Below are 67101 nucleotides of genomic sequence, written 5' to 3' on the forward strand. Positions count from 1 at the left end.
TAGCAAGCATTTTGTGGTCTCTGTCGTAGATCCTGAACTCTGCTGTTGTAGCACAAAGGCAGTCAGACATAGATGAGTGCTGAGTTCCAATAAAATTTATTTATAGACACTGAAATTTTGAATGCCATATAATGCCATGTATCACAAAATATTTTCCTTCCTTTGCTATTTTTCTTTTTTTTTTTTTTTTTTTTTTTGAGATGGAGTCTTGCTTTGTCACCCAGGTTGGAGTGCAGTGGCGCAATCTTGGCTCACTGCAACCTCCATCTCCTGGGTTCATGCAATTCTCCTGCCTCAGCCTCCCGAGTAGCCGGGATTACAGGCATGTGCCACCACGCCTGGCTAATTTTTGTATTTTTAGTAGAGACAGGGTTTCACCATATTGGTCAGGCTGGTCTTGAACTCCTGACCTCAAGTGATCCACCCACCTCAGCCTCCCAAAGTGCTGGGATTACAGGCATGAGCCACCACGCCCAGCTTGCTATTTTTCAAACATTGAAAAAATGTAAAAAATATTCTTTATTCACAAGCCATACAAAACCTTGCAGCAGGCCAGATGCAGCACAAGGACTGTAGCTGGCTGGCCCCTGTTCTGATGTTTCTCTAGACTGGGAGTATATAAGAATCACCAGCCCCAAGGGGACCTTTGTGATTTGCTCTGTGAATTCAAAGTAAAAACCTGAGATTTGGCCTTTGTAAATGTTCTGAACTGACAAGATTAGTCCAAGTTACCCTATTAGAAGGGATTTGCATCCAGGTGTGGTTGCTCACACCTGTAATCCCAGCACTTTGGGAGACCTAGGCAGGCAGATCACCTGAGGTCAGGAGTTTAAGACCAGCCCGGCCAACATGGTGAAACCCTGTCCCTACTAAAAATACCAAAATTAGCCAGGCATGGTATCGGCCTATAATCCCAGCTACTCGGGAGGCTAAGGCAGCAGAATCCCTTGAACCCGAGAGGCGGAGGTTGCAGTGAACCAAAATCGTGCCACTGCACTCCAGCCTAGGAAACAGAGCAAGACTCTGTCTCAAAAAAAAAGGGGGGGGGGAGGAATTTGCAGAAGAACTGTGACATTCAAGCACAATGGCTTATTTCTTCTATTTAATGTTATGCAAAGCTTGTCACCTACCTGTTCATGAATGTGGCAAAGGAATTACATCATGAGGAATTCATTTCCTAACCTCCTAAGTGCATTGCAATTTGGCTTCTTCCTTCACTTTGATACCCAAATTATCAGACATCTTCTTGAGGCCACATCCAAACAAGCAGTTTTCAGGGCTTATTTTATATGACCTCTCAGAAGCATTTGACAAAATTGACCACTTTCTTTTACTTGAAATTTCCTTTCTCTTTCTTCTCTCTCTTTCACCATGATTTTTTTGTTTCTTTTTTTTCCTCCAGTCCTTTTGGCCAATTCTTCTCAGTCTCTTTCAGCATTTCTTCTTCCTCTGGTTCATTCTGTAAATGTGTCTTATTCTCTAAGGTTCTATTCTGAACCATCTTCTTTTCCCCTTATTTACCCATGGTTTCAAACACAATTTCACGCTAATTGTCACAAGTCTAGATTTCCAGCCCACATTCCCATGCTGAGCCCTAGACTCTCCATTCTGTTACCTCCTAAATGATATATTTGGGTGTTCTGCAGGCACCTCAATTGAGCATGTTCCAAGCTTAACTTATCATCTCCTATTTCAATCTTCTCCCCATCATGAATTTCCTACTCTGTTAGATGGCATTAGTACCAATGCAGTTGCTTGTTGCTATGGTTTAAATGTCCCTTCCAAAACTCGTGTTAAAATTTGGTTGCCATTGTGACAGTGTTGGGTGAGACCTTTGGGAGCAGAGCCCTCATTGAATGGATTAAAGCTGTTTTCTCAGGGGTGGGTTAGTTATTTTGGGAGTGGGTTAGTTATTGTGGGAGTGGACTCCTGATGAAAGATGAGTTTGGCCCTCATTTTCTCTCTGGCTCTTGCACTCAGTTGCCTTTCTGCTTTCATCGAATGGGAAGATAGAACAAGAAGACCCTGACCAGATGGCCAAGCAGATGCCAGTGCCATACCCTGGGACTTCCCAGCCTCCAGAACCATCAGCCAAATATATGCCTTTTCTTTGTAAATTACCCAGTCTGTTACTCTGTTTTAGCAGTTGAAAATGAACTAAGACACCCATATTGTCAATAGTAGATAGGATCTCTCCATTCTAGGTTCCTCTGGTGAGAACTGCAACCCTCCACTCACATAGGTGGGTTCTGTGGCCGTGTTTATATTATGTGACCCTTCCCTCTGCCTTGATTAGACTTGGGTGGGTGCTTAACCCAATCCGGATTAATCAGACTGTCTCCTGGGATTATCTTCAGCCACTGCTAATTCTTGAACTAGAGCTGGTATAGCTATGTGCATGGAGAAGAGCAGAAAGCTGGTATACAGAGAGAGAATGAAGTTGATACACAGAAAGAAGCAGAGAGAGAGAGGAAGATATGGCCTTGGATAGAGTAATCTTGGCTCTGCTCTTCTCACTCACCACCTGCCTGTGTCAAAGCCTGCAGGGCAGCCCATGTACCCAGATCACCACTTTCTGGATACAAATAGTTTTGCCTCTAAACCTTTGTAATTTATTCCTATGCAGTAGTTCCCACCCTTATCTGTGGGGGATACATTCCTAGACACCCAGTGGATGCCTGAAACTTCAGATAGAACTAAACTCTATAAGCACTATGTTTTTTCCTATGCATACATGTCTATGATAAGGTTTAATTTATAAATTAGCACAGTAAGAGATTAACGACAATAACTAATAATAAAATAGAACAATTATAACAATGTATTGCTCTCAATTTCATGGATAGATGATTCATTCTTACCAAAGAAGACCTTTAGCAACCTCAGTGTACAATTTTTTTTCTTTCCTTATTAAGTCAAAAACTTTCACCTTTTCACTTAAAAGAAGCACTTACGGCTTCTCTTTGGCATATTCAAATTGCCAGCATCACTACTCTTGCGCTTTGGGGCCATTATTAAGTAAAATAAGGGTTACTTTGAACACAAGCACTGTGATACTACGACAGTGAATTTGATAACAGGCTGACTACCAAATGACTAATAGGCGGGTAATGCAGACAGCGTGGATCTGCTGGACACAGGGATGATTCATGCCCTGGGCAGGATGGAGTGGAACTGCAAGAGATTCCATCCTGCTACTCAGAACAGTGTACAATTTAAAACTTTATGAAACTTTCTGGAATTTTCCATTGAATATTTTTGGACTGCAGTTGACCACAGGTAACTGAAACTGAAATGGAAAGCAAAACCGTGAATACGGGAGGACCACTATATAAATTCCTCCTATTGAATTATCTGACATGAGTTTTGTGTTCCTGGCTGGATCTTGACTGATGTAGCTAACTTTGCAAATAAGCACATACAACTCTACATCATTTAAAACCTGCCTATGTTCCACTATATGAATGTTCTACGATTTATTTAATCATTGGCTATTGATAAACATTTGTTTCCAATTATTTTGCTACTACAATCAGTGGTGTAATGACCATCTTTGCATATGTATGTATTTCTATAGGACAAATTTCTAGAAGTAAAATTGCTAGGTCAAGGAGAGTATGCATCTTAAATTTTTAATAATATTGTCAAATTTCTCTCAAAAGTTTATACCAAATAATACTTTCAACAACTGTGCATTAGAGTACCTGCTTCTGTACACCCTGACCAACTCAATTGCGAATCTCATTGATGAAAGTATTACATCAATTTTGTTTAAGTATTTTGTTTTTTTGAAACAAAGTCTCACTATGTGGCTCAGGCTGGAGTGCAGTGGCACAAAAGTGTTTCACTGCAGCCTCCACCCCCTTGGTTCAAGTGATTCTCCTACGTCAGCCTCCTGAGTAGCTGGAACCACAGGTGCATGCCACTATGCCTGGCTAATTTTTGAATTTTTTATAGAGATAAGTTTTCACCATGTTGCCCAGGCTGGATATTTTATTGTTTTGCTTTGCATTTTTAAAAATTCTGAGTAAGATTGAGTATTTTTTTAATACTTATTGTTCATCTGCATTTCTTTTTCTGTGAACAGCCATGTAACTGCTTTTATTTTTTGCTTTTTTTCACTGAATGTTATATGTCGTGAACTTTTTCTAGAATAATTAAAAACATGATCAACAAGAACTGCATATTAGTCCATTCTATGATTATACCATAATTATTCTTTTATTATTAGACATTTAGATTGTTTCCAATTTTTCTTCTTTCTTTTCTTTCTTTTTTTGAGACAGGGTCTTGCTCTGTCACCCAGGCTGGAGTGCAGTGGTGTGATCACAGCTCACTGCAGCCTCGACTTCCCAGGCTCAAGTGATCCTCCTGCCTTAGCCTCCCAAGTAGCTGGGACCACAGGCATGCACCACCACACCTGGCTAATTTTTGTATTTTTTGTAGAAACAGGGTCTTGCTATATTACCCAGGCTGATCTTGAATTTCTGGCCTCAGGTGATCCTCCCACCTTGCCCTCCCAAACTGCTGGGATTACAGGTGTAAGCCACCACACCTGGCCCAATTTCTTTTAACATTTATACATTCTTTTTTTTTTTTTCTAGAAGCAAGAATGATTGAGAATAGGAACGGCTCAAGACGTTCACAACTAAGGTCATGAATAGCTAGGAATTCCCTTTAAGAGCAAAGGTTTTATCATCAGACAGACCTACCTGCAGGGTGAGTAACTTCTCTAAGCTTCCATTTCCTTCTGAGGACTAAATGAGAAAGTGTATGGAATGTACTTTGCACAGTCCCTGGTACATGGTAGGTGCTGAATACATATTAATTAATTTAACATAAAATGAAAAATGGGCCTGTACTTTATGAAAAATATTATAAAAGATACTTTTGATCTAGAATTCTTTTGCTTGTTTTTCAGGATTAGCATATATGGAGGCTGGGAATTGTTTGCCATATCCCTATTTCCTGGATAGCTACTGTGAAGTCCTGCAGTGTTGTCACTTTCATAATTGGACTTGTGAAGGGCCCAGAAAACTCCGTGCAGCATATTGGGAACCATAGCACTGAGAATGTCATGATGCGGATGGAGGCTTCTGATACCAGTGGTCCAGTAGTGCATTCTAAGTACAAATACTTTTTGTCTTTTTTTTTTTTTTTTTGAGATGGAGTTTTGCTCTTGTTGCCCAGGCTGGAGTGCAATGGCGCAATCTCAGCTCACCGCAACCTCCGCCTCCCAGGTTCAAGCAATTCTCCTGCCTCAGCCCCATGAGTAGCTGGGATTACAGGCATGCGCCACCACACCTGGCTAATTTTGTATTTTTAGTAGAGACAGGGTTTCTCCATGTTGGTCAGGCTGGTCTCAAACTCCCGACCTCAGGTGATCCGCCCATCTCGGCCTCCCAAAGTGCTGGGATTACAGGCGTGAGCCACCGCGCCTGGCCACTTTTTGTCTTAACAATGGTTCTCACTGATTATTATGAGTTACGGATTGTTATGTTAACCACTGGGGTGGTGGGCTGAATCAGAAGAGAACTATCAAAAGTGTCTTATGTGGAGAGGATCTTGGGTTTTACAATCTTCTGGGAAAACTACTCCTGGGAGTTGCTGTTGGGCATTACAAGATCATCGGAGTTATCAAAGATCCTTCGAACTTACTAGTGACACTTGGAAAGTTGAGACTAAGGAGAGTGTTGATCTAGTGCTAGTAACATCTTACATTTCTTTAGATTTGATACTAATTTCTCATTTTTATAGATGAGTGAATTCAGGGTGGATGACAGGAGAGAGACTGTAATGGTATAAATGCTTTGCTTGCTGTAGGTTGAGTGTAGCTTGCCAAATGGGAGGGGTTAACACTTGTACATTTGTAGATCAGAAATTATTGGGAAATAAAGGATGTGCGCGTGTGCTTGCGTGTGTGCGTGCATGCATGTGTTTAAAGTTTTTGATACATGTTGCCAGGTTGCCCTGTGAAAAGTTTACTCCAGTTTGCCCTGGCACCAGTAGGCTATGAGGATGCCCATTTCCTCAGACAAATTTCTCCAGTCAAGAGGTACCTTCCAGAGAATTGTATCATGATGATACAATTGATGATCCCCCGGCCTATGGCCCAAGTAGTCTCCAGAACCACAGGCTTGAGGCAGCTCATCGCTCCAGCATGAGTAGATTCCTTTGTCCATCAATGTGAAGTTAAAACTACAGACTAGACCTTTCAATATGCTCTCATTCCTCTCACAGCTATTTTTGGAGCATCTATTGTGTGTCAGGGGCCTTTTCCTGTCTTAGAGCTCGCCCATCAAAAATAGTGAGACTCACAGTTACACATCATTAGAAATGCCATAATATTTAGAAACTACTTAGGTCTTAGAGAACCCCAGTTTCAGATTGTGTGAACTTGAGTAGGTTACTGGATTTCTCTGAGGCTCGGTTTTCTCTTGTTTACAGTTGAGATTTTAATATATATATCAGATGACTGACTTACACTGCCTGGCATATCTGGACACTGTAGTTATTAGCATAGGGATTAACAGTGTGGGCTTTGGAGTCAAGTTACTTGGTTTGAATCGTGGCTCCGTTGCATACTGGCTTTGTGATCACAGGCGAGTTATTTATCCTCTCTGTGCCTTACTTTCCTCATGTATAAAGTAGTCATAATCATACTTGCATCATGGTGCTATTCAGAAGATCAGCTGAGAGATGTATGTAAAGTATTTAGCATAGGACTTAGAACCTAGTTAATGCTCAATTAATATAAGTTATTTTTGGCCAGGTGTGGTGGCTTACGCCTATAATCCCAGCACTTTGGGAGGCTGAGGTGGGCGGATCCCTTGAGGCTAGGAGTTTAAGACCAGCCTGGCCAAAATGACAAAACCCCGCCTCTACCAAAAATACAAAAATTAGCCAGCCGTGGTGGTGCACACTTGTAGTCCCAGCTACTCAGGAGGCTGAGGCAGGAGAATCGCTTGAACTCGGGAGGCGGAGGTTGCAATGAGCTGAGATTGTGCCACTGCACTCTAGCCTGGGCAACGGAGTGAGACTCTGTCTCAAAAAAAAAAAAAAAAAAAAAAAAAATATATATATATATATATATATATTTTTTTTTTTAACATGCTTCTTATTGAGGTATAATTTACATACTGTTATGGACTGAATTGTGTTCCCTCCAAAATACATATGTCGAAGTCCTAAACCCCAGTATCTCAGAAAATAACTGTGTTTGGAGATAACATCTAAACATCTTTAGCATGCATGTGTGTATCTATATGTAATTAAACTAAAATTAGGTCATTAGGGTGAGCTTTAATCCAATACGACTGGTGTCCTTACAAAAATAGAAATTTGAACACAGCCACATACAGGAGGAATATGATGTGAAGACAAAGGGAGAAGACAGCCATCTATAAGCTAAGGACACAGACCTGGAACAGATCCTTCCCTCCCAGCCCTCAGACAGGACCAACTCTGCAGACCAACACCTTGACTTTTAGCCTCCAGAACTGTAAGAAAATTTCTCCTGTTTAAGCCACCCAGTCTGTGAAACTATATTATGGTAGCCCTAGCAAACTAAAACACAAACCATAAAATTCACTCATGTTAGCATATAATTCAATGGTTTTTTAGTAAATTTGCAGAGTTGTGCAGCCACTACCACAATCTGATTTTAGAGTATTTTTGTCTCCTCTAAAGAAGCCTTTTTGCCATTTGCAGTCACTCCCTACTCCCACTTTCAGCTCCAGGCAACCACTCATCTTCTTTGTACCTCAATAGATTTGCCTTTTCTGGGCTTTTCATATAAATCATCTCCACTGACTAGGAAATTCTATATATTAAGAGTCAGCTCATTCTATATTCTTCTCAGCTTCTTATTAAAACTTCTTATAATGAGCCCAAATCGACTGCCTTGTAACTTATTCTACACAGTTAACATATTCCTATCATAGTTTATTTTTAACAGAAGTCAGGCAAAAATTATATGTGCCACATCATTGTTGGAGTGAGGATGGAAATATTTAGTCAAAATGACCATTGTCGTCATAATTTAAGAAATAACCACTTTATTTTTAGCAGTCGATAAGGAAAAAGGTTGACAAAAGAAACTATAAGCAAGCATGCTGTTTTCAGTCGCCGGAGGATAGAGACGGCCCAAGAAGAATTTCAAGAGAACTGCTAATGAGAAACCTTCCACGGTGAGACTTGAACTGACAAGCTATTCCCCCGGGCTGCTCGGGAACATCTCGTAACTAATCAGGACATTCCATCAGGACCACATGCACAGGGCCACAGCCTAGACGGCAGAGCATCCAAACCGCCAAAGAAAATGTTGAGGCTGCACCAATAAGGGACTTTGTGCAATGCCTCTTTTATTGAAAAAATCTATTTAAATGAAATCTTTCTGGGACATTATGTCAAAACTGCAACTGGAAAAGTCTGCTTTTCTCACCTGGAAGAATTGCCCCTAAACCATAGGAACTATAAACAGTAATTATGTATAGCTGTGCATAAGCATGCACGTGTGTATCTATAGGTAACCATTTATTTAACAATATGTATTAAGCACCTTGTGTGTACCAAGTACTGTTTTTTGTTGTTGTTAGTTTGTTTTCGAGACAGGGGCTCACTGTGTTGCCCAATCTGAAGTACAGTGGTACAATCACATTTCACTGCAGCCTTGACCTCTCTGGCTCAGGTGATCCTCCCACCTCAGCCTCCCGAGTAGCTGGGACCAGAGGCCTGTGTCACCACACCTGGCTAATTTTTGTAGTTTTTGTAGAGATGGGGTTTCGCCCTGTTGCCCAGGCTGGTCTCGAACTCATGGGCTCAAGCAATCCTCCCACCTCGGCCTCCCAAAGTGCTGGGATTATAGGCATGAGCCACCACGCCAGGCCCAGGTACTGTCATAAGTGCTTGTGACTATGTCAGCAAATAAACAAATGTCCCTACCATTGTAGTGCTCACATTTTAGAAGGGAAAGTCAGAAAATAAACAGTAAGCATAATAATAAATTAATTAATTACAGTGTTAATGTTAAGTTAGAAGGTGTTTCATGATACAGGAAAAAGAAAATTTGAACAGGGGAAGAGAGTTGGAAGTACTGAAGGGGAGTGTGGACAGGGTTGCAACTTTAAATGGAGTGGTCCATGCAGGCCTTATTGAGAAGGTGGCATTAGTGCGAGACACAAAGGAGGTGAAGGAGTGAGTAGGCAATTTTCTTTGGGAATAATGGTCCAGGCAGAAGAAACTGGCAGGGCAAACTCTCTGAAGTGAAAGCGTTCCTGGTGGGTCTGGGGAGCACCCCAGGAGCCAGTGTGGCCGATGCCAAGTGAGCAAGGGGAAGGTAGCAGGTGAGGTCATGGTGGATACTGGGAACCAAACCACGTAGGGGTTTGGGGTTCATTGCAAGGACTTTAGTTTTTATTCCAAGTGAGACAGGAAACTCGAAGAGCAACATGATCTGACTTCAACTTGGAAAAGATCCCTCTGGCTGGTTTAAAAAGGAGCAAGGGTAGAAGCAGGACTGAGGGACAGGAGCCCATTTCAGAGTCCAGACACGAGGTGATGAGGGTCGGGAGCAGTACACTTAATATGTCTGTGCAACTACAGATTCATTTATCCAGCAAATATTCATAGCCACTATGCCATGTGCTGGTGTGCTGTGGCAACCAACTTGCTCACAGTCTCTCTTCTATTACTGTAAACAACATAAGAGTTGACATGGATGGAAGGTTCCCTGCAGATCAGGCTGGCTCTAAGCACTCGAAGGGTATTCTCTCTGAACCTGAACCTTATCTCAAGGGCTCAGGTGCCACTATTGTCCTCATTTAAAGGTGAGGGAAGTCCGGGCGCGGTGGCTCACACCTTTAATCCCAGCACTTTGGGAGGCCGAGACAGGCAGATCACAAGGTCAGGAGTTCAAGACCAGCCTGACTAATATAGTGAAACCCCATCTCTACTAAAAATACAAAAAAAATTAGCTGGGCGTGGTGGCGGGGGCCTGTAGTCCTAGATACTCGGGAGGCTGAGGCAGGAGAATCGCTTGAACCCAGGAGGTGGAGGTTGCAGTGAGCCGAGATCGCGCCACTGCACTCCAGCCTGGGCAACAGAGCAAGACTCCGTCTCAAAACAAACAAATAAATAAAAATACAAATAAAAATAAAGGCAAGGAAAGTCAAACACTGAGAGAGTTGGCAGCCCAAAGTTGTGCAGTCAGGCAAGTCAAGATTCAAGTGCATAGGCTTAGGCTACAGAGTGCCTTCCTGAAGATGGCTGTGTGATGAGGGTTATAATAGGATGACATGGGAGGGAGAGCAGGAGGGCCACCTGGAGGAGGTGACATTGAAGCTGAGGCTTTATAGGAGTTAGCCAGGGGAAGAGTGGATATAGGGAGGAAAGAATGCAGCGGTGGAAGGGGGAGGGAAGAGCATGTGCAAAGAAAGACCCTAGACGTGAGAAAGCAGGACATTGGAAAGACAGAAAAAAAAACCCAGATGTTGCTGGATCCTAAGTGTGCTAGGGATGTTCACACAGAATGAACTAGAAACACTGGCAGAGAGTAGAAGTTTGGGTTCATTAAATCTGTTAACCAAGAATCTACTAATTGGCTGGGTGCAGGGCTCATGCCTACTATCCCACCACTGTGAGAGGCCAAGGTGGGCGGATCACTGGAGGAGAGGAGGTCAAGACCAGTCTGGCCAACATAATGAGACTTTGTCTCTACAAACAGTGTTTTAAAAATCAGCCAGTAATTTGAGGCTACAGTGAGCTGTGAACACACCACTGCACTCCAGCCTGGGCAACAAAGTGAGACCCTGTCTCTAAATGGAAAAAAAAAAAAACAAACAAAAAACTACTAATTGCAGATTTGTCTTTAAAATTTTCTTCCTGGGATCTCACATTGGAAAACATATCAATTGAAAGAGTGGATCTTAGAGTCACAGAAGAAATGGCAGCCTAAGAAGTAGCTTGCAGTGGGGTCTTCAACCCCCCCCCCGCCGATCTCCATCCCCCCGTCAATCTAACCCAAAATGCACTAAGTAAAGAAATGAGGCTGGGCACAGTGACTCACACCTGTAATCCCAGTGCTTTGGGAGGCCGAGACGGGCGGATCACTTGAGGTCAGCAGTTCGGGACCAACCTGGCCAACATGGCGAAACCCCGTCTCTACTAAAAATACAAAAATTAGCCAGGCATGATGGTGCACGCCTATGGTCCCAGCTACTCAGGAGGCTGAGGCAGGAGAATTGTTTGAACTCGGGAAGCGGAGGTTGCAGTAAGCTGAGATCGCACCACTGCACTCCAGCCTGGACAACAGAGCAAGACTTCGTCAAAAAAAAAAAAAAAGAAAAAAAGAAAAGGCATGAGGTAGCTATGCAAACAGCTTCAAGAAAGTCTCCTGCTTACATTTCCATCAAAGGGCTGCCCTAACCCTTCTAATACAAAAATTTTGTAGCCCCTGTTGCAGACAAGTCTAATTGAATCCTGCTGTCCCATTTATAGATAAATGACATCTATAAACTTCATTCATCTACTCTCTAAAATTGACATGCTATTGCTCATCTCACAAGATCATCATCACTCTCTACTGAGCTAATGCATACAAATTGCATATTTGATACTTTTTATTCATTTGCAAAACTCAAATATCTAAACAATGATTGCATGTTCTGAAAAAGAGAACATTTTAATTTTATTTTTTAATTTTAATTTTTTTAAAAGAGATACAGTCTTGCTCTGTCACCCAGGCTGGAATACAGTGGCACAACATAGTTCACTGCAGCCTCAAGCTCCTGGGTTCAAGTGGTCCTACTACCTCAGCCTCCCCAGTAGCTGGGACTACAGGAACATGCTACCACGACTGGCTAATTTAAAACTTTTTTTGTAGATACGGGGTCTCACTTTGTTGCCCAGGCTAGTCTGAAACTCCTGGCCTCAAGTGAACCTCCCATCTTAGCCTCCCAAAGCACTGGACTAGCAGGCATGAGCCACCATGCCCAAAGAGTATATTTCTTATTGTCCCCCAAATTGGACAAATTATTTAGTCTTAAGCGATACAGGAATAGGAAAAGATTCAGATTCCACAAACTCTGTCCACTTCTGTCCAGAACATTTTATTGGGTTTGCTTCAAAATAAGATGACTTTCTTGGCATATAATGTTTGGAGGTAGGACAATGCACTGACTTCTTAAACACAGAATCCCCTTGACGTCCAAAGTGAGACCTGGCTTGGCCCACTGAAAAGTGCCTAGACTTTGAAGCCAGATGGATTTGAGATTAACTGGGGTGATGTAGTTGATTGCTCATCAGTGGCACTGGGAATGAATTCGCACTGCCTTGTACTTACATGGCTTTCTTTCTCAGAGGAAATGTTGCCATCCGTTCTTTTTGGGATATCAATAATTTGGCAAGAAAGAAGGTCTCCATCAATGTATTATAGTGACTGGGGGACAAAAATCTGAGAAATGCTACCTAAATTCCTGCAGGATGCACGCAGGTGTTCACAAAGAACATACACTGAGCAATTCAAAAAGCCACAGAATCATGCATGCTGAGCGCACGCTTGCCTACATAAGGAGCAGCACTTTGACCTAGAAGCCAGGGACCAGAAAGGCAGTAAGAGAGAAAGAAACAGGGGATGTTGATTCCCCTGTTGCCCTTTGCACCCCTCTACTTAGTAGATCTAACTTAAGTTGTTCAGTGGACAAAAGTCCAGTGTATTCAGTAGCTCCAAACCAACATTTAGTGTCAAAAAAGTATTTGGGGCCAAGTGTGGAGGCTCACGCATGTAATCCCAACATTTTGGGAGGCCAAGGTGGGCAGATCACCTGAGATCAGGAGTTCGAGACCAGCCTGGCCAACATGGTGAAATCCCGTCTGTACTAAAAATACAAAAATTAGCCGGGTATGGTGGTGGGTGCCTGTAGTCCCAGCTACTTAGGAGGCCGAGGTGAGAGAATCTCTTGAACCCAGGAGGTGGAGGCTGCACTGAGCTGAGATCATGCCACTGCACTCCAGCCTGGGCAACAAAGGGAGATCCTGTCTTAAAAACAAACAAACAGGTATTTGGAGCAAGTAATGGACCCAGTGACAGTAACAATTTCAAAGCAAGTAGAGATCCAATGGCAAAGATGGGAGCCTCAATGCATAGGAAAAGGTGGCTATAACTACAAAAGCCAAGACTGTGTATGGGGACAGGTGAGGGAAAGGGTTCACTGCCGGTGATCCCCTCGCCAGTCGGGGATCCATCCATTTCACACATGGATGCCCAGAGAAAGATGTCTGAGAGGGCAGTGGGCAAGAAGAAGAGTTGTGGCCGACTAGCCAGGGGATCACAGGCAGAAACATCAACCCTTTAAGATGCCATGAGCATTGCTGCCTGAAGGTGGCATCTCTCTGAAGAATTCCTGTGACGATTAAGAAGCCTTGCAATACATTTTTGGAAGGTCAGTTCACATCTGTTTTCTATTTGTCATATTCTGTCAGCACTTCTGTGAGAACTGAGCCATTACACCAGCCTTGGAAGCCAGAGGCAGCTGGATCCTTCAGGCCTGGCATCTCCCAGGCCCGCGGTCCTACCTCAGTGGAGGAAGAGTGGAAAACGCTGTGCATTCCAATTTCAGTTCCCTGTGTGTGCCGCTGCCACCATCGCTCACCTGCAAACTGCTTCAAAGAGCAAACAGGCACTAAGAATTCAGCCTGGTGAATCCATTGTTCTCCTCCCCATAAAACAACAAACAACTTAGAGGCTTTTCAATCCACTGATGTGTTTAATTTGTTATCTAGCAACAAAAAAAAGAAAAAGAAATTCTCCCAAATTCTATACAATTTACAGTCCTCCAACTACCTAGGGAACTGGGATTTGCCTGAGAGACATATTGCAAAACGATCGGCCCCAAGGAAAATTCCAGAACTCAACAACACTCACAGTGGCCTAGTGATGGTTATCAGAATGGTGTTTCTAAATTGTGCTTATCAGTGTGCAGAGGCACTTATCACCAGCAGGCAAAGAGTTCCATGGATGTGGTTCAAAGGGCAGCCCAAGAAGCACCTGGGTCACATTCCTGCCCATCTCCCTGCAGCCCTCCCACGCCAGTAGGTAACCTAGACTTGCTTCACAGGGTTGGGGTTTGGGAAGACAAGGCATCTATGACAGGCTACTTCGCTCAGATCAGTGTGTAACAATCGATGCACAGTGCTTAATTTTAGCAATAAGAATGTTTATGGTGAGAGATGAACAGTCAATACTTAAGTTGCTCGGCCAGGGGCGGTGGCTCATGCTTGCAATCCCAGCACTTCGGGAGACCGAGGTGGGTGGATAACGTGAAGTCTGGAGTTTGAGACCAGCCTGGCCAACATTGTGAAACCCCATCTCTACTAAAAATACAAAAATTAGCCGGGCATGGTGGTGGGTGCCTGTAATCTCAGCTGTTCGGGAGGCTGAGGTAGAAGAATCACTTGAATCCGGGAGGCGGAGGTTGCAGTGAGCCGAGATCACACCACTGCACTCCAGCCTGGGCAACAAGAGCGAAACTCTGTCTCAAATTTAAAAATAAATAAGTAAATAAAAATAAAATAAAATAAAATAAAATACTCAAGTTGGTCATGGCTTAAAAATTTTTTTAACTTTTTTTTTTTTTTTTTTTTTTGAGACAGAATCTCACTCTGTTGCCCAGGCTGGAGTGCAGTGGTATGATCACGGCTCACTGCAGCCTCAACCTCTGGGGTTCAAGTGATCCTCCCACCTCAGCCTCCCATGTTGCTTGGACTACAGGTGCATATGCCATCACATCTGGCTAATTTTTTGATGTGTTGTTGAGACAGCATCTCACTATGTGGCCCAGGCTGGTCTTCAACTCCTGAGCTCAAGTAATCCTCCCGCCTCAGCCTCCTGAAGTGCTGGGATTACACATGTGAGCCGCCACACCTGGCTAGTCAGGGCTTAAATTATCAAGATCTTGGGTGATTACTTTGAGGCTTCTGAGCAGATGAGAACGTACGACCAATGCCTGAACATAAGGCTGCCTTGGTAGGAGGCTAAAAATCCTGCGACTCTACAGAAATCGGTTACAGAAGTCTAATTATTTGTGTTCACTAGTAATTCTGTGTTGTTTTAGAACTAGCTTTAAAATGAGGAAATACTTAATTTAATTATCACTACCCATGTACTGTGTTTCTGTGACTATTTATTGGTGTTTCTGTGAAAACAACAGCAGCCACTTGTTACTGCAGAAATGGTCCCTTTGGAAATCAGCAGCACTTAATTTAATGCTGGCATTTTTGTTGCACGTCTCCCCAGAAATGCTTGGCTTAATATTCTTACAATAGAAAAAAAAAAAAAAAAGCAATGAAAGCTTTTGAAGCCAAATGCCCCTTAAAAAAACTGCTGATGGGGAAATCTTTTCTCACATAGAAAAAGATTTCAGTTAAGATGATCAAATAAAATAAGCTATATTTAAAGTTTCTGGCTCTTTCGTTTACCTTAGTCAAATAAATCTTGTGTATCTTAGAGATGAAATCAAAGGTCACTCTTCTGATAGAGACAGATTCTGGGGATTGTCTTATATTAGGGAAGCCATTTTAGCAGTGACTTCAGCCTTGGCAGGTGATAATGCTGTTCAAGTCATATTCAGTAAATGGAAGAGTTCCAAAATCTTTCATTTCTGGACTGAAGATCCTATGTTTGCAATATGTATAAGGCATTATTTACTAGCCAGCCTAGCCCATAAAGTAATGTGGCGAAACCCTGTCTCTACTAAAAATACAAAAATTAGCTGGGTAGGGTGGCGCACGTCTGTAATCCCAGCTACCAAGGAGGCTGAGGCACAAGAATTGGCTGAACCCGGGAGGTGGAGGTTGCAGTGAGCCAAGATCTTGCCACGGCACTCCAGCCTGGGTGACAGAGTGAGACTCTGTCTCAAAAAAAAACATTGTTTATTGGTTTTCTGATCTGCACCAAATCTTGATTATCAGTTTGCTCTCCTTCTTTGTTAAATGTCTGTGATAAACAAATGCTCATCTAAAACATTCATTTGTCAACAAAGGAATGTATGTGTTGGAGGGAGTCAACAACCAAGAATTAGAGTAATTTAAGTTGGTTTTTTTCTCCCACGTTTCCCTTGGTAGAATCTATCCCTGTGTGATAGCATTAACTCTCATCTGTTTCATACCAAACTAAAACCTGCATAATCTAAATGCATTTGAGCTAATCCTTCAACTTTGCTACCTTCATCATAATTGCCAATAAGTTATAAATATAGCTGGCTTGAGCCAGGCACAGTGGTGCATACATGTAGTCCTAATTTCTTGGGGGGCTAAGGCAGGAGGATCGCTGGAGCCCAGGAGTTCAAGTTCAGCCTGGGCAACATAGTGAGACCCCGTCTCCTAAAATATATATATATGTTTTATGTATAAATATATATGTACTAAATATGTTTTATATGAAAATATTTTTATATTAAATACATATATAATTTAAGCCATATATATGTATATGAGGCTTAAAATTTACTTTAGTCATTTCCCCTGCTCACCTCTGCTCATTCTTCCTTTAGTGCCCAATCCAAATGTCACCTCCTCTGAGGCCTCACTTTCCTGTTCTCAGTCATCCTCCATGAATAAATCCTCCCTATGCTTTCTATATACATCTATTGTGCTCATCCTATTTTACTTTTTTTTTTAATTTAGAGACATGGTCTCACTCTGTTGCCCAGGCTGGAGTGCAGTGGTACGATCATGACCCACTGCAGCCTCAACCTACTGGGCTCAAGACATCCTCTTGCCTCAGCCTCCTGAGTAGCTGGGGCTACAGTTGTGCCCCACCATGGCTGGCTAATTTGTAAAATTTTTTGTAGAGATGGGGTCTTGCTATGTTGCCCAGGCTGGTCTTGAACTCCTAGTCTCAAGTGATCTTCCTGCCTTGGCCTCCCAAAGTACTGGGATTACAGGCGTGAGCCACCACCTGGCCTCAGCCAACTTTATAGTCATGTGTTCACATGTCATTTTCATTAGGTTGAATCAAGACAGGGACTATGCCTCATTCATCTTTGCATGCCAGGCCCCAGCTTAGTATCTGCCATTATAGAAGGTTTTTATAAATAGTTGTTGAAGGAAAGAATGTCATGTGTTGAGCACTCTGATGGGACAAAGGATAGAGAAGGAGTCAGTCCCTACTCTCAAAGAGCATACAGTATAGTGAGCCAGAAAAGACCTGGGCATAAATACAATGCAAGAATGTGTGTGACAGGTGGCATTGCTAGTAAGACATTTGAGAAAGACCTCAGTGAATGCTGGGAGGACCTTCCAAACAATAGACCTGCATCAGCAAAGGAAGAAAAAGCATGAGGTTTCTTTAAGTTGCCCAGGTGATGTTAGGTAGGTGTCAAAAAGCAGTGGGAGATAAGGTTGGAAATCTGGCTGGGCCTGGGTGGCTGAAGGTCAGAAGCTTTGGAAATTCTTCTTCAAGTGATAGAGATCCACTAACAGTCTCTTAAGCACCAACAGTGGTGTGGGAAAGGTGGGTTGTCATTGTCTTTGAGGGTAAAATGTAACTGGATTGTTGAGAAGAAAGTGGACAAGAATCCTGACTAATTGTCATGTCCCATTCCCTCAGCTACTGAATAGAGAGCAGGAGAAAGACATTATCACAGCAATGTTTTAATAAGATAATTTTTCCAGGATGCAAGGAAGGACATTTGGATGAGAGGGAGGAGGCAGGGAGACCAGTTGGGAAGCTAGGTGTTATAAAAGCCTGAAGAAATGCTGTGGAGGTCAAAGGAAGGAGACGTGCAAAAGAAAGGGTTACTGCGAGAACTCCATCACAGTTAATTAATTGAAAGGGACCTGGTTTGGTTATGGGGAGGGTGACAGAGGTAAGATGACAAGTTGTGTTTCATATATAATATATGTAAGGTGCTAGAAACACAACCAGGAGGAGATTTCCATCAGATCATTGGAGATGTGTGAAAAGAACGTTGAGGGAGAGACAGGGACAGAGAGAAATTTGGCAGCTCTTCACAAAAAGGAATGGATGGCAAAAGCTACATGACTCCACTCATCCCATGAAGATGAATGGGATCCTAGCTGGAAAATTCCAGGACCAAACCTTAGGAGAAGCCTTCATTTAGGAGGCAGAAGGAACACAGCCAGCAAAAATGGTCAAAGGTGATAAATGTCATGTTATGTGAACTTTAACACAATAAAAAACAATGGAGGAGAAAAAGAGGCCCATTAGCTACCACTCCCTTCCCTTCCATCCCCTGCCTCCCAGCCCCCAGTGCCCACCAATCTGCTTTGTGTCTCCATGAGTTTGCCTGTTCTGGATGTTGTACATGGATAGAATAATGATGTCATTTGAGGTCTTCTGCGTCTTTCATTTGGCGTAGTGTTTTTAAGGTTTGTCCATGTTGTGGCTGGCATCACTACTTAATTTCGTTGACAAATAATATTCCATTCTATGGATATGTCACATTTTCGTTTTTGTTTTGGGGGAATGGGGTCTTGCTATGTTGCCCAGGTTGCTCTCAAACTCCTGGCTTCAAGTAATCCTCCCACCTCAGCCTCTCAAGTAGCTGGGATTACATCTGTGAGCCACAGCACACAGCTCTGATATGCCACATTTTGTTTATCTATCTGTCAGTTGATGGATATTTGGGTTGTTTCCACCTTTTGGTATTATAAATAATGCTGCAATAAACATTCCTGTACAAAAAAGATATTAAGAATCATCATATGAGAAGGTTATCAATGAACATGAAGCCAAAATTAGTAGGAAAAAAAATTATAAAGGTGTGTCAGGCAATTACTGAGTAAAAACATTATTTTCCTTTATTGTATAATGGTTTTGTATTTGTCAGCTATTAAAACTTTATATTATATTTTCTTTTCTATTGCAAATTCGTATTCACATGTGTACCTTAAAAAAATGGCATTAGGAATCTAGGAGAACCAGGAACATAAGGTCTAAGGAAGCCAAGCGGGGTGTAGTTTCTAGAGAGGCGGTCAGGAGGTACAGACAGTTCAAGGACTATGGAGATGGAGCAAACACCTGTGTATCTCATGACTAAGCAATCACCAATGGCCTTCAAGAGGGCACTTCCAGGTGAAATACAGGACAAAACCACAAGTCTAGGTGGCTGAAAATTCAAATGCTTACAAGAAGGATACTCTGACAACCTGGTGACCACATGCCCCACCCAAAGGTAGTGGCTAGCGGCTGTGCCCACATCATTGTTGCCATGTAGAAAAGGTGGCTCAGACCAGTTAGCTGTATGACCTTTATGGAAAAGTCTGGAATCCTCATTTTTAAGTGAAATTTCCCACTTTTAAAAACACCGTGAAGGTTGAGTAGAACACCCCTATAGGCTCTATCTGGTATCTGAGCTACCAGTTCTAGCAACCCCTGCTCTAAGGGCTTGGTTTGAGGCATTGGCAACAGGACAGGAATCTTTTGAAATGTAAGACAGTGCAAGGGTATCCAGTCTGATGGGCGTGTTATGGTTGGGAGGAGACCAGAGTGCTAATAGGTATCAAAGGGAAGATAGAAGATTCTGGAGAGAGAGGTTCAAGGAGGGGGTGGAGGATGTGAGATCTTTAGGGAGAAGAGAGACCTTTTCCTTTGAGATGAGTGGGATGAAGAGAGTGAGCAACAGAAATGTTAGGTGTTGAGAATGAGGGTCAAAGTGAATGAAGGAACATCGAAGACCCTAAAATTAGTGTCTCAGTGAACTCTAAATAGAAGTAAAGTTCTCTCAGGTCCTCACTTCCAAGATGACAAAGAAAAGAAGAAACAATGGCCAGGTGCAGTGGCTCACGCCTGTAATCCCAGCACTTTCAGAGGATGAGGTGGGCAGATCACTTGAGTCCATGAGTTCAAGACCAGCCTGGCCAACATGGCAAAACCCTGTCCATACAAAAAATACAAAAATAGCTGGCTATGGTGGCTCACGCCTATAGTTCCAGCTATGTGGGAGGCTGAGGTGGGAGGATCACTTGAGCCCCGGACGTCAAGGCTGCAGTGAGCCAAGATCGCGCCACTGCACTCCAGCCTGGGTGACAAAGTGAGACCCTGTCTCAAAAAAAAAAAAAAAAAAGAAAAAAGAAAAAGATAAGAAGAAACTGGTTGTGCCAAAAAGGGCCAAGGCCACACGCAGCCTGTTCCCTGTACAACTGCACCCAATTTATGCCCAAGGACAAGGCCATTAAGCTCGTCATTAAAAACAAAGTAGAGGCCATAGCCATCAGAGCCATTTCTGAAGTGAGTGTCTTTAACACCTGTGCTTCCCAGCTGTATGAGAAACTGCATTGTAAAATGAGTTGTGCCATTCACGGCAAAGTAGTCAGGAGTCGTTCTCATGAAGCCCAGAAGGATCCAATACCCCTCCCTGATTTAGACCTAATAGTGCTGTTCCATGACCTCTGCGAAAGCCCGTATAAGGTGTTTTCAGTCTTAAGGATGGAAAACTATCCTCTGGAAAAAAATAAAATGGCAATTATACTTTTTTTAAAAAGTAGACATTGAGATCGTCTGCTGAGGATGAGAGAGACAGAGGCTGGGCTTTATGCTGTGGCAAGATGAGGAGTGTCTGAAATAGTCCCCAGGGTCAGGATCTAACCAGCAACAAATCAAACCAATAAAGACCTGGTTGAGTTTGAAAGCATACAACCATAGGGATTTTTCACTTAATCGTCACTTTTTAAGTGGCTGCTTCATTCTGGCTACCAGGCTAAACTCTAGGGATTTCCAGTCAAGTAAAGGAGATAGATGAAGAAACAAGTAATCACCACAGGGCTGTATATGTCATAAAAGGGGTATAAACAGGGCACTTTTGAGAAAACAGAAGAGGAACATCCTGGAAGGCTTTCTGAGGAGGAGGCATTTAAGTTTATATTTGAAAGATAAGTTGTAGTTGCTATGAAAACAATGTGGAAAGCCAGAAGAGACAATCTATACAAAGCACTAGAAGGAGCAACAAGCATGGGGCATTCCGGGAATCTCAGCTAATTCCACAGATCTGAAACATGGTGCCTTGGCAGATTAGGAGGGGGTGAAATTGAAGAGCTGACATGAAGAAGCATAAATAGTCATGGAACTTGGACTTGCCCTATAGACAAGAAAGAGCCATAGAAGAATTTCAGGCATAACAGTGACATCATCAGTTTATTAGAAAGAACACACCAGCTCCATCAACGAGGAGGCCAATTTTGATGTGCAATTATGAACCCAGCCCCAACAGATACATCTTGCTGGATCTAACTAAATCATGGCACTCTTAATCTCTTTATCCACTAATTAATCTAGGGTGGGGACATGCAACCCAGTTCTGGTCAATGGGGTATAAATGGATGTCTAAGGGAGCCTCTGGGAAAGAGTTCTTTGGTAACAGAGAAATGCTTGAGAAGAAAGCATTTATTGTCCCCTTGCTTCCTTCTCTTTCTAGATATTACTCTATGAAGATGTAATGTTTGGAGTTGCAGCAATCATTTTGGAATCATGAGGCAATCAACCTAAGAATGAAAACCAACAAGTTGAAGAAAGCAGGACAGAATAAAGACCCTGCATTCTTGGTGACACTTTCGGTTTCCAAAACTACTCTGAGATGGCCAGCTTTGAACTTACCAAGTCAATAATGAAAGCTCGTATGGTTTAAATCATGATTAGTTGGCTTTTTCATTAATTGCCACAATGCCTTATATGTGGCCATCACAGCAGAAAATTGAGGGAGCAAAAGATCCTAACCTGCTACAGGGGTCACTCAGAAATAGCCTCATTTCCATACTCAGGAGACAGGATGCATACCCTTGGTTAATCTATGTATCTCATTAGTCTTTATCCTTCCCTTCCACAGTCTCAGCTGAATCAGATGAAGCTACTTTATTCATCTACATTTTCTTCTTTGTTGCTTTCCTTGTTCTCTCCCAGACAGAATTCATTTTTCTCATTTAAAGTCTGATATGGTTTGCCTGTGCATCCCCACCCAAATTCCATCTTGAATTGTAATCCTCAGGTGTTGAGGGAGAGACCTGGTGGGAAGTGATTGGCTCATGGGGGCAGATTTCTCCCATGCTGTTCTCGTGATAGTGAGTGAGTTCTCACGAGATCTGATGGCTTTATAAGGAGCTCTTTCCCCTTCGCTCTCCCTCACTTCCCTCCCTCACTTCCCACCTTGTGAAGAAGGTGCCTGCTTCCCCTTTACCTTCTGCCATGATTGTAAGTTTCCTGAGGCCTCCCAAAGCCATGCAGAATTCTGAGTTAATTAAACCTCTTTCCTTTATAAATTACCCAGTCTCAGGTATTTCTTTATTGCAGTATGATAACAGACTAATACAAAGTCCCAGCGTCTTAGTATATATTTATTTATTTATTATTTATTTATTTATTTTGAGATGGAGTTTCGCTCTTGTTGCCCAGGCTGGAGTGCAATGGCTCGATCTCGGCTCACCACAACCTCCACCTCCTGGGTTCAAGTGATTCTCCTGCCTCAGCCTCCCGAGTAGCTGGGATTACAGGCATGGGCCACCATGCCCGGCTACTTTTTTTGTGTTTTTAGTAGTGATAGGGTTTCTCCATACTGGTCAGGCTGGTCTCGAACTCCCAACCTCAGGTGATCCATCCGCCTCGGCCTCCCAAAGTGCTGGGGTTACAGGCATGAGCCAGCGCACCCAGCCAGGTCTTAGTGTTTATCATAATAAATTGTAGTTCATTCTGAGGCCAGAGACTCTGTTTTCTTTATCTTAGTGCTTATGGCAGAAAGACTGGCAAATATTAATAATAGGTCCTCAGAAAGTGTGTTTTAAATGGAATTTTGAAAAAGGGGCCTGAATAACAATAAGGAGAATCATGGGCTTCTTCATGAGCTTCCCCAGATTTGCCTGACTGGCTTCTGAGCTGCTTGCAGAATAGACAGCTCTGGTGGTGCACACCTTCTCCTGTGGAGTGACTACCTCAGGCATGGCCTCCATTGCGCCCACACAGTGAGAGCTGTAGCAGAACTGGTTCTCAAGTCAGTCCAACCAGATTGTGGAGTCTTTGGCACCTCCCCCGACTTTCAGATGCAGAGATAGCACTGTGCTTCAGGATGTGGCTTCCCCATTGGCTGCCTGGAGGGGTCTTTGCCTGAGAGTGCTAGAGAGTTATCACTCTGTGAGGTCTACTTGGACCAAAGAGAGACAGGAGGTGCAAAGGAGCCCACACATTAAGTCATCCCCCTCACTCCTTGTTGGACCACTCTGTGCACCATAATTCCATACAGCCCAACCAAGCAACCCACTGTGTGATCTCATGAAGCTGTAGCCCGCTTCCTGATGCCCCACTTTGCACTTGCTTTTTCTCCATCCCTGACTTACTTCCTTTTTACTCACTCTTGCTGCCCTGGAATTGTACTCCCTTCCTTCTAATACAATATTAGGCCAGGTGTGGTGGTTCACCCCAGCATTTTGGGAGGCCAAGGCAAGAGGATCGCTTGAGGCGAGGAGTTCAAAATCAGTCTGATCAACTTAGCGAGACCCTGTCTATACAAAAGAAAAACAAACAAAAAATTAGTCAGGCATAGTGGTGTGTGCCTGTAGACCCAAATATTTGGGAAGCTGAGGCAGGAGGATCACTTGAGCCCACGAGTTGAGGCTACAGTAAGCCATGATTGCACCACTGAACTCTGGCCTGAGTGACAGAGTGAGACCCTATCTCAAATGATAATAATAATAAACTATTTGTATATGCCCTTGCCTCCATCTTTGCTTTCTAGGCTAAGACAAAGAGTTATAGCTATGACTCAGAATCCGTTTTCTTGTTGTATATTTGTGGATATGACTTCAGTTTAAATCCTCTCTTTTTATTTGAGATGGAGTCTCACTCTGTTGCCCAGGCTGGAGTACAGTGGTGCCATCTCGGCTCACTGCAACCTCTGCCTCCTGGGTTCAAGCAATTCTCCTGCCTCAGCCTCCCGAGTAGCTGGGATCACAAGTGCCTGCCACTATGCCTAATTTTTATATTTTTAATAGAGACAGGGTTTCACCATATTAGTCATGCTGATCTCGAACTCCTGACCTCAGGAGATCTGCCTGCCTTGGCCTCCCAAAGTGCTGGAATTATAGGCATGAGCCACCGCACCCGGCCTAAATTCTCTTTTAAACGTGGGTAACCAGGGATGCCAAAACAGCACAGGATTTCTAAACATTCTATTTGTTTAAGGAAACCATTATCCATGGGGGCATTTTGTAAAAAATCAATCTGTTCATTTTAAAAATAATCTTAGAAGAGGTGAAGTGAGGTCTCAAGGGCAGCAAATTAACTCCTAGGATAAGCAAACATTTAATTGTCCTTGATTTTAAACATTATCAGTTTGAGCTTGATCATGATTCCTTTGAAGTGGCTTTATTTCTCAACGCATCAAGCATGCGTTGACAAGTTTCTTGAAAGAGAGTTGGAATAATAATTGAAAGATACATAATTATTTTTTGCTTGATGTTTGGCTATCTTAATGCCATCTAATGTCAATAAAAGTTACAGCAAATGATAAGAGTATCTGAGTTAGTTTCTTTTGATGGATATGAAACACTATATTACTTTTAAGCATTATTCTGTTTGTCACAGATTTCTTTTTGATGCAGTTAAATTTGTTTTATATTAAATACCTGCAGAAGTTAAATATAATTAATAGAAACATTCTTAGGGGAAAAAATAAGGTTTGAATCTCAGTGGCAGCATAATCAGCTTGGATTTGTGGATGCCTCTGCATGTAGAGGTCTGGAATCATTAACCCAAATAAATGAAAAGCATAATCTACAGTAGAGATATTAACCTACTTAATCTTATCTGACATAAGAAACAAAGTAAAAAAAAAAAAGTGTATTGCTAAACCACCCAGAACAGAAACACATATACAAACTGAAAAAGAAAAAAGAGTAACTATTGAGTCTGGAAAGGACCCGCAGGGGAATTGTACAAGTTGAGAACCTACCAAGATAAAAATGGAGTACAGCAAACCTGGCAAAGATGACAATCTTGATAATTTGAATCTCAAATGATTTGATCATACTTTCCTAAGAAATACCCCATATGAGACTAGGAAATAATAGCATTCATACTGAAATATGTACATCTTAAATGCAGTCAGCTCTCAACCATCCCGCTAATTGATGAGAGTATAGTGGGGCCAGGCAAGGCAGCTCACATCTGTAATCCCAGCAATTTGGTAGGCCAAAGCAGGAGGATCGCTTGAAGCCAGGAGTTCGAGACCAGCCTAGGCAGCATAGCGAGACCCCATCTCTACATAAAAACTAAAACATTAGCTGGGTCTGATGGCACAAGCCTATAGTCCTAGCTACTTGGGAGGCTGAGGCGGGAGGATCACTTGAGCCCAGGAGTTTGAGGCCACAGTGAGCTGTTATTATGCCACTGCATTCTGACCTGGGCAACAGAGTGAGACCTTATCTCTGAAACAAAAAAAAAAATAAATAAATAAATAAATTATAGTGGGCCCAAAATCAATCAGCAAATTTGTTAAATGCTAACTATGAGGATTAAAAAGGAGACTTCTGCCAAAAAAAACACTGCCTGGGTTCCTCCAGCTATGCTCCCTGATCAAACTGGAAATTGCCAATGCCATTTACAACCTGCTTTATTATTGAGCTTGCCTACTCACCAGCCCCTCTGGAAAAGGAAAGACAAGAAGAAGTAGGGAGGGAATGGTAAAGGGGTAGGATGGTTCAGGGAGCAGAATTTTAAGAAGGCAATGGCCAGTGATCAAGTGTTGTTCTAAAACAAGAGGAATAAAGAAAGCCTTTGGTTACTTAGAAACAGTCACTGATGTTCTTCAAAAGAGTAGTTTCAGACATTCCAACTTCTGGCCATAATGAAGTAGCTGGAACTGGAATTCACCTTGAAGAACTAGAAAAACAGACAAAATATGTGAAACAGCTGTTTCCAGACTTTGGACAATAGGTAATATGGGACTGTGATCCCTGAGATAATGTGGCCTTAAGATCTCCCGGGCTTTCTGCCTGAAGACACATGTCTGGCGATGGAGCAGGGAAGGGCACCCATGTAAGACACAATGGTCTTATTGAGTTGAGGAGACCAAGATCAGAATTCAGGAGGGTTGAAGTAGATGGAAATTGTAGGGCAGAGTCGCAGAGTTTCTCTCTCAGAAAGAGAGTTCCAGAAATCTTCATGACATCATTTTGAGCCTTTGCTGAATATGGTGAAACTCCATTGAGCGAAGAGAGATTGCGAACTGAACAGCAGTTCCTGAGCTACAAAGGGCTGGGAATTGCTCAAGGGCTGAACAGCCAGAGGGGAATGTCCTCACTGATCACTAGGAGCATTCAGTGAAAGCACTAGAAGGGCCATGCCTTGGAAATGCTACTAAACTGTTCCTAGGATTAAAGCTACTTTAGGTCTGCCCTAACAAAGCTTGAAAACAAACTCCAAAAGGGCCAAACTAAACCAAAAGTACCTTTCTGCCTGCCACTACAAAACACAACAGTCTTTGAAGGAAGATGTAAGATCTAGACACTCAATAATATAAAACTGACAATGTTCAGCATCCAATAAAAAATGACTACACAAGTCAAGAAGCAGAAATATGTGACCCATAACCAGAAAAAGAATCACTCAAAGGAAACAGACCCAGAAATGACAGAGATAGAATTAGCAGAGGAGAATATTAAAACACCTATTATAATTATTTTTGACTATTTAAATGAAAACATGAACAAAGTGAGGAAAGAAATTGAAGGCATTAAAAAAAGAGAGAGAGAGAAGTTTCAAGAGAATGACACCATACTGAAAAAAGAAAGGAGTGAAGAAGACAAAATTAAGGTAGAGAACAAAGACCATTTATTCAAGAAGTATAGCTGGAAAGACAGAAAGGGGTAGCAAGGCAAAGGCTAGGCAGCTGTTGGTTGGTTTTCTTAGAAAAAAAAGAGAAAAGCAAACAAGAAAAGCAAAAGAGGAGGCAGTTGAGAAAGCAAGCTTTAATTGTTAGAGGAAATTATGTGAGGCTAATGGTTCTAGGAAGCTTTAGGAGAGAAAACTTATCTCTAAAGAGAAAAGGAATGATTTTATCCTGAGATAATTGAAAGAGGTAAACATAAAATAGAGACAGAAAGTTCAAGGGAATTAAACAAGGCCAGGGTAAGTAAGGGAGTTTCAGTAAACAGGAAGCAAAATCCTTCACTAAGAGGTGACAGGATTGGGAAGAGCAATGTGTGAAAAAAAAAAAAAAAAAAATGAGAAGGGAGAGCCTGAACCAGCGACTGTGGGAAACAAGCCTCAGAGAAAATGTAAGAGATGAATAATGAAATCCCAGCACTTTGGGAGGCCAAGGCAGGCCAATTGCTTGAGCCCAGGAATTCAAGACCAGTCTGGGCGACATAGTGAGACCCCCATCTCTACTAAAAATAAAAATAAAAAAATTAGCCAGGCATGGTGGCGCATGCCTGTAGTCCCATTTACTGAGGTGGGAGGATCATTTGATCCTGAGAGGTTGAGGCTACAGTGTGCTGTGATCATGCCACTGCTCTCCAGCCTGGGGGCAGAGTCAGACCCTGTCTCAAAAACGAAAATGAAAATATAAAAAGAGATGAATAAAGGATTGCAAAGGTATAACCCCATTTTCCCAACACTGTCAATTAATTAGATGCCAGAATTAATAGAAGGAAATCCTTAAATGCAAAGGAGGAGTGATTTGAGTTTAAATGTTAAAAAGAAAACCATTGGCCTTTTTATTTTAGTGTGCTAAATCCTAGTGAACTTTCTGGAGGAATAATGATGCCAAAGGAGGAGAATTGTGAAGAAACAGTGGCCTAGGAAAGAAGGAAAATAAGTGGGAAAAACTTTGGATCCGTCAGACAAGAATAGAATGGCTGTAATCTTTAGACTACTAAAATTATATTTTTATAAAATTATGTTTGTGAACTTGGATAATAAATCTGTGTATAACTGACAATTGGTTGTAATAAAAATGACAAAGTCAGTTACATTTCTATGTTGTATAGTAAGGTGAATCGTGTCAGGACCCAGAAGACCTAATGTTGTGTGTAACTTCTGACCCTGGCCATCTTTATGGGCTAATCATTAAATTCTCTGAGTTTGTTTCTACATGGACAAAATGAGCAAAATGCTAGTTATGCCTACTCCATATGAATTTGCACAAATCAAATGAGAGTATAAATGAAAACACTTTGCATGCTGCTAAATGCTATAAAACAAGATATGTCTAGACCTTTTTTGGGCTATCTATCCAGCTTGCAGTGACTCTTCTTTCTCTGAGTGTTGGCTTTCCAGCCACTGGGACGCCTCTACCTCTAGATAGATAGAGGATTTACTCTATCACTCCACCCACCTACCCACAATTAACTGGACCAGGATTAAACATCTGATCCTAGATAAGTCCATCAGAGTCTTCCTCCTGAGAATTTAGAATTGGGGCCAAGACTATTCAATATGGACTGATTGCTTGAACAGAAATGTAAACTTTGGAGCAATGAGTTGGTCATCTGCTGCTGGCCAAGGGCATGGTGCCACAGAGAAAGCCAGCTGCAGAGAGAATGAAGCCGACAGGCACGGGGAGGCTCTGATAAGAGGAAGAGAGGGAACAGAGCCATCTGACGGCCGTGCACTTCCCGGGTCTTCCTTCTAAGGCCTGATGGCTTTACTGACCTTAGAGTCTGTAAACCACTCCTGTGTCCTATGAATAGAATCTCTTTTATTTTCATAATCTGGCTCATATGTTTTTCCATAATTTTCAACGGAAGATTTCAACTAAGGCAGTGTAGTGGATTGAATAGTGCCCCTCCAGACTCATGTCTCCCAGAACCTCAGAGTGTGACTTTATTTGGAAATAGAGTCTGCAGATATAATTAGTTACATTAAAATGAGGTAAGACTGGATTAGAGTGGGCTTGAATCCAATGACTGGTGTCCTTATAAGAAAAAAAGAAGACAGACAGAAATACACACAGAGAAGAAGCCCATATGAAGACACAGGATGCAGAAATTGGCTTTCTGCTGCCACAGGCCAGAGAATGCCTGGGGCCACCAGAAGTTTGAAGAAGCAAAGAAGGATTCTCCCCTACAGACTTCAGAGGGAGCACAGCCTGCTGATAACTGTAGACCTCCAGCCTCCAGAACTGTGAGAGCATACATATCTGTTATTTTAAGCCACCCAGTTTGTGGTCCTTAGTTACAGCAACCCTAGGGAAGTAATAATAGAAGCACTAGAATAGGAGGGTTGACCTCAAAACTGCTCTTTTCAAACTACACTTTACAGTGAGGAGAACGCTTTCTTGTTCTTAAGTGCCCGCTAGGCCCACAGCCCGCTTCTGAGAAACAGACTGCTAGTGGCTTATTCTTGGTTGTCATATTTCTTGCCATATAAAACCAACCCTACTACCCTAGCCACATTTGTTTGGAGCCAAAGTCCCCTGGGACTGAGCTAGTCAGAAGGAGGCCAAAAAGGACTTCGGGTGTCAAACTGCCCAATAGGGACACTCAACCAGGAAACAGGAATACTAGATAAACAAAGTGTGGTTATCCCAATCCATGCTGAGTCTTTATTCCTTTTCTCCATGAGCCTGTACACATCCCTGGGAAGCTCTGAGACCAAGACTGGCTGCCCAGCTAAGGAGGCAAAGGACATCCCATGCTGCCCCATGAACCCTGGCAATAAACACCCATTATTGGGATTATCTGGGTATATTATCCTGTTCCAACCTGCTTTAGTCAACATGGGCTACCATAACAAAATACCATAGATTGGGTGGCTTAAACAACAGAAATGTCTCACATTTCTGGAGGCTGGGAAGTCCAAGATCAGGTGGACTTCCTAGGTCAATTCCTGTTGAGCAGTCTCTTCCCAGCTTGCAGAGGGCCACCTTCTCGTTGTGTCCTCACATGGCGTTTCCTCAGCTCGGGCGAGAGAGACATTGCTCTCTTCCGCTTCTTATAAGGTCGTCAATTTTCTTAGATTAGGATCTTACCCTTATGACTCTGTTTAACCTCATTTACCTCCCAAAAGCCTTATCTCCAAATACAATTATATTGGGGGTTAGGACTTCAACATATGAATTTGGGGTGGGGGGTACAATTCCGTTTACAGCAAATCTTAAAGGATCTAACTAATGTAGGCTAGGCTAAAGGTACTTGTGTATGTATATAACTGCCGCACAGGCTTAATATCTGTTTTTGAGGAGTGGGGAGGAAGCCCAGAAAACATTCCCTAAACTTTGCTCCTGCTTCCTACTCCTCTACACCCTGGTGGTACCAGAGGAAACCCCAAGTCCTCTGACAATGTCTGCTGGGGAGCTTGTTTCATGGGATTGGCCCTGTCCTGAAGAAGGCAAAATGTATTCCGGGTGTATGTGCACAGGGTCAAATTTATTTTTTCCCTTTAACATTTTGTTAGAATATTTTCACCAAACAGCTGACTCATTCATAATTCTAAAGCAGGAGTCACACTGAAAGACAATCTCAGATAATTTTTGTCACCTCACAAAGACACAAAGTGCTTCTAATTATGTAAACAAGGATGTGTGTGTGTGTGTGTGTGTGTGTGTTCACACTTCTTATATGCCAGGTGTTGTGCTAAGTGATTTTTATATATACAATATACATAAATTTCTATATATATGTGTATATATATAGAAATTCACTTTATCCTTACAACAGCCTCATGAGGCAGTGGTGTTATTCTCCTTTAACAGCCCAGACAATTGAGGCACAGTGAGGTTAAGTAATTTGTCCAAGGTCATACAGTACTAATGCTAGGACTTGACACAATATGGCTTCTGAATCTGTGCCTTTACTTACTACCCTGTATTGCTAAGTTAATAAACCATTAGTCCCAGCTATAAGAAACTGTTAGTGTAGTGGTTGGGGCAAAGGACGAGTAAGGGGTGTATAGATGGGAAGATCAAAATGTAAACAACTACAGTGCAAAATGTAAAAAGTTCTATAATAGAGAATGTGCAAAAAGATATGGAATCAGAAAATTATCATGAGAAAGACATTCTTTCGCATGAACCATTTCTGAGCCTATTAGTCTCCATAGACTTTGATGGTCATAGAGTAACTGACAGTCCCAGAAGTAAACATAAATTACCTTGGAATAAATCATTATAAATTCATGGCACCATGTGTTAACTTTAACTGACTTGGGACAGTGGGCAAGCTGTTTGGTGCATGTGGAAAGAGATGCAAAGTCTTACTTGTCACATTCTGCCTGTCCTGAGCGAAGAGCTTGTTGCTCTGAAGTTGTGTCCCCAGGGCAGAAAGGGAAGAGGATTGTGTTCCTTCCCATTGCTCTTGCTAATCAAGTGGCCCTGTGTGCTCCAACAAGAGGTTCTTCTTAGTTGGATGAATGGATGTGTAGAGAGGCAAGAGGCCAGGACTTATGGGCTTAAGAATGTGTAAGATTTATTGGAGCTGCTGGTTAGAACACTGCTGTTTTCGTGAAATGGACCAAAATGCTCTCACACCAACCTTTCACCAATAAAATAAATAGCCTCAGGTGTCCATTGACCTAAGGGTACCTGCTAGTAGTTGATATGATTGCCAAACCACTCACTGGGAACTTGAAGATGAGTCCTTTAGCTTTCAAACCAGGGTGAGACTTTGCACCGAAAAAGGAGACTAATGCTTTTTACAGATAAATAGAAATTCCCATTTTCTTAATCTTTCAGATATTCAACAAATATTTATTGAGTGCCTACTATGTAACAGACACTGTTCCTGGAGATTGCAATACATCAATGAACAAAAGAAAGATTTATACCCTCATCGACCTTATACTCTAGTGTAAGGAGATAGGTGATTAACGATAGACCTACTAACTAGGTCAATAATGTATATGCTAGGAGGCTATAAAGTGTTATGGAAAAAGAAAAAAGTAGAGCAGAATAAGGTGAATTGAAAGCATGAGGAACTCATTGCAGAATTCTCAGGGTAGGACTCATTGAGAAGATGATTTTTGAGCAAAGACTTGAAGGTGTTGAGAGGATTAGCCAGGTGTTCATATGGGGAAAGAGTATACCAGACAAAGGAAACAGCAAGACAGGACTATGCCTGGTATGTTAAGGCTTCTAAGGTGGCTAGAGCAGAGGGAGGGAGGGGAGACCAGGAAAATGGAAAAAATAAGAAGGACCTGATCCTTCATGGGCTTGCAGGCCATTGTAGGGACTTCTACTTTTACATTGTAGGACCTTTACTCTTAATGAGATGGGACTGTATTAACGAGTTTTGAGCAGAGGAGTGGCATGTTTTATCTTATGTTATAACCAGATCGCTCCGACTCCTGTGTTGTGAGTTGACTTTATGTTAGCAAGAGTGGAAATAGGAAAACCAGATAGGATGCAATTGCAGTGACGAGAGATGATGCTGGCTTGGACCAGGTTACAAATAGCAGAAGTGGTGAGAAGTAGTTAGATTTTGAGAGTAGAAGTAGGTGGAGTTGCTATGGATTGGATGTAGCGTGTGAGAAAAACAATTTAAAAAGATGATTCAGATGACTATGAACACCATGATGGAGAAGGCTACAGGTGAGGCAGGCTGTTGGATCTACAAGTCTGGAAGTCAGGGAGGAAGTCTGGATGGAAATATAAACGTGAGAGTTGTTGGTTTACAGATGGTATTTAAAGCTAAAGGCTGGATGAGATTGCCAAGAAAGTGAGTGTGGACAGAGAATGATGCAGACCAAGGACTGAGCCTCTGAGCTTTCCAACATTAAGGGGTTGGGAGAAGAGGAATCAGCAGAGGAGACTAAGATGGAGTGATCAGTGAGGTAGGAAGAAAACCTAAATGCTAAATTCTGGAAACCAAGTGAAGAAAGTATGCCAAGGAGGAGGTAGAAATCGATTGTGTCAAATGCTGCTGAGAAGTAAAAAAAAGGTGAGGACTGAGGATTGACCATTGGATTTAGCAACATGGAGATCATTGGTAATTTTGCCAACAAAATTTTGTTGGAGTGGTGGGAGAAAATCCAGATTGAAATAGATTTACAAGTGAATGGGTGCATTTTATTATATGTATACCATAGCTCAACTAAGTTTATTTAAAAACACAAAAAGATGGGAGGGTTGACATAGGATAACCCAAACCTGGAAATAACACAAATGTCCATCAACATTGGAATGGATTTTAGAAGTCATGGCGTATTCATTCCATGGAATATTACAGACTAAGCAGGAGTCAGCAAACTACAGCCTGAGAGTCCAATCCAACACTAGAACTGTTTTCATAAAGTTTGACTGGCACTCAGCCATGACCATTTGTTGAAGTATTGTCTTTGGGTGCTTTCGTGGGCTACAGAAGGAGAGTTGAGTAGTTGTGATAGACTTTATGGCCTACAAAGCCTAAAGTATTTATTTTCTGGTCTTTACAGAAAAAGTTTGCCAATTCTGGTCCAGAGCAATCAGAATGAGTGAACCATTGCTATTTATAGCAACATGGATTAATTTCCCAAATATAATGTTGAGGGGACAAAGCGAGATACAAGAGAACACACCGTATAATTTCATGTGTATCAAGTTCAAAAACAGGAAAACTCATCTATAACAGGAAAACTATTCTAGCACTCTAGGTGCTAGAAGTTAAAATAGTGGTTACTTTGGGATGAGTGACTGGGAGGGGTTAGGAGGTGAGCTTCTGGGGTGCTGATAAGATTCTATTTCTTGATATGGGTGCTGGTTGCCAGGAGTGTTCAGTTTGTGAAGATTAACTGAGCGCTTAGGACTATGTGCACATTTCTAAATGTCTAAAATAAAGTTTACTAAAAATTAAAAATAGTAAGAGAAGAACTGGGTTATAGCAATTCTTTCATGAAGTTTTGCTGTAGAGCGGAGGAAAAAAATGAAGAGTAGTTCACGGGGGAGGCAGGGTTTTTTTTAAAGCTATAAACGTTTGGTTTTATTTAATTTTTTTTTTTTTTTTTGAGACAGAGTCTCACTCTGTCACCCAGGCTGGAGTGCAGTGCCGCGATCTCGGCTCACTGCAAGCTCTGCCTCCTGGGTTCACACCATTCTCCTGCCTCAGCCTCCCGAGTAGCTGGGACTACACGCGCCTGCCACCACGCCTGGATAATTTTTTGTATTTTTGGTAGAGATGGGGTTTCACCTGTGTTAGCCAGGACGGTCTCAATCTCCTGACCTCGTGATCCTCCCGCCTCGGCCTCCCAAAGTGCTCAGATTATGGCGTGAGCCATCGCGCCTGGCCAGGTTTTTTTTAAGCTGGGAAAAATAACAGCATGTTTATATGTGGATGGGAGAAGGAAATTGAAGGTTTAGAAAAGGAAGGGGAGAGTGCTGGAGTGATGGCCTTGAGCAGGTGAGAGGGGATGCATTCTGGTGCACAGGGGGAGGGACTGACTTTGGACAGGAGTGCAGGGAGTTCATCTATGCTACCAGCACATTTTGGTTAAGTGAAGGCACCTACAATCTGGTGCCTACCTTTATGCATGGTAAAAAACAATTCTGGGTTACTGAGTAACCCCTTTATGATCTTCCCAAAGCATTTCCCTATTTGCCACTTCATGAATAATAATTTCACTAATAGTGAACACTTTACAAGTGCATTCACAGAGATCTCATTCAATACTTGTCTTCTAATGAATGCAACATATTTTCTCTCTTTAGTGAGATGGCACAGAGTAAGTAGCTCAGAGTATGTAAAGTGATAGTCTGCAGTCTCTGTAACCAAGCCAGGGCTGTGACCAAGGTCTCTGTATTAGCTTGCCAGTACTGACATAATAAAGTGGCTTAAACAACAGAAATTTGTTGTCTTACAGTTCTGGAAGGTAGTCTTGAGATCAAGGTGCTGCCAGAATTGGTGCTTTCTGAGAGCTGTGAGGGAGAGTGTCTTCTGTGCTTCTCTCCTGGTATCTGCTGGTTTGCTGGCAGTATTCGCTGTTCTTTGCTTCGTAGATGCATCGCCCTGATCTCCGTTTTCATATTCACATGGTGTTCTCCCTGTGCCCAGGTCTGTTTGTGTCCAAATTTCCCCTCTTTATAAAGACACTTGTCTTATTGAATTAAGGGCCCATCCTATTCTAGCATGACCGCATCTTAACTAATCACATCGGCAAACTCATCACATCCATTTCCAGATAAAGACACACTCTGAGGGACTGGGAGTTAAGACTTCAACATGTTAATTGGGGCGGTGGGGGGAGGATACAATCCAACCCATAAAAGTCTCCTAATGCCACATTTAGTGTCAGGCTTAATGACAGTAGATTAGGCAACTGCAGACCAAGTAGAATTTGAGGATCAGTGTGATTGAAAAGGTCTCTCTTATGCATCACTCGGCCTGGCAGTCCTATCATTTGAACATGTTTTCTTTGATGTAACTCTGATGTGACTCTTTTGATCTGCTTAAAGAAGCAGAATCTTGAAAGCCAGGTACAGTTGCATGTGCCTGTAGTCCCTGTTACACACAGGTACAGGAGGCTGAGGCAGGAGGATTGTTTAAACTCAAGAGTTCAAGGCCAGCCTGGGCAACACAGCAAGCCCTTGTCTCTAAAAAATTTTTTTAATAAATAGTAATAAATAAATTTCCAAAAAGAAAGCAGAACTTGAAGAATAGGAGGGAACACAGGAAAGGCGAAGACTAAAGAGATTTGCGGGGCAAAGTGTTCATCTCAGGAAGACTTTCACCTCGTTTGGCCCACAATCACATGCATTGATTCACGTTTGTCTTTTATAACATAAAAACAGCGTCCCTAGGCTTCACCCCTGAGATTCTGATTCTGCAGCCCTGGGGCCCAGGAACCTGCATTTTAGCATGCTTTCAGGTGATTCCGGTGTCACACTTGACAAAGATTTCTCTAGGGAGCCAGTGGTTCATGGCATGGGGAAATTGAAGCAATAAGACCCTGGGTTAAGGCAAGACTGGGCCTTGCCATCTAGACAGAAGGGACAGAACTATAGAACCCATAAGGTTAGAGCTGCAAAGGCCCACAGTGACTGTCAAGGTCACCTCCTCACTTTCCAGATGAGAAAACAGAGTCCAGAGATGGCGAAGCCAGGGCGTTGTGAATGCTGAAGAGCAGAAGGAGAAAAACAGGATTTAAATATAACAAGAAGATTACAATGGATCAAATGAAAAGAGAGAAGAGATATGTGAAAAGCTATCTCTTAAGCCAGTGTCTAGACCAGATAATGTCTCTGTTCTCCTTATCAGGTCACAGACATTGCCATGCTTCAAGGGTGGACCACTTCCATGCTTGTGAGGCAAGCCCAAGTTCCTGAAGCAAGTACTTGCTCACAAAGAAGCTGGTTATTTGCTGGGTTTAACTGCTTCTCAGGGCACTGCACTATCCTTAGCATGCCAAGATTAAATAAGAATCTCAAGAAAACATTTTTGGCATGCAAAGATAAAATAAGAAACCAAGAGAAACACTTTACATGATGATCTTCAATTAACTATGATTCTTCATAGACTTCCTGACAACTTTCTTAGTATAAGCATCTGTATCTGCGCCGTTCTTTGCTTTGCTGTCACCTTTCTGACCCAATTTAGTGTGCACAATAACCCTGTAACAGGTATTACCCTCAATGGGCAGATATTTTAAAGATGAAAATCTGATCATGCCTTTTCCCAGCTTACAGTCATTCAGTGATTCCTTACTGTTCATCCATTGGCTTGGGAAATATGTTCCAAGTTAACAATCTAAAAAGGAAAACAAGGCAATTTGTATAACAATGTACGTAGTACCTTTATTCACAGTATTATAAATTTTCGGCTGGGAATGGTGGCTCACGCCTGTAATCCCAGCTGTTTGAGAGGCTGAGGCAAGTGGATCCCTTGAAGTCAGGAGTTCGAGATCACCCCGGCCAACATGGTGAAACCCCATCTCTACCAAAAATACAAAAATTAACCAGGTGTGGTGGCATGTGCCTGTAGTCCCAGCTACATGGGAGGCTGAGGCAGGAGAATTGCTTGAATCCAGAAGGCAGAGGTTGCAGAGAGCCGAGATCACACCACTATACTCCAGCCTGGGCAACAGAGTGAGACTCTGTCTCAATAAAATAAATTTTTAAAAAACTGGAAACAACCCAAAACCCAATAATAGAGGGGAGGACTAAGCGAATCCTGCTCTATGAATACACCGGAATACTCGGTACCTACTTTAAATAATAAGAATCTGGTCTACACTGCGGCATGAGTGTGTCTAAATGTATGTCTAATAGTGGTTTAATTGTGAAATCAACCTAACCAACTGGCTAATGAACAACCTGATTTCAACTCTGTCAAAATGGACACACTGACAAAGACTAGATGATACCAACAAGGGGAAAAGTATTTGATATTGTGTGTGAATCAGATCTTCTGTTTAAGTGTGACAAAAGATTTAAATGGAGAAGATGATGCCTTTGGAATTTTCTTCTGGGGGCACTCACATAGGATTTTATACTGAGATTAAAACTGTAAGACCTTGGTACAATAAGAGTGGGCTGGGGACATGGTGGCAGTTTTATGTGGAGATGTCAGTATTTGGGTCAAGTCCGAATGGAGGCATGGCGGGCAGACTACAGCTGACTTCGTGGACCCATTGCTCACATGCACACGTGGCCTGCAAGCACCTCAGCTACTGCTACCACAGCAGTTCAAGGCTAGTAAGAAGTCAGAGCAGGAAAAGAACTGCCCGATTAACTGCAAGGGAAAAACTGGTCAGACTTGATCAAGCAGAACATGAGTGGTGATGTCAAGCTGACCTTATGTATGGTTTCAAAGAGGCTCCAGGAACAGTTCACCCAGTTCTCCTCTCTTTATTGGTATTTTTTGTGGTTCAAGTCATAAAAGCATGGTGCTGAAGGCTCCCTATTAATGCACACAAATGCCTGAAGTACCGAACTGCATGCAATATCTATTCAAGTGTGTTTATTAGGTCTCTTCCAGTTCCCTTTCAAGACTTTTTTCCCCCACCACATACACCTAAGTCTAAGAGTATTAGCCTCTTGTCCCTTTCCGTGAACAATGTCATCATGAATCCAGTCTTCTTTAGGTTTACTGTTTCACTGTGTGCAGTGGAGGAATAAGTTGAATGGTTAGGAAAGATGTTGCCCTTCTAGATTCTGTGGGTTTTCTGCCTTTGTAATCTGGTATCTCAACTTGGTTTATGCTGGCTTTATTTAAAAAAAAGAAAAAACCTGGCTCGTGTATCCCAAACTCATATGAGCCTGATCTGTATGAGAAAATCAGTTTAATCATTTATAATGAGAAATGTAGCAGCGAAGAGCCAAGATATTTATGTTGGCCAGTTTGTGAGTTCCCTTCCCATGAAGAAAGCCCAACAATGAGAAGGTTGTTGCTGTGTGAGCTTATGTTATTCATATAAGGAAGGGGTCTAAGAGATATTTATTTACAAATTGATCAGCCTAAAATTCCCTGACTCCCTTTCAATGTCTACTCCTCTAAAGGCCCGGTTTCCAGCCACCTAGTCTGCAAAACTTGTCTTACCCCTGAGCTCTTGGGAAAAATTAATCCTTAATCCTGCCAGGCTACCATAACTTTTGTACCTCTATTATAGCACCTGTCACATTGTGTTCCAGTAGTTATTGATGTACCTGTCACCTGTCTCCCCTGCTATATCAGTAATTAGGGCAGAGACTCTCATCCACTTTTGTTTCTCTAATATCTAGTACATAATAGGTGCTTGGGACAGGGTTGCTAAATGAATGACTGAATGTAAGAATGACTGAATGAATGAATGACTGACTGAATGAATGACTGAATGAATAAATGAATGAAATTATATCTCCATCTATGCTAAGGGCCTTTTCTTTTTCCTTTTCTTTCTTTCTTTTTTTTTTTTTTTTTTTGAGACAAGGTCCCATTCCCGTCACCCAGGCTGGAGTGCAATGGCACAATCACAGCTCACTGCAGCCTCAACCTTCCAATGTAGCCTCAACCTCCCAAGTCTCAGGTGATCCTCCCACCTCAGCCTCATGAGCAGCTGAGACTACAGGCACGTGACACCATGCCCACCTAATTTTTCTATTTTTAGTAGAGACATGGGTTTGCCTTATTGCCCAGGCTAGTATCGAACTCGTGGGCTCAAGCGATCCATGCACCTCAGCCTCCCAAACAGCTGGGATTACAGGCATGAGCCACCGTGCCCGGCCCCTAAAGGCCTTTTATAAATCAGGTTTTATTAAATGGATGTAGATCAGTATTAAGAGTAATTGGTGGGGGTATGGGATGGGGCAGGAGGGAAAGAGAGAAAGAGAATCTTGTCCCCTAACCATGCCAGACCTGCCTTAGCATTATACTATGGGGAACCCATAAAAGCCAGTTGTAGGTAACACTCAATGCTTCACATTTTCACCCAGAATTATCTGCTTGTCTGCTTCATCTCTATTATTCCCTGGCCTTATCTTAGGCCCTGGCTTACATACGCCTTGAACTGCCTCTTATTTTAGTGAACAATTTGATCTCCTCTTCAGGCATATTGATTGGGGTTCTCCCAACTCACCTTTTCCCCATCCTCTCTACTGTCTTCTGCTAATCCTCAGGGTGCTTTAGAGCCCTAGTTTGTAAAGCACCAACAGCATCGGCCTCTTCTGTGAACTTTTTAGAAGTGTACAACTGGCCAGGTGCAGTGGCTCATCCCTGTAATCCCAGCACTTTGGGAGGCCAAGGCAGTGGATCACTTGAGGCCAGGAGTTTGAGACCAGCCTGGCCAACATGGTGAAACCCCGTCTCTACTAAAAAAATACAAAAATTAGTCGAGTGTGGCGGCACGTGCCTGTAGTCCCAGCTACTCGGAGGCTGAGGCAGGATAATTGCTTGAATCCGGGAGGCAGAGTTTGCAGTAAGTTGAGATGACCACTGCACTCCAGCCTGAGTGACAGAGCGAGACTCTGTCTCAAAATAAATAAATAAATATATAAAAAGGCCGGGTGCAGTGGCTCACGCCTGTAATCACAGCACTTTGGGAGGCCGAGGTGGGTGGACCACTTGAAGTCAGGAGTTCAAAACCAGCCTGGCCAACATAGTGAAACCCCATCTCTACTAACAATACAAAAAAAAGAATTAGCTGGGCATGGTGGCACACACCTGTAGTCCCAGCTACTTGGGAGGCTGAGGCAGGAGAGTTACTTGAACCTGGGAGGCGGAGGTTGTGGTGAGCCGAGATCATGCCATTGCACTCCAGCCTGGGCAACAGAGCGAGACTCTGTCTCAAAAAAAAACAAAAAAAAGAAAGAAAGAAAGAAAGAGAAAAGAAATGTACAATGAACTAAGGGTAGGTCCCAAAACTACTGAGTCAGAATCTGCATTCTCACAAGACCCCTAAGTGTTCTGTCTGCACAGTAAAGTGGAAGGAGCTCTGCTTTATCTTTGATGATGACCACTGCTCCTGGTTCATGATTTTCTTCTCAACCTTGTCTCCTGTTGTTCTCAAGACGTCAACATCCATTGTATTAGTTATCTATGACTACATATCAAGTCACTCCACCTTAGCAGCTTAAAACAACAAACATATATTGTCTCACAGTTTCTGTGAGTCAGGAATCTGGGCAACACTTATCTGGGTCTTCTGGCTCGGGGTCTCTCACAAGACTGCAGTTGAGTGTTGACTGAGGCAGCCGTCATCTAAGGCTCTGCTGGGGAGGATCTGCTTCCAAGCTCACTCATGTGGCTGTTGGCAGACTCGAGTCCTCATGGGTTGTTGGACTGAGGGCTGATTTCCACCCTGGCTGTTGACCAGAGACCTCCCTCAGTTCCTTGCCTGGTTGGTCTCTCCACTGGGCAGCTCACGACATGGCAGCTGGCATCATTCAAGCAAGCAAAAGCAAAAGCAAAAGAAAGCAAACAAGGTGAAAGCCAGAGTATTTTTGTAACCTAATCTCAGAAGCGAGAGCCCACCATTTTTGCCACATTTTATTTGTTAGAAGTGAGTTGGCTGGGCACGGTGGCTCACGCCTGTAATCCCAACACTTTGGGAGGCCGAGGCGGGCAAATCACGAGGTCAGGAGTTTGAGAGCAGCCTAGCCAACATGGTGAAACCCCATCTCAACTAAAGATACAAAAAATTAACCAGGCCTGGTGGTGGGCGCCTGTAATCCCAGCTACTCGGGAGGCTGAGACAGGAGAATCATTTGAACTCAGGAGGCAGAGGTTGCAGTGAGCTGCATGCCACTGCACTCCAGCCTGGGCGACAGTGTGAGACTCCATCTCAAAAAAAAAAAAAAAAGAAGTGTCACTAGACCTACACTCAATGGGGTAAGGAATTATACAAGGGTGGGACTAACAGGAAGTGGGGGTCACTAGGGGCTCTCTTAGAGGTTGCCTACCAAATCCATGTTCATTTTCATGCAGGAACTTGGCTGACTAGTTTCTATTTCAGTTACACACTTGCATGGCCATACCTGGGACCTCAACACCACTTGGAATTTTATATTCCCCAAACTGTCACCCTCTGTGCTTGTTATATTGACCACAACTTATCACTCTCTCTACTTGTCCCACCTCTTCACTTCTATTGGACCATCCTTCAGAGCAAACATGACTATGTACCCTTTCAGCCTTTCTTGTTATAGCTTGTTAATGCCATTCCTGTCTTACTCAAAGCTCCACACAGAGAGCTTCCTGTGGCTGGCTAGTTATGTATGGGTATACTAAAGAACTAGAGGCGTGCACACTCCACATTCACCTATTTGATTTGTGGGATTGTCACTTTCCCTTCCTTCACGTTAGGGAAAATCCAGCATTCTCGGGCTTTTTTCCTACTCCCAGGTTGATGGGCGTGCCTGAAGAAAATCATGCCATCATGCAGGTGCAGTTCACTATCCATGTATGCCACCTTCACCATGGCACCATCTCTCTTCAGGAATGCATCCCTACAGAATTTATCCAGCGGCATTTCCAGAGCTTTCTCACTTGCCTCAAGTCCCCAAACCCACCTTTACTATTCTGGGTCCAGTCTTAGGTTTCCTCTTGTGGAAGGCCATTCCCAGCTTTGCTAGCTCCACTTTAAGAATGTCCTCATCTCTTCACTCGTTATGGTTTGTCCCTCTGGTCTCAGAGGAAGAGGTGCTGATCATCCTCTCTGGATCTGAATGCTCCACGTGTCCTTATGTCCTATCTTATCCCACTTCCTCTTTGACTTTGTTCCATCAGTTCCTCTCCTTCTCTCCCTGCTGCCTCTTTCCTTCAACTTGCAGATAAGCCCACAGTAAAAACAATCTCCACTAGTAACTATTTTTTTTTTTTTTAGAGTTGGAGTCTTGCTCGGTCACCCAGGCTGGAGTGCAGTGGCGCGATCTTGGCTCACTGCAAGCTCCTCCTCCTGGGTTCACGCCATCCTCCTGCCTCAGCCTCCCGAGTAGCTGGGACTACAGGCGCCCGCCACCACACCCGGCTAATTTTTTGTATTTTTAGTAGAGACGGGGTTTCACCGTGTTAACCAGGATGGTCTCAATTTCCTGAGCTCGTGATCCACCCACCTCGGCCTCCCAAAGTGCTGGTATTACAGGCATGAGCCACCGCACCAGGCCCAGTAAACTATTTAAGTAACAACTTCATCACTTTCTTTCCACCACTAAGTTTATTTGTAATTTTGTTATAATCTCCAAACATATAGAGAAGTAGAATACCATAATAGATTCCAATATATATGCACCTAGTTTTAAAAATTGGTCACATTTACTTCATCTTTCTTTTTCTGAAGCATTTTTAAATTAAATTCTAGACATCACGGTATAATGTCATGATTTATTTAGTACCCCTAAATACTTTAGAATGCATCTCTAAGAAAATCATTATCACAACTAACAATATTAATAATAATAAGATCATATTTTATAACAGACCATATTAAAATTTTCCCAATGGTCTCAAAAAATGTCTTTTGCAGCTTATTTTTTTGAAGAAAGATTCAAAATCATTATCACAACTAACAAAATTAATAATAATAAGATCATATTTTATAACAGACCATATTAAAATTTTCCCAATGGTCTCAAAAAATGTCTTTTGCAGCTTATTTTTTTGAAGCAAGATTCAATGAAAGACCACACCATTGCACAGGTTGCTGTCTTGCTTAATTCTCCTTTAATTTCAGCAGTGCCCTCCCCTCTTTTTTATGTCATTGAATTGTTGAACAGATTGTCCCACTGGCCCTGTTCAGTGTCCCTTCTGGATTTGTCTGATTGTTTGTGTTTTTTGGTGTCATTTAACATGTTTGTCTAATCCCTGTATTTCCTGTAAGCTGAAGGTGAGATAGAAAGGCTGATTTCAATTGAAGTTAAACATTTGGTCAGGAATATTAATAGCTGGTGCCTTCAACTTTATATTGCATACATTTTAGGCACATTATTCATGAGTAGCTAGGACCACAGGTGTATGCCACCACTCCAGGCTAATTTTTTTTTATTTTTTGTAGAGATGGGGTCTCGCCATGCCTCCCAGGCTGGTCTCAAACTCCCAGGCTCAAAGCGATCCTCCCACCTTGGCCTCCCAAAGTGTTGGGATTACATATGTGAGCCACCGTGCCCAGCCACAGTATCTTTTTTTTTTTTTTTTTTTTTGAGACAGAGACTCGCTGTCGCCCAGGCTGGAGTGCAGTGGCGCCATCTCGGCTCACTGCAAGCTCCGCCTCCCGGGTTCACGCCATTCGCCTGCCTCAGCCTGCCGCGTAGCTGGGACTACAGGCGCCCGCCACCTCGCCCGGCTAATTTTTTGTATTTTTAGTAGAGACGGGGTTTCACCGTGTTAGCCAGGGTGGTCTTGATCTCCTAACCCCGTGATCCTTCCGCCTTGGCCTCCCAAAGTGCTGGGATTACAGGCGTGAGCCACCGCGCCTGGCCCACAGTTCCTTTTTATAAAAATAATTATGGTAATAATTACCTTGTTTTTCTCTTTCTTTTGTTTTCTATGTACTTGTCTCAGTTGATCATTTCCTCTCCCAGAGTTGTAAAATTTCTCTGTATATTCTATGGTTAATACATCAGCTAATCTGTCGGTTTCACAGTTCGGGTTTTTTTTCCCCCATCTTTTAAAAACAGCCTTTTTGAGGCCTCCGTTGTTCTATTCCTATCTGTGACTGGCTGCTCTTTAGGCCTGCTGCACTGTAGGCTACCTGGGACTTTTGGTCATTCCCTTCTCCTCTCTCCTGCACAAGATTCTTTTGCTTGGATTCCATGTATGCCCCTTTCTTGGTTTCTTTCATTGTTTTGATGGAACACTTTCTCCAATAGCAACCTTAGAAGGGGTGCCCAGGGCCGGACGTGGTGGCTCACACCTGTAATCCCAGCACTTTGGGAGGCCGAGGCGGCCAGATCATTTGAGGTCAAGAGTTTGAGACTAGCCTGGCCAACATGATGAAACCCTGTCTCTACTAAAAATACAAAAAATTAGCCAGGCGTGGTGGCGGGATCCTGTAATTCCAAATACTTAGAGGCTGAGACAGGAGAATTGCTTGAACCCAGGAGGGGGAGGTTGCAGTGAGCAGAGACCGTGCCACTGCACTCCAGCCTATGTGACAGGGTAAGACTGTGTCAAAAAAAAAAAAAAAAAAAAACATGGGGGTGCCTGGAAGTAAATTTTTTGAGACCTTGGGAGACTGCATATCTGAAATGTCTTTAGTTTACCCTTACACGTGATTTGTGATTTGTATAGAATTCAACATTGGAAATCCATTTTGATGACAATTTTGAAGTCACTGTTTTATTGTTGTCTAGGATCTAGTATTGCCATGAGAAGTTTAATGCCATTGTGTTTCTCCTTCCTGCATGGTCTTTTTTGTTTCTCTGTATTACCTTAGGGTTTCTGGCAATTAGTTCTTGTAAATTTTCTTTAATTATTTGACCATTGCTCTCAATTTTTCTCTGTTCTCAGTTTGAAATTTTGATCAGTTGGATGCTAAATTTCCTGTGTTGAATTTCTAATCTTATTGTCCTTTCCTTCCTCTTTTCTACTGTCTTAGTAGACATATTTTCCAGTCCTATTAAATTTTCTGTCTATTACATTCTTAATACTTACAAATTTTTCTAATTCTCTGAATGTTCCTTTTTAAGAGTATCTTATTATTGTTTAAGGAGTACTTACTAAAGTAAAGATGCAATACATTATCTTATCTTTCTAAGAATATTAGTTGTAATTGTAATTTATAAGCTTTCTTCTTCTATTCCATCTACTCTTTCTATTCCTTATAAGTTTTTTTTTTTTTTTTTTTTTTTAATGTAGTCTCGCTCTGTTGCCAGTCTGGAGTGCAGTGGCATGGTCTTGGCTCACTGCAACCTCTGCCTCCCAGGTTCAAACGATTCTCCTGCCTCAGCCTCCTGAGTAGCTAGGACTACAGGTGTGTGCCACCACACCCAGCTAATTTTTGTGTTTTTTTTTTTTCAGTAGAGATGGGGTTTCACTATGTTGGCCAGGCTGGTCTCGAACTCCTGACCTCGTGATCTGCCTGCCTCAGCCTCCCAAAGTCCTGGGATTACAGGCATGAGCCACCGCGCGTGGCCATAAGTTCATTTTTTAAAGGTTTGGGGTTTTTTTCTATATTTTGTATTGGAATCTTTCTTCTATATGTCTTCTAATATCTGGTGACCCTTGATGGTCTCTTGATTTAAGAATGAGGCAATAAAAAGTCCATTGGAACCTCTGTGCGTGGCAGGTTGATTAGGCAGGGCTCTCTTCCTCTTTCCCAAAATGTTTTTCTCTTGGGAAGCCAGCAGCTCCAATAACAAATATTCTAATCTCCTCCCTGAAGATGGTGTACTGTAAGTCTGTCAGCTAGTGTCTAGAGCCAATGGTATAAAAAGGCTGGAGACCTCGTTGTTCAATATGTAGACTGTCACTAAATGCCCAATGGTTGCAGGGTCCAGAGTTGTTCTGGTTCAATCTCTCCAGATAGAAGCATTTTTTTTTTCTGCAAGAATGGGTCTATCAGTCAGTTTCATTAAAGAAAACAGAAATCAATGTAGGTTTTTTTTTTTTAGCAGAAAAAGATTTAATTCAAGTAATTAGGAATTTCCAAATTTATTGGAAGGGCTTGAGAAGAAGGCTACACCAGTTCGCAGTATACGACAGTGAACGAAACAGACCAAAACAACTCTTAGTTCATGGAGTTTACATTCTAGTGTAGAAAGAGAAGCAATAAACACAATAAAAAAGCAAAATTGGTTATATGTTAAATTTTACATACTTTATGATAAGTGCTATAGAGGGAAATAAAGCAGTGAAGCCGGATAGGGAGTTTGGGGACCATCTAAAATAGAGTGGTGAAGGAAGGCCTCACTGAGAAGGTAACATTTGAGTAAAATCCTAAAGAAAGCAAGGAAGCAAGCCATAGAGATATTTGGTGGAAGGGCGTCTTAGGTAAAGGGAACAACAGATGCAAGGGCCCTGAAGTGGGAGCATAAATTATGTATTTAAGAAACAGCAAGGAAGCTACTGTGGCTAAAGCTGAATGAGAAAAGTGAGGGTCATAAGAGATGAGATCTGAGCAGTAAGATGGGGAGAGAGTATGTGTGTGTGTGTGTGCATGTGTGCAAAATGTAAGGCGTTGTGGACCATTATAATGATTTTTTTCTCTTGGTGAGGTGGTATTTTTCCATTTGAGGAAAGGAAAATTTGGACAAAGGAATAACACAATCTGACTTACTGCTTTAAAAGGCACACTCTTGGGGACAAGAGCAGGAGTAAACTGAGTGGCTTTCAGAATAACCTGGACAAGAGATGATAGTGGCTTGGACTATGATAGCGATGGAGGTAGTAAAAAGTGGTTAGAGATAATTAAAAGATAACCCATGAGTAATTATGACCCAACTAAGCTTGGGTAACATTCATTGGGTAGTTATTGATTAACTTTTGTTTTCCTACTCTAGAGGAACTTTCTCTAGTAATGCTTAGGAGCTGAGGCTGTGTTGGAGAATGCAAAGGTGACCACCCCATTGGTGGGGATTGGTATGGCTGTAACAGTAAATGGGCAAAGATGATCAGGGCTTGGGCCAAGGTGGTACTAGTAAAGGTGGTGAGAAGTTTCCAGACTCTGGATTTATTTTGAAAATAAAACCAAGATTTGTTGATAAATTGGGCATGGAATGCAAGCAAAAGTGAGAAATCAGGGTGACTGTAGTTTTTTGTCCCCTTTTTTTTGTTATTGTTGGAGTTTACATTAGTGATAATGACAAGACTTCAAGAAGACCAATTTTGTGGGAAATATCAGGAGCTCATTTTGAACCTGGTGAGTTCGAGATGCCTTTGATACGTCTAAATGTAGATGCCAAGTTGGCAACTGGATATATGAGCTTAGAGCTCAGGAGAGTTTAAAGAAAATTTTATTAGTTAACATTGTTGAGGTAACTAACAAGCACCAAATCTCAGTGGATTACAGCAACAAACGTTCATTTCTTGCTCTTGCTACATATGGGCTACAGATTGATTACAGCTCTGCTCTAGGTTGTGGGCCAGCAGATAGATCGGATTCAAGTGTCTTCTAATCTTGGGCCTAGGCTAAAAGAACAGCCGCTGTCTGTGCTATACTCGTGGCAAAGGGCAGAAGCAAGAGAGGCCAAACTAATCCATTCAATCCAATTTAAAGATTCTCCTTGCATATGGCATACACCACGTATTTCCATTCTATTCCATTCCACCAGCCAAAAAAAGTCACATAGCTCAGCCCTGCAATGTGGGAAAAAATGTATACTCTGCTCAGCAGAGGCATTTAAAGACAAATCCAAAGGGTGCAGATGTATAATATTCATAGAAGGGAGAAAGCAGGTAGTTGTAAACCATAATTTAATCTACCACAAAGTGAGTATAGATAGTGAAGAGAAGAAGTCCAAAGCCTGAGATATTTCAACATTCAGAGGTCAGGGAGATAAGGAGAAACCAACAAAGGAGACTGAGAAGGAAGAGATAGTAAGGTAGGGAGAAACATTGGAAGTCAAGAAAAGAAAGTGTCTCAAGAAGAAAGGATGGATCAGCTGTGTCCCATGCTGCTAATAGGTCAAGCAAGATGTGGGCTGACATTGACCATTACATTTAGCAATGTGGAAATATTGGGTGATAGTGACAACAGAGTTAATGGCATGGTGAGGGATGCTATGGTTTGAATGTTTGTCCCCTCCCACACAAGTTGAAATTTAATTGCTATTGTGACAGTATTAAAAGGTGGGATATTTAAGAGGTGATTAGGTCATGAGCACTCTACCCTCATGAATGGATTAATGCCGTTATCTCAGAAATAGAATTGTTATCGTTGGAGTAGAATCCTTATAAAAGGATGAGTTCAGCCCTGTTTTGTCTCTCTCACCCTCGCTTTGCCCTTCCGCCATGGGATGCTGTCCACCATGGGATGATGCAGCAAGAAGGCCCTGGCAAGATGCACTTTTCAATCTTGGACTTCCCAACCTCCAGAAGTGTGAGCCAATAAATCTCTGAGGTATTCTGTTATGGTAGCACAAAATGGACTAAGATGGGGAAAAAAAGCTGATCAATGTGGATTCAAGAGTGAATGGGAGTGGAGAAGTTAGAAATAGTAGGTATAGGCAGGCTACTCTTTAAAGGAATTTTGCTAAAAGGAGAAGGTAGAAAATGGAGTAACTGAAGGGAAAAGTAAGGTGAATAGTAAGGTTTATTTTCTTTTCTTAAGACAATAGAAATAAAATCTTGGTGTTGTGCTGATGGGAAAGATCCAGTAGAGAGAAAAAACTTGATGATGCCAGAGATAAAGGAGAAAATTGCTGTAATGGGGTCCCTAAATCGACTAGAGAGAGTGAGATCTAGCACATAATAGAGAACTGGCCTTCATTAGGAGCATAGACAGTCCATTCACAGTAACATGTGAGAAGGCAGAGCACGTAAACACGAATGCAGGTAGGTGAGGAGATGTGGCACTGAGAACACATGAAAATTCCTTTCTGATTGCTGTTATTTCTCAATAGAAATAAGATACAACTCATCAGTTGAGAGTGAGGATGGGGAGAAGTTTTCAGAGGCTTGAAAGTTAGGAGAAATTCTGAATAGTCTAGAAGAATGAGAGTCTGGACTAAGAAACAATAATGATTGGTAGGTAGCATTAAGCACTCAAGTGAGGTTAGTGATGGTTATGTGTTTTTCCCTCCAACCACATTTAGCTGCAGAGGTGCAGTGCAGATTTAAATGGAGAACTGGATCCTAGTAACAAGCAGGCAGAAAGTTAGATTTAACCAGGATTTGCAAAGTTAAAAAAAAATAAATAAAAAGTAAGAGGGACAAGACAAGAGAGTTTAGGATGCATGCAGGGTTATAATGATTGATCACAGAATTTAGGTTGAATAATAATGAAAATTGGCACATGACACAGGTTAGGGACAATAAATGGTTAAGGAATTAATATATTATAGGTACAGATATATTTGAAAAATGGTTGGAGTCAAAGAATAAGCTTTAAAAACAGAAGATCTTGCCTATAATTCCAGCCACTTGGGAGGCTGAGGTGGGAGGATCACTTGAGGCCAGAAGTTCAAGACCAGACTGGGAAAAATATCAAGACCCCATCTCTAAAAAATAAAAAATAAGGCCAGTCATGGTAGCCCACGCCTGCAATCCCAGCACTTTGGGAGGCTGATGCGGGCGGATCACTTGAGGTCAGGAGTTCAAGACCAGCCTGACTGACATCGTGAAACCCCGTCTCTACTAAAAATGCAAAAAATTAGCCCAGCATGGTGGTGGGCGTATATAATCCCAGCTACTTAGGAGGCTGAGGCAGGAGAATCGCCTGAACCTGGGAGGTGGAAGTTGCAGTGAGCCAAGATTGCACCACTGCACTCCAGCCTGAGCTACAGAGTGAGACTCCGTCTTAAAAAAAATAAAAATAAAAAAACAAAAAAACTTAGGGGAGTGTGGTGGCATGCACCTGTAGTCCCAGCTACTTAGGAAGCTGAGGCAGGATGATCGCTATAGCCCAGGAGTTTGAGGCTGCAATGAACCATGAGCACGCCATAGCACTCCAGCCTGAGCAACAGAGAGACCCTGACCCTCAAAAAAAAAAAAAAAAAAAAAGGTCAGAAAATGTGATGCTTAATAATGACATTATGGAGAAGTTGCAGTTATTTATTGGTAATGACAAGATCTAAAGCAGCACTATCCAGTAGAACTTCTGTGGAAGAAATAATATTTAAATATTTAAATTTAATAAATTTAGAATTTAAAAGCAACATGAGAAACGTGGTTATCATATTGGACAGTGCAGGTCTAGAGGTATAACCATGTTAGTGAGTTGCCAAGATAGAAGACAGTATCAAGAAGAGGAGGCCAAAGAACTTAGAAGCTAGGTTACTGGAAGGTCCATATAAATCGATATTAAAATCACCAAGAATTATGACAAAAGTAATATTGGAGTAACAGTGAACCACCAGCTAAAATCTTCAAGGAAAGATGAGTGTCTCCAGATGGGAGAATGAGTGTGTAACAAGAAGCAGAAGTGAGCGGTATAGTCAAATTTCATGTTAATCAAAGCAGAAGTTTCAGAAAGGAAAGAGGGAAAAAGATTTAGAACCATCAATGCAAGGAGCACACCTACACCTTTTCTAGGTCCAGTGTGGCAAAATGCTTTGAAAGTATCTTCTTTCATTGCAAAGGTAAGTTTGTGGCTTGCCTTATCACTTACTTATGATGTCGCTTGTCAAATAAAGGGTTTAATGCTTAAATTTGACAATCCTTCCTTACCTTAAGGTCATAAATACATTCTCTTGTTTTCTTTTAAAAGTGTTATAGGTTTGCTTTTTACATTTAATGTTTTGTTTTGGTTTTTGTTTGTTTGTTTTATTTTTTGCGACAGTATCTTGCTCTGTCACCCAGGCTGGAATGCAGTGTCACGGCTCACTGCAAGCTCTGCCTCCCGGGTTCAAACGATTCTCCTGCCTCAGCCTCCTAAGTAGCTGGAATTACAGGCATGCACCACCCCTCCCAGCTAATTTGTGTGTGTGTGTGTGTGTGTGTATTTTTAGTAGAGACGGGTTTCGCCATGTTGGCCAGGCTGGTCTCGAATTCCTGACCTCAGACGGTCCGCCCAGCTTGGCCTCCCAAAGTGCTGAGATTGCAGGCGCGAGCCACCGTGCCCCGCCTATTCAGTTCTTACTGTGTCTTTGTCCTTCCTCCTCCAGTCCACAGCTCTGTATAATGCTATAGCCTCAGCAAGAGAAGTGGAATCAGCTTTGTTTTTTAGCTGCCTATCAGAAGTGGATTTGGAAGAGGTGGGGTATCTCAAAGTGTCATTCATCTTGACCAGAAGTCTTCTGATAGTTTTATAATTTCATTTTTAACCATTCAAATCTTTCACTGACCTGGAGTTAATTTTGATGTAACTTTGATATAAGAATCTAACTCTTTTCCTCCAAATATTTAACCAGTTGTCCCCACATCATTTATCAAATTACTTATTGAATTGCTAATTTTTGTGACTGCCACTTTTTAAATGGCCCTCGGATCTGTCTTCTTATTCTTAATAGTCCCATCGTTACTACCTCAGTTGAGGTCACTGTTATTCTGCCAGCTTTCACCTAGGTTGCTGCCATGGCCTCCTAACTCTTGGTCTTCAATCCCTTATATACAGTACAGCCAGAATGACCTTGTGTAACACAAAACTGGTCACGCTACTCCCTGCATACAGCGTTCCAATGACCTTCCCATATCCTCAAGATGTTTGGTGAGGTTTACCATTACATCAGCTTATTCATATCTTTATCTCTTCCCATTCATCTTCCTCATCCTCAACTCTACTCTGGCAGCCCTAAGGCTTAGCCTGTTGATCATGTCATGCCCTCCTTCCTTTCCAGATACATGTTGTTCTTTGCTTCTGTCCTCACCCACTGTATCTTGGATGACTAACTGATCCATCCTGTAGGTTTCACTAAGGTGTTACAGCCTCCAGAAAAAAAAAAAAAGCCTTTTGTGATCTTCCTTGAGCCTCAGAATAGGGGCTTCTCTAGATGATGCTATACTCTCCTTTACTTCCCCCACCATAGCACTAATTATGCAGAATAGCCATTTCTTATTTGCTTTCTTACTTACTTCTCTCCTAGGTTATAAGCCATGTGAGAGAAAGTTTTGTTTCATTCCTGAGTCCTTAGCACCTCACACATAGTAGATTTCTGTAAATTTTTATTATTTTTAATTTTTATTGATACATCATAGGTGTACATATTTTGGGAGAACCTGTGATAATGTAATACATTCATATAATTTGTAAAGTTCAAACCAGTATAACTGGGATAGCCATCACCTTATATATTTGTCTTTTCTTTATGTTTGAAACATTCAAATTATTACCTTCTAGCTATTTTGAAATATACAATAGATTGTTGTAAACTATAGTCACCCTTCTTATCTATCAAACTCTAGGTCTTAATTATTCTGTTAAACTGTATATTTGTACCTATTAATCAATCTCTCTTCATCCTCGCCTTCCCCTCTACCCTTCCTGGCCTCTGAAAACTACCAGTCTACTCTCTATCTTCACAAAATCTACTTTTTAAGTTTCCATATATGAGTGAGAACATGTGATATTTGTCTTTCTGTGCCTGGCTTATTTCACTTAACATAATGACCTCCAGTTCCATCTGTGTTGCTGCAAATGACAGGGTTTAATTTTTATTGCCGAATAATATTCCGTCTTGTATATATGCCACATTTTCTTTATCCATTCATCCGTTTATGGGCACTTAGGTCGATTTTATATTTTGGCTATTGTGAATAGTGTTGCAATAAACAGGGGAGTGCAGACATATCTTTGATATATTGATTTCCTTTCTTTTGGATATATATCTAGTGGTGAAATTGGTGAATCATATGGCAGTTCTATTTTTAGTTTTTTAAGGAACTTCCTTACAGTTTTCCATAATAGCTGTACTAAGTGACATTCCCACCAACTATGTATGAGGGTTCCCCTTTCTCTACATCCCTGCCAGCGTCCATTATTCCCGTCTTTTTGATAAAAGCCATTTTAACTGGGGTGAGATGAAATCTCATTGTGGTTTTGATTTGCATTTCTCTGGTGATTAGTGATGTTGAACATTTTTTTTTTCATATACCTGTTGGCCATTTGTATATCTTCTTTTAAGAAATGTCATGCAGCAAGCCAACATGGCACGTGTATACCTATGTAACAAACCTGCACGTTGTGCACATGTACCCTAGAACTTAAAGTATAATAATAATAATAAGAAGAAGAAGAAGAAGAAGAAATGTCTATTCAGATCTTTTGCCCATTTACAAATTGGATTATTTGGGATTTTGCTACTGAATTGTTTGAGCTCCTTATATATTCTGGTTATTAATCCCTTGTCAGATGGATATGTGAATTCAATAACAATTTATCAACTATACAGTATACACCAGACACCATGCTAAATAATGGGAATACACAGGAACACAAGAAAGACAAGATCACCTCCCTCGCACAACTTATACTCTAGTGAAAGACACACACAACCAAACAAATAAATAAAACAATTACAGCTTGTATTGGGAAGAATATAAACAGTTGGCTGTGAAAGGGAATAATAGAGGGTCCTACTTAGATAAGATGACCAAGAAATTCTGCCTTGAGAAATTGACATTTTTGTTTTTGTTTTTTGAGATGAAGTTTCACTCTTATTGCCCAGGCTGGAGTGCAACGGTGTGATTTCGGCTCACTGCAACCTCCACCTCCTGGGTTCAAGCGATTCTCCTGCCTCAGCCTCCCGAGTAGCTAGGATTACAGGCATACCCCACCACACCCGGCTAATTTTGTATTTTTAGTAGAGATGGGGTTTCACCATGTTGGTCAGGCTGGTCTCAAACTCCTGACCTCAGGTGACCCACCCTCCTTGGCCTCCCAAAGTCCTGGGATTACAGGCATGAGCCACAGCACCCGGTGAGAAATTGGCATTGAAGTTAAAAACTAAAGAATGAGAAGGGGCCAACCATGTGAAAAGCTGAAAGATGAGCATTACAAACAGAAACAAGAGCAAGTGCAAAAATCCTGAAAGAGGAAAGAGGTTGGTGTGTTCTAGGAGCATCAATTGCAGAGGACACTTTTTTGAGACAGAGTCTCGCTCTGTTGCTCAGGCTGGAGTGAAGTGGTGCAATCTCGGCTCACTGCAACCTCTCCCTCCAAGGTTCAAGTGATTCTCCTGCCTCCTGAGTAGCTGGGACCAGGTGTGCACCACCACACCTGACTAATTTTTTTGTACTTTTAGTAGAGATGGCGTTTCACCATGTTGGCCAGGCTAGTTTCAAACTCCTGGCCTCAAGTGATCCACCCATCTCGGCCTCCCAAAGTGCTGGAATTACAAGCATGAGCCACCATGCCCAGCCTGCACAGGACACTTTGACTGCAGAGTTGTGACTGATGAGATAAGATACATGGTGCGAAGTTGGAGACTTCAGGCAGGTGTTCCAATCATGCAGGGGTCTTTCTAGCCATAGCCAGGCACTTGGATTTGTTCTAAAAGGCTGGAAAACCATGGAAGTGTTTTAAAGAGGAGAATGGCATGCTCCAATTACATTTCAGGAGTTTACTCTGGTTGTGTTGATAATGGAATGTAAGGAAGTTTCCATAGCAGTGGAGAGACCTGTCAAGAGCCATCACAGTAAATTAGGAGAGGAAGAGCAGTAATTTAAACTGGCACGGTCCCAAGTGAAGATGGGGAAAAGTGAATGAATTCAAGATGCATTTGGGAGGTAGAACCCCATTTGGACTGGCAAGTGAACTGACAATGAAGGATAAGGGAAAGGGAAAGGATTTTAACTCCCAGACTTCTGACTTCGGTAACTGAGTGAATAACGCTGCCATTTATAAGATACAAATAATGGGGGAAATAGATTGGAAGGGCACAGAGAAATCAAATATTCTATTTTGACTATGCTAAATTTGAAATGTGTGTGACACAACAAAATAGAGATGTCAGATAAGCAGTTTGAATATAGTAATCTGGGGCTTAGATGAAAGGTCTAGTCTTGACATATACATGTAGATGTCATCGGCATGAAGCATTAGAAAGTGGATGAGATCCCTAAAGAACGGAGTAAATGTGGAGAAGATAGAACGATATTTAGGAACCAAGATCAAGGCACTGGGAGTGCTCACCGTTACTATGGCATTGCTTCTCGGAGGCTGCCTCACTAACTGAGCTAGGGAAATACATGTATGCATATACATATGTACATATATAGGTATTTTCACATATGCATTTATGTACATATATGCATACATGCATTTACATCTATGTTAATTAATTAATTTATTTATTTTTGGGATGGAGTCTTGCTTCTTTGCCCAGGCTGGAGTGCAATGGCTTGATCTCAGCTCACTGCAACCTCTGCCTCCTGGTTCAAGCGATTCGCCTGCCTCAGCCTCCTGAGTAGCTGGGATTACAGGAGCATGCCACCATGTCCTGCTAATTTTTGTATTTTTAGTAGAGATAGGGTTTCACCATGTTGGCCAGGCTGGTCTTGAACTCCTGACCTCAAGTGTTCCACCTGCCTGGGCCTCCCAAAGTGCTGAGATTACAGGTGTGAGCCACCACGCCCAGCCCTATGTTTATTCTTTATATCTGTCTTTATATATTGAAAACCATAAGTTCACACTGATAGGTTCAATTCTAATCCGTTGCCACAGGGCTTAGTCTAGCTTTCCCTTTCCATGTTTACACCTCTTTTCTCTGACAGTGAGCAACTTGCTGTCATTATCCTTAATATTCTACTAATTTGCTTAATCTCCCTGCATGTTGCCAATTTCCTGACACCTTTAGGCTGCTACCTTGCTAGAACACTCTTCCTACGCAGGCCTGGCCCCCGTGAGGCTGCTTTCTGGTGAGAAAGGGAGGAAAGCTCACTTTCCTTATTTAGGTCCTGCACATTAAGTATATTATTTGGCATTTTATTTGTTTTGTTGCTATTTTGAATAAGCATTTCTTTTTCACTCTATTTTCTCTTTATTGCTTGTATTTGAAAATACTACAATGCATAGTTTCATTTTTTCATATTTGCCTGTTTGAAGTGAAAAAAGTTTGTATTTCATTACTCATTGGTTATTAGTAATATTGAACATTTTCAAGTGTTTATTAGCCATTTTAATTTATGTTTCCATGAACTTTCTGAATCCTTTGCCTTTTATTCTATGGAAATCTTTTATTACTTTTTTTAAAAAATCAACTTTCTTGAGTTCTTTATTTTTATTATTATTATTATCTTTTGAGAAAGGGTCTTGCTCTATCGCCTGGGCTGGAGTGCAGTTGTGTGATCTCGGCTCACTGCAGCCTCCACCTCCTGAGCTCAAGTGATCCTCCCATCTTAGCCTCACAAGTAGCTAAGCCTACAGGCATGGACCACCACATCTGGTTAATTTTTAAATTTTTGTTTACAGATGGGTTTTCATCATGTTGTCCAGGCTAGTCTCAAACTCCTGAGCTCAAGCAATCTGCCTGCCTCAGCCTCCCCAAGTGCTAGGATTAAAGGTATGAGCCACCAAGCCCAGCCTTGAGTTCTTTATAAATTCAGGATAACTGTTGCAAATATTTTCCAAGTTGACTGTTTTAATTTTTACTTTTTTTAATTTACAGAATTTTGATTTTTCATATGGTCAAATGCGTTGATCTTTTTCTTCATGATTTCTTTTTTTTTTTTTTTCTTTTGAGACAGAGTTTCTCTTTTTGCCCAGGCTGGAATGCAATGGCGTGATCTCGGCTCACTGCAACCTCCACCTCCCAGGTTCAAGCGATTCTCTTGCCTCAGCCTCTCAAGTATCTGGGATTACAGGCGCCTGCCACTACGCCCAGCTAATTTTTGTCTTTTTAGTAGAGACGGGGTTTCACCATGTTGGCCAGGATGGTTTCGATCTCTTGACCTTGTGATCTGCCTGCCTCAGCCTCCCAAAGTTCTGGGATTACAGGCATGAGCCTCCGTGCCTGGCCACTGTGATTTCTTATACTATGTTTAAGCTTCGAACTCCCTTTCCTATCCAGAGGTCAGATATTCACCTATGCATTACTTTAGCTAAACATTTTTAGAAAATTTAAATTTTAACATTTTATCCATCTAGAATTTATTTTATTACATTTTTAGCCAATTTGTGGATAATTTGAATACATTAGGAATATTAATCTTTTACCTGTCACAATTGATGCAGCTTTTCATTTGCCATTTTAACCTATTTCATTTTGATTTATCCCCTCTTCTTGCTTTTAAGCTTAGAATGACTTCCCCTATCCAGAGACTTAATAAACATATACTTACGCTTTCTTTTTTCTCTTTTTTTTCCCCTCCTTTTTCTCCTCCTCCTTCTTTTTCTTTAGCATGTGCCTCAAGGCCAGCTATAAGTAAAACAGAACCCCAAAACTAGCCCCAAATCACTTTGCTCTCTTGGGGGTCTTACAGACCAAGCAATACGTGGGATTGAGGTGGATTTTTCTAACACACACTCCCCTCCCTTTCCCTCCTACATAAAAAGCAGTCCAGTGTTGAACTTCCCAATAAGTGTATGTATATCTGACAATTCATAAACTGCTGAAGTGAAAGGTGGCCTTTAGATATTCCGTATATAAATTTAGCCATTTATACAGAGGGAATAAAAAAAAAGTGGCCTAATTCTGATCAGATGCTGCTTGTTTCTCCTTACACCACAGGGTTCTGTTCTATGTCATTTCCTTTGAAGTCAGTGGGAGCTCTGTGCAGGACGGCAACATGAACACCGGCCTCTATACATGAAGGTGAGAACTGCCATTACGATAAACTATTCAGCAGTGTGGTGGAGGGAGCATTGGTTTAACACACTTGGTGGCTACCCTGCAGATCCCACTGTCTGTGAGAGCTTTGTTCAACTGGAGCAAACAAGAACTTTTTGAATCTTGACATACAAGGGCTCATTCAGCAGAGCATCCCCTGTTATGAGAGGAGGCACAGTGCTGGGCAGACATTGCAGTTTTTAGCCAGCACACTGAGGACATTTCTCTCATTCTCTCCATCTGTAAAGAGTCTGTTTTCAAGACCCCCAAAATGGTCTTCTATAGATTAGAAAGGAGTATAAATATTTTTACATGTTTGTACCCAATTACACAAAAAGGAAGGCAAAGTGCAATTGTATAAAAGTAGGTAGGGCTTTTCAAGATGGAAAGAAAGAATTCTTTGAAAATTTTAGTTGAAGGGGTTATGTGATGAAAAGCAGAGCTCATAAATAAACAATGAAAAAAACTTTGACATGGAGAAGGTGTTGAAAATGAAGAATCATGTATATTTGCTTTCTATCTCAGGATCATTATTTTGTTCACTGGTCAACAGAGTCTTTCTCCCTCCACCCCTTGTCACAATGGCTTACATGCCATTTATTAGAAACCTGAATCAAACGATGCTTTCAGGTTATTAGTCTACAAACATCTGAATGAGTAGAAGTTAAAGAGCAAATTTCCCAAGGTGATTTTTTCCCTACCCATCCCATCGCCAGACTTCGTAGTGGCGGTGCACCCTTCCTGATTCCTTCATCACATCTTTCTGCTCCTGCCTCTAGGCCTTGACTTGAGCTGTAGCGTATACTCAGCTTCAAGGCCCCTCACTTACAAGCACCTCTCTGAGGGCAGTACACTAGTGTTTTGTATTTGTAATTTGTCCTATTGGATAGCATTGGTGGAGCAGGCATTTCCAACTTACAGTTTTGAATGCTTTTTCAGGAAATGTGTATCCATCTCTGTATATAGAATACTTTTCCTTTCCACAGGCCATCAAGTGGTTAACATATAGACAGTATTTAAATCCTTGGGACTGGATGGGATTACCAAGGGAGGAAATGTAGATGAAGGAGAAGAGAAAGGACTGAATTCTGGAGCACTACAAATTTAAGAGACTGGGGAGAAGAGGAGAAACCCAGAAAATCTACCTTGGAGATCACTTCGTATACTACACTGGGAGTAGTATCATTCTTTGAAATAATAATTATAATGTAATATAATAGTTATAAACTATTCCAGTGTGTGAACATGCCCTTTATTCAAGCAGTTCTCTACCAGTAGCTTCTTAACTGGTCTTCCTGCTCTCAGTTTATCCTTACTCCAATCCTTTGTAAATACTGCTTATGTTAACCTTGGATTAATCTTAGTTATTTATGCCTGGATGAAAAATAGAAAAATTGGACACATATTGCATTTATATAATGAAATACAATGCAGTTCATTAAAAATCATGTTGAAAAACCCACAACATAATGTTGAATAAATAAAACATAATCCCAGTCTACACACTCACACACACACACACACACACGTGCACACACACAAATATATGACCAGAAATAAAATGCTGTACATTTAGCCATCAAAGTTTAACATATTTATGGATGATGGATTTCCAGGTAATTTTTATTTTCATTTTTTATTTTACTATTATGTATGTATGTATGTATTTATTTATTGAGACCAAGTCTCACTCTGTCACCCAGGCTGGAGCGCAGTGGCGTGATCTCGGCTCACTGCAACCTCTGTGTCCCAGTTTCAAGGGATTCTCCTGCCTCAGTCTCTGAGTAGCTGGGATTATAGGTGCACGCCAATTTTTATTCTATTTTTGGTGGTTTTCTGTGCTTTGCAAATTTTCTTCATAAAAAAATAAAGATTTTTAGAAAGCATACTTTAATCATGTTGCTTCACAGGAAACCAGCTTTGATTCTCTATTGTCTAAAAAGATAATGTCCAAATATCTTAATTTAGTAGTGAAGGCCCTTCAGAGCAGAGGCCCAACCTACTTACTCAAAGTTTTCTCCTAGTTGGCACAAACGCTTTGTTGCAGTTAAAAGGATCTGCTCAAGGTCTGCTAGATGTGCTTGGTACTTTGCTGCATCTGTACTTTTTTTTAATGCTGGGATCCTTTTCACGTCCCTTCTTTTCCTATAATTTCCAAAATCCTTTAAGACATGATTTAAGTTCTATCTCTTACCTGAAGACCATGAGTGAGGGACGAGGTCTCCAAAAATGAATGACTGTTATTCATTCAGCATTTACCACAGGATCCTTAGCATTATTACGGTTCCTTTTCTATGAGCCCATAACTTATCTCCCTAACTGGCACTTTTAAGCACTTAGAGGACTTGTTCTGTAACTTGGAGTTCTTGGTATTCTCCTGACCTCCTATGCATATTGAGTATGCAATAAACATTTTTAGTAGTTTAGATCCAGGGTTATTTCAAATAAATATAATCTTTGAAATTTGAAATACTTCTGGATCTCTCTTTCTCTATGCGTTCTGTGTGCATTGAACTTGCTGAAGGAATAACAGATTTTCAGCAGTTAATTTCCTATAAGGGAAAAATGTAAATAAACTTAATTATAAACTATTGCTTAAATATTTTTCCTGCACCAAAGGTCATTGGTTATTTTTGCTTCAGGGAACGTTCTCTTTTTACTGTCTCCTGAAATACAACTGAAATACAATGTAGCTTTCCTTTTCTTCTTTATTCCCTGGTCCCAAATATAATCTCCACATGTGCTCTATCTTTGTAGGTGAAATACTTCCTGCCTCAGTGAAATCCAGCTCCCAGTGAATTTCTTTGGTTTAGAGAGCAACTTGAGGATTTTGCATTTGGCACCATTCAATTTCCTTGGCATCTCTCCATAGTCACCATTTAGAAGGCTCCTGGTCGGTAGGATTTCTCTCCATCATACACTCTGTAGAGATTAAAAAAGGATTGTATTACAGGGGCTTGGAAATGTGATGGAAAATGAAATTTGCTTTAGCAAAAATGGAAGCTTTTGAAACTCAAGTTGTTCTAACAGGACCCTTAGACAAGAATAGTTTTTAGGGGAGCAAAATGGCAGAAGGTTTAAGTAAAGTTTAAGTAAAGCAAAACGGTTTAAGTTCCTTATTTAGATTGCCACTAAGAAATACCGTGATTGTAAAATCGCTCACTCAAATAAAGTCATTTGCAAAACAGTATGATTACATTTATGTATTTTAAAATATTGGTGCATACATACATGTAAAGCAAGCTTGGATTAAAATCTTAAGACAGATAGTGGCCGGGCGCAGTGGCTCACGCCTGTAATCCCAGCACTTTGGGAGGCCAAGGCAGGTGGATCACGTGAGGTCAGGAGTTCGAGACCAGCCTGGCCAACATGGTGAAACACCGTCTCTACTAAAAATACAAAAAAAAAAAAAAAATTAGCTGGGCATGGTGGCAGGCACCTGTAATCAGCTACTTGGGAGGCTGAGGCAGGAGAATCACTTGAACCTGGGAGGCAGAGGTTGCAGTGAACCAAGATTGCACCATTGCACTCCAGCCTGGGGGACAAGAGCGAGACTTCATCTTAAAAAAAAAAACAAGAAAAAAGCAAAAAGAAAAATCGTAAGCACTAAAGAGCTTATGGTCCATAGTAAATATTATTTTACTGTTTAAGAATTTAAACCATGTTAAAATTAAATTAGTATAAGGAATTCCTAACAAGCTCTGATTTTTAAAAATATCTATGCATTTGTAAAAACACAAATTTCTTTTTTTTTTTGACACGTGTATAAGATCTTTATTATCAAAAGTTTCTCTAAGAATTTCACTTTGGTAATTTTTTTTCATATCGCATTGAAATTTTAACCACATTTTCCTCCTTCTATTTTGTAAATTACTTAATAATGATTGAAAAACACAAAATTCTTTAAATTTTTTTTTTTTGGTGGGGCCAGGCACAGTGGCACATGCCTGTAATTCCAGCTACTAGGGAGGCTGAGTCAGGAGGATTGCTTGAGCCCAGCAGTTCGAGATCAGCCCAGGCATCATTGTGAAATTCCATCTTTTGGGTGCTTTAAGCACATACTTTCATGTTTCCATTGGGTTTTCTTTATATGAATATAAATGGACAGATAAATGCCTGGAAAGCAACACACCAAATCATTTATAGTGGTTACATCTGCAGAGAAGAATGGGCTGGGGCATGCGGAGTATTAGTGATGAAGAAGTACTTTTAAATTTTACCCAATTTTTTCCTAATCATCTATAATAAAAATGTAGTCATTTATTACACGCACAATGATTATAAGGAATAAAAATAGCTGGGCACAGTGGCACATGCCTGTAGTCCCAACACTTTGGGAGGTTAAGCAGGGCAGATCACTTGAGCCTAGGACCAGCCTGGGCAACATGGCAAAACTGTCTCTACAAAAAAATATAAAAATTAGCTGGGCATGGTGGTACACGCCTGTAGTGCCAGCTACTCAGGAGGCTGAGGTGGGAGGATCGCTTGAGCTCAGACGATCAAGGCTGCAGTGACTGCGCCACTGCACATCAGCCTGAGTGACAGAGCAAGAACCTGTCTCCGGAAAAAAGAAGAAAGACTAAACACACTGGGAAAATGAAAATGAAATGTCTCACCTTTCCTTTTGATATCAAAGTTCAATATTAAAGAGCTTATATTTGATGAATATTAACATGGTAACCTAGAGGGCAGTACCAATTATTCTCCAAGTTGAATGGATTGACTTACTATCCAATAACATGGCTAGACTGCTGCCTATTATTTTTTTTTTTAGATATTGCTGCAAGTCATCACCACTGCTAATGTTCACTGAGCCCTTATAGTCTGCCAGCCACTAGTTCAGAGTTCTACATGTATTAATTTGTTGAACTCTCACAAAAATCCTGTGAAGTGGGTATTATTATTATTGTAATTTTTATAGTGAAGAGATAGAGGTTGGAGATTAGCTGTCTTGTATGAGCTGGGTCACACAGCCAGCAAGTGATGAAACTGAGATGTGTCACTGGCAGTCTGACTTCAGATTCTGCATAGGAAAGAGGAAGGGAGTAGAGCCAGTCTGTGGTTTAAGATTTTTACTTGATTTAATAGTTGGTATATACACTTTTGTCTAACTGGGAGGTGACTAAAGGCATCTGGGTCTGGTTGATGTGCTGGTTGAAAATTACTATTATTATGAGGATGATTATTATAGTATTTAGTAATTATGCAGTGCTTTATACTTCAAAGAGCTATGCTGTATAATCATTTATTAGCTATGTCTCACAACATCTCTAAGATATAAAGATGCATTTATCATGCATATTTTGCAGAAAGAGAAGCTGAGGCAAGGTAAGATGGGCAGTGTTTTGATAAAAAAGGAGTAAGAGTGGAAGGCAACCTCTTAAATTCCTGATACTACATAATTCAATGTGGACAACAGAAATTTAATTAATTTAAGCCTTTTAAAGAAAAGTGTCAGTTCCAGTACTTTTTCATGATATTTAGTTAAAAATTAAATGTAAAATATACCAAAGGTTGATGATCATTCCCTTTTAAGTTCTCTATTTTTGAACTTTCTCTGCATTTGTGTCAATGTGACATTTTTGCTCAAATTCAACCTTGACATCTCCCATTTCTCCACGCAAGCACAATTTGACTAGAGATATTGGTTTTCACTGTCAGTATTATATGGCTTCAAATTTCTTCCGTTGTTTGTGAAATTATGTGCATAGGATTCGTTATGATAACTTTCAATAGAAACAAACTTCATGCAAGAACTATATGGGAATTAAAAGAAGTTTTAGACATGTGGCAGTTTGTCCATTTCCAAAATGAAGATTATAAACATGTCAATATGACTTGGGGTGGGAGGGGGAAAAGGATCTATGTGGGTTTATTATAGTGACCTATAAAAGGCCTGGAAGACATTTATACATTCTTCTATAAATCTGGTTGTCTCTTTCAGTTGGGAGGCAGTCATGGCCATGGCACATGGAAAAGGATCGATAAATATTAGTTTAGTGGTTATGAGTGTGTCTCTGGGGACAGACTGCTTGGATTCCAATCCTGATCTCATCATTTGCTAGCTACCTGAACTAGCTTTGCTTGTGTCTCCATCCAGGAAAAAATAAATTAAAAAAAAAAATTATACCCTATAGGGTCGTTTGTCATCAAATCTATTTAAGTAATTGCTATTATTCATCTTTTGTCTTTCCAAGGCTGTTGACAAATAACATTAGCTACAACTCCATTAAAACGTTGGTGGTAATGATATTTATAATTTGATGTCTGCACTTGCCTTGCTTGTTTAGAAATGGTACAACGTGGCCGGGCATGGTGGCTCATACCTGTAATCCCAGCACTTTGGGAGGCTGAGGCGGGCATATCACCTGAAGTCAGGAGTTCTAGACCAGTGTGGTCCAACATGGTGAAACCCAGTCTCTACTAAAAATACAAAAATTAACCGGGCATGGTAGTGGGTGCCTGTAATCCCAGCTACTCGAGAGACTGAGGCAGGGGAATCACTTGAACTTGAGAGGCGGAGGTTGCAGTGAGCTGAGATCGTGCTGTTGCACTCCAGGCTGGGCGACAGAATGAAACTCTGTCTCAAAAAAAAAAAAAAAAAAAAGTACAATGTAGTACCCCACAATTGCTATCCCAGAAAAACAATTTAAAATTACCTCAAAATACATTGAATAGTTATGAGCACATGTAAAATCTGTAAGGCAAAATTCTATACTTGTTTCTTTAAAACATCCATATGATGTTTTGGGACCAGTGGTCCCAAACTCTGTCTACCATAAAGATACCACATGTGGGTAAGTCCAACTCATTGCACTATTTGAAGAGAGATGCTGCATCTGAGCTAAAGTCACTGATGCCTTGTGAATGCATGCCAGATGTCTGCCAGAGTGTTTAAATTTTCAAGGGACGCCAGAAATTGGGATTTTTTTTTTATATGACATTTCTCAATTTTAAAATTTTGACTCAATTTATTTCTTGGTACAAAACTCTCCGGATCAAACAATACATTTGTCAAATCTTTGCCATAAATATTTACACTAATACATATGTACTAGTTACACTGTGCTGTTATTCAAAGCAAATGTTTTTGAGGCATGAATAAAAGATGAGGAAGACAAAATATAAAAAGGTCTTCAGAAACTCATAAGTCTAGTGGGGAGATAGGCAACAAGGTCACAGAAAAGAGTGAAAAGTGTCACAGTAGAGTGTGGAAGTTAGAACTTAAGCTGTGTGGTTAGGATCAGGTCTGCATTAAAACAACAAAAACAAAGAATCCCATTATTTCAAAGCTTGGCAAAGGGTGGACACCCAAGTAGACGGCTCTTCTGTTTAACAAAACACCTTAATGGATTTTGGGGGTAGGAGCTATGCATAGACAGGGCCACAGCCTTGCACAGTTCCAGGGGGCATCATTTGTGTTTGTCACCTCTTGAGCATCATTCATGTTGTATTCTTTGTGAATAGCACCCCCTGGAATTGCACAACATGGTAATTGTGTCAATAAAGGTGGCCTGGAGTCTGGCCTGAGATGAGGATTGAGAGTTAAATCCTTCTACATAATAAAGTAAAAGGAATTTTAAGTCTTTCCTAGTGGGTAGAGGCAGGCGGGCAGAGGGATGCCTGTAATGGACAGAAGAAAAGGGTTAGGAGAAAAGACATCTCTAAGATGAGGATGGGCCAGCAATTTGGCAACAACCTGGAGCCGAATGAGCCTGGTGAGAGATTCCTTGTAATTTTTACAAGAGATGCATACAATCCTCTGTCATCTTCTACCTCCAGGAGACACTGGTAAATGAAGTCAAACAACTTTTTCTTTGGCACTCTTCTTTATGAATCAGGAGATAATTGGGAAGGACTTCACCGTCCAGGATCACACAGCAACACTTGCCTAAACATACAATGCCTTAATAACTTGCCTTTTTACTCCTTTTCTTTAAAAAGCTCAAAGTGCTTACACTTTCATTTCCTCATTTGTTCTGACATTCCAGTGTGGGCAGGGCAGATTTATGATAACATTATTTATAGATAGAGAAATCGAAATAGAGATTAAATTGCTTACTCAATGTTGCATAGCTGGGGCAGTGGAGCCCACACTGGAATTTGATTCTCCAGGCTCCAGCCACGAAGTGGAAAGAACATGAGTTTTGGAATTAGAGGGATCTTTGCACAATCCTGATTCTGCCCCTTAACAAGAATGTGGCCTTAAGTCAATTACTTCACCTAAGTCTCAGTTATCCTCATCTCTAAAATTAAGACCATAAAACCTCATAGCAATGTAGTAAAGATTAATTTAGAAAACGAGTGTAAAGCCTTGGCATAGAGTAATTCTCAAATAAGATTAGTTCCACCCCCAACTCAGTATTATCTGGTTAAATTTCAGTACAAATTTAAAGTAATTAAAATGAATCTTCCATTATAGTAATTTTTTTTCTAGCCTCATCTTCTTTCACTGAGAGCAAAACATGAATAAAAATGCTTCAATAGGTCATTTAATTCAACGGGAAGAACTTTTGCTCCAGTAAGAGTTATCCCTGTTGGAAAAAATTAGAAAAAAAGAGGAATATGTGGAAGACAAGATATTAGTTCTTAATATCTTATGCAGTGGTTCTTAAACTTGACAGTATATCAGAATCTCCTGGAGGGCCTGTTAAAACACAGATTGCTGGGTCCCACCCCAGAGCTTCTGATTCATAAGATCTGGGGCGGGACCCAGTAATGTGCATCTGTAACAAGTTCACAGATGATGTTGAGAGGCTTAGTCCAGGGACTTCTAGGGGTGGGGCCCAGTAATCTGTTTTAACAAGCCCTTTAGGTGGTTCTGATGCACTCTCAAATTTAAGAACCACTGGGATAGTGGTGAAAAGCATCTGAGAATATGGTCTGCAAATTCAAACCCAGGCGGCTCCATTTACCAGTTAGATGACCAGATTAAATGACTAACCTCTAGCACCTCTGCAACCCACACAGAGCCTGATAATATCTGTGATTCAGGATTCCTCTCACTATCCCTTTAGGCCTTGAGTAAAGAGATGTCGGTGAGTCCTGCCAACCCACGCTGTTTTTTACTTCTTCACACTCTGAGGCACAAAAGGCTGCTTGAATTTGAGTATTACGGAAGTATTTGCCAACACTTCTGCGATCACAAAAATAAAATAAATAAGACAGCCCTGTAAATATAGCCAAGAGCAGTGGCATTGTTTGCACCTTAAATTTGTAATAATGGGTTTTCAACTTTTTTCATTTCCCCTGCCTTTCATAGTAGAAAAATTTTAAAATCTTCCCCCCCAGTTTCAAGAAATGTTAGTACATTTGTTTTGCAGATAGTATGCATTGCTAAGAGGCTTTTTTTTCTTTCCCTGCATCCCAGATACAGAATTTGCCTCAGATTATCTGGTGCCTTTCTGATTCTTTGGCTGAG

The 67101-nt window shown here is 41.4% G+C and overlaps 1 long non-coding RNA gene across 2 annotated transcripts; it reads left to right on the forward strand.

Moving 5' to 3' along the window:
* Window positions 1-44157: 44157 nt before the first annotated feature.
* LOC129049158 (uncharacterized) lies at window positions 44158-60425 on the forward strand. Of its 2 annotated transcripts, none has more exons than XR_008511987.2 (5): window positions 44158-44475; window positions 48299-48376; window positions 56324-56414; window positions 57582-57665; window positions 58667-60425. It is a non-coding gene; the product is annotated as an uncharacterized LOC129049158 (long non-coding RNA). The 2 variants fall into 2 exon arrangements; XR_008511988.1 differs by lacking the exon at window positions 44158-44475 and adding an exon at window positions 45198-47176.
* The last annotated feature ends 6676 nt before the right edge of the window (window positions 60426-67101 follow it).

The sequence above is a fragment of the Pongo abelii genome, chromosome 10, assembly GCF_028885655.2.
Source record: "Pongo abelii isolate AG06213 chromosome 10, NHGRI_mPonAbe1-v2.0_pri, whole genome shotgun sequence".
Classification (NCBI taxonomy): domain Eukaryota; kingdom Metazoa; phylum Chordata; class Mammalia; order Primates; family Hominidae; genus Pongo; species Pongo abelii.